At 42.6% G+C, this 72,089-nt stretch overlaps 1 protein-coding gene across 1 annotated transcript; it reads left to right on the top strand.

Moving 5' to 3' along the window:
• The first annotated feature begins 26,704 nt into the window (after positions 1 to 26,704).
• LOC114786272 (protein jagged-2-like) lies at positions 26,705 to 66,539 on the top strand. The gene is made up of 25 exons (XM_028973261.1): positions 26,705 to 26,928; positions 27,751 to 28,059; positions 41,255 to 41,315; positions 50,200 to 50,454; positions 51,702 to 51,762; positions 53,922 to 54,052; positions 54,304 to 54,423; positions 54,924 to 55,037; positions 55,351 to 55,464; positions 57,090 to 57,136; positions 57,330 to 57,503; positions 57,585 to 57,735; positions 57,820 to 57,984; positions 58,891 to 59,004; positions 59,144 to 59,257; positions 59,368 to 59,481; positions 59,575 to 59,691; positions 59,784 to 59,811; positions 59,923 to 60,008; positions 60,775 to 60,888; positions 61,185 to 61,300; positions 61,490 to 61,744; positions 62,569 to 62,700; positions 63,431 to 63,584; positions 63,897 to 66,539. Exons 1-25 carry the CDS (start codon positions 26,860 to 26,862, stop codon positions 64,352 to 64,354), a joined length of 3,573 nt encoding a protein of 1,190 aa, XP_028829094.1. The 5' UTR covers positions 26,705 to 26,859; the 3' UTR covers positions 64,355 to 66,539.
• Positions 66,540 to 72,089: the final 5,550 nt, after the last annotated feature.

Below are 72,089 nucleotides of genomic sequence, written 5' to 3'. Positions count from 1 at the left end.
TTTGCTCAGTGGCCCCTTGGCAGATCAGGATTCGAACCGTCAACCTTCTGATTACGGGGCAGCTTCCTTAACTGCCCCTTAAAGCCAGGGCAACAATGGAATGGTCTAAAACAAAACATATCCATGTGTTAGAAAGTCCAGATCTAAATCCAATCGAGAATCTGTTGCAGGATCTGAAAACTGCTGTTCACAAACGCTGTCCATCTAATCTGACTGAGCTGGATCTGTTTTGCAAAGAAGAATGGGCAAGAATTTCAGTCTCTAGATGTGAAAGAAAAGGTCAAAGTGACTGGTCTTTAGTTGGAATAATCTGAAGGACTGAAGGTGGCTTTCTTAATAATTGGAATGATTCTAGCGCTTTTGAAGGTTGTTGGGAGATGTTATGGAGTTATTAATGATGGGATGTGATGAAGGAGAAGAAGTTTTCCACAGGTATTGAGGAGTAGGTGCTGCGGGAGTAGGTGTTTTGAGTAAGGAAGAAAATATATTGTTCAATTTGTGGAGATCTTGGTTGCAGAAGTTGCACAAAGCATTTGAGAGGTAAGGAGAATGCGGGTTTCTCTCTCTCAGGTTTCGATGATAGAAAATAGAGAAGGTCAATGGATGAGGAGATGATAGAGAAGAATAGAACGGGGCAGTAGTGGCCTTGTGCAGGGCAGAAGTGGCCTAGTGGTTAAGGAAGCGGCCCTGTAATCAGAAGGTTGCCGGTTCGAATCCCGATCCGCCAAGGTGCCACTGAGCAAAGCACTGTCTCCACACCCTGCTCCCCGGGCGCCTGTCATGGCTGCCCACTGCTCACTCAGGGTGATGGGTTAAATGCAGAGGACAAATTTCACTGTGTGCACCGTGTGCTGTGCTGCTGTGACATGTGACAATCACTTCACTTTAATTTAATAGAAAAAATAGATGTGAATGCTGATGTCTGTAGCTGGGGATTGACGACTGAGGACTAGGTCCAAGATATTTCCATTATTGTGCATTAAATTCCAACTGGTTTTTCCAAATTAAAGAAATAGAGAAGATGAAGAAGACATAAGGGCTGGAGCATGTCTTGGGGGAGTTTGAAGTCTCCAAGGAGGATTAAAGTTCAATGGAAGATGTACTGAGAAGAGTGTCCAATTTATCAACATAGATCCAAAGGGGTCCAGGTGGATGGTACAACTAGAATCTGTATATTAGGATAAAAATGTAATAGCCTTGGAATTCGAAGGGGAAAATATTGAGGTTCAGGAGAGATGAGAGAGATGAGCAATACATTAAAAAAATGTATTGCTAAAAATGAATTGTTGATATTACTGCAGATTTATTTACAAAGAAAAATATCCCATGGTCCCTGATCATCCTTGAGATGGTTCTACGCCTTCATTTGAGTCCAGCTGGGTTAGGTTATACTGATTGACCACACTACTGTCTATATAAGACCTTCCAGCTCACAATGCACTCACAAACTACCTGAAGAGGAGCCCAGGGAGCAGTGTGTGGGGACGGTGCATTGCTCAGTAGTGTCTCAGTGGCACCTTGACGGCTCAGGATTCGAACTCACAACCTTCCGAAAGATGTAGAAAGTCAACCATCACTGCAGCCCTCCACCAGTCGGGGTTTTATGGCACAGTGGCCTGATGGAAGCCTCTCCTTAGTGCAAGACACATGAAAGCCTGCATGGAGTTTGCTAAAAATCACCCGAAGGACTCCAAGATGGTGAGATGTAGAATTCTCTGGTCTGATGAGACCAAAATAGAACTTTTTGGACATAATTCTAAGCGGTATGTGTGGCGAAAACCATACACTTCTCATCACCTGTCCAATAGAGTCCCAACAGTGAAGCATGGTGGTGGCAGCATCATGCTGTGGGGGTGTTTTGTAGCTGATGCCAATTTTTTGAACTGTAGTGTACATGGTAGATGGTGCACAGCAACCAAGAAGTCTCAGTTTTTCCAAGACAGCACCTCAAAAGCTCACCTGAACTCACATGGACAAGGAAGAGAGCTTGTGTTCATCAGTTCATCAGTAGACCGATGTAAAACAAAAATGGAATTGGATTTGCAAAAATTGATTCGTTTGGACACGGGAACATGGAGGAAGAAGCATTTATGTTTTTTCAGAGGAGATTCGCTCCTTGCAACAATGGGACTATTCTGCCGCGTTCAATTTTCTAATTTTTGCAAATCTTAAGACTACCAAATGTCTTTTAGCAGGCTTTTCATGATTTTGAAGCTCTAATTATTTTTCTTTATGTTCAGAGAACATTGCAAAAGAAAAGCTGAGAACGAACACTGATTTGAATCTCAGAATGCGTCATTGAAAGTAAATGTGTGCGTTCTTTCTTTTCTGTCGTGAGCAGTGGGGGGGTGTGCCGTAAGCTCAGTGCTCACATCCGCTCGAGCAGAAACCTCTACATGTGTGTGAAGATAATCTCTTAAGCATCAGGAAATTAGATTTGCTGATGCTTGACAAAAATGCATGACAGCACGAGGCACTCGTGGGTGATGGAGCTAATTATAGATGATGTGTGCATGTGTGTGTGTGTGTGTGTGTGTGTGTGTGTGTGTGTGTGATTTTTGAGGTACATTTTACAGTTTCGATGATGACAGTTTCCTGCTCTTCCTCTGACTCTTTCTCTCTGTGATGGAGGTGCTTTGAAGGGTGGACACCCACCTACATTCAGCCTTTCACTCACCCATCACTTACCTTGATAAAAACTCACTCACTCACTTCCATATTAAACAATTTAAAGCAGGGACGGCCTAGGAAAAAACTACAAATACACCAGGATTAAAATCAAATAGTAGACAACATCCTTTCATTTGTTAGTGATTAAATAAACAGGATTAATATGTTTTAGAAGCCAAAATGCTATTTAATCTTAACTGATGCAAAGAATACCTTCTCATTTCTTAAAGCATCATGACATATTCCAATAAAATGTCCATGCGCTGAGTCTGATTATTGGCCCAGATTAAGCAAATAAATCAAAGGAGGAAAACTGTCCAGCCAATTACTAAAAGGTTATATGGTCTGATGAGTCCAGATTTATCCTGTTGGATTAATCAGATTAAGAAGGGAAGTATGTGAATCCAGGGGTGACTGTCCTTTGGTCCAGCAACACTGTGTAGTAATCAAAATGTAGTTGGCTACCTGAAACAGTTGATTATAATGACCATGATTTTCCATCAATGCATTTTTCAATGGACATATTTTCAGGTGACAATGCCTTTGGGATATGATGGAGAATATTTTACAAGTAATTTAACTCTCAACCCCAACACAAAATTTGAGTAAAAAAATGAATGCTTCTCTGGTCTGAAACAATAATTAAAGAAAGAAATGCCCAACCACATTTCTTTACTAGGCCACAGTAGGAGGGACAGACTAAATTGTAGACAAAAGAAAGAGAAGTGTGTGAATGTGTGTGTATACATGCATGTGAAAGGGGAAGGTGAACCTTAAAAAGAGCATCTGCCATGATAAGAGACAGATGGGGAGGAATCATCCTGCTGGTGTGGAGGTATTTTCTTTCTTTTCTTCTTCTCCTCCCTCTGTCTCTCTCCCTCCTCTCCTGTCCTTCTCTCTGCTCGCTGTGATCCTGTTGTTATGCCAGCAAATGTGTCGATGCAATAGAGAAGGCCTTACATCAAAAACATCACAGTTGCTTTGTGCTTTTGATTAAAATAGAGACTACAGAACCCAGCCATCCACCCATCCATTCACCTGTCCGTCTGTCCATCCATCTACCCACCCACCCACTCACTCGCCCATCATCCTATTCATCCATCCATCCATCCATCCACCCATCCATTGTCCTACCCTTCTGTCAGTCTGTCCGTGTATCCATATAGCCACCAATCCATCCACCTCTCTCTCCGTCCATCCATCCACTCAGAGAATCCAGGACTTTCCTTATCATTTATCATATGATATCTGGTGTGTGCCTGTTAGTGTGTGTGAACTGAGCTCCTGCTGACTCATCATCTTCAGGTCTTGATAAGGATCTTCTGCCTTGAGTGAAAGACGTAGAGATGGTGCACAGATGGAGCTTTAATGCCCACGACTCTTGCTGATGTTTTTGTTCTTTCTGGTGTGAGCCTGTCAGTCAAATCTAATAATGACTTGCAGCATTGTGTGTATGCGTGCGTGTGTGAGGCAATGGTTTGCTTAATTAGTTTTCAGACTTCAGTCAGTCATTGGGCCTAAACTTTGCCCTTCACGTTTCCATAGTGACTACTCCAGCTGCAGCATGCTCCTTCCACATCTGTGATTCATTCATGAGCATTTCACAAAGCACTCTTAAGGGGTTACAAACGTATTATTTTAATCACTGTCTCATTGAACCTCTCAAGAAATCAGACATGAAACATATTGTGTAGGCTGCAAACCATTTCCTGTCCGCCATGTTGTGAAATATTTTTTGTTTGCGTTTTTGTGATCTTTACAGATCTTTGTCATTATAACTGAGGAAAGGCTGAAGGCTTTACCTAGATCTCCCAGCATGCCACTATATCAGCAATAACAGGATAAATGTTTCTGTCTGATGAAAAATGCATAGATGTCAAATTTTCCGCAACCTGTGGATATGGGTGCGTATTTTTCCAGAAAGACATCGATTCCTTCCATGGGACAGAAGCCAGTAGGTGGAATGGCAAGAATGAAGTTAAAATAGTCCAAAAAGTTTGTAAAAAGGATCTGTCCATGTTTGAGGGTACTGCTTAGTGCAGAGTAGGTTTCAATCAATCAAGTTATGGTCCTCTGTGTATGCCCATTATGATGCTACTGGTCCATCTGAACCCTCTAGCTTCATCAGTTATGGTGATGGAGGCTGTGGTGACCCTCTGGTACATTTCATGATGGTACATCTCGACAACAGCTCATTCCAGGAGCCAGGATCTAGATTAGGTCAGAGAATGAGAGGTTAGACTCTTGTACCCATATGAAACAAACATATTTTGCTATATACTAGAATTTAACTTGAACTTGAAAGCACGTTGTAAGTCGCTCTGGATAAGGGCGTCTGCCAAATGCCGTAAATGTAAATGTAAATGTAAATTTATATTGCAATACATTTGTAAATATGTTTGAATATTTGAGAAATTTCCCCATATTTTTGCAGTGCCTTTTTCAATATATAATCTCATTTAATTTGGGCCATTTTATTAGGCCATAGGCAATAGTATATATAATAATATATTAAATAGTATAACAATGTGTTTATTCAATATAAGAAAATGGAAATAATTGGAGTATTTTTATATTTTGCCATTTATCCTATTTTGATATGTTTATAAAATTCTTACATGGAAACTATATTACTATGTACAATTCACAATATATGAATACACACGAAATATATTATTACATAAAATATTGAGAAATATACATGGTGGGCCATTTATATGGATACACTTTAATAAAATGGGAATGGTTGGTGATATTAACGTCCTGTTTGTGGCACATTAGTATATGTGAGGGGGTAAACTAGGGTGGTAGGGTGGTAGTAGCCTAGTGGGTAACACACTCGCCTATGAACCAGGAGACCCGGGTTCGAATCCCACTTACTACCATTGTGTCCCTGAGCAAGACACTTAACCCTAAATTGCTCCAGGGAGACTGTCCCTGTAAATACTGATTGTAAGTCGCTCTGGATAAGGGCGTCTGATAAATGCTGTAAAAAAAAAAAGTAAACTTTTCAAGATGGGTGGTGACCACAGTGGCCATTTTGAAGTCGGCCATCTTGAATCCAACTTTTGTTCCATAACTTTATTCTTTCATGATCACCCCTGACCACTTATAAAATGTGTTCAATGTCACCAACCATTCCCATTTTATTAAGGTGTATCCATATAAATGGCCCACCCTGTATTTTTAACATCTTATTGACAATCTATATATATTTTTTTGGTTCTCTGCCGATATTCCAACATCCTTATTGTGACCTCATTCTATACTGCATCACAGACTGGTGTATGCTGGTCTTTTTATCCAGTGGCAACAAGTGTCACCAGACAACTCAAGGCATCCTAGCATCAGCTGAAATGTCTAATGCGGGGTTGAAACCACTAGTCTATGTGTGTGAGTGTATGTGTGTGTAGGGGGATGGGGGTGGAGTTGGGTGGGGGTTGAGTTGGCTCAAGCAGGTGCTGCCCCCTCCCTCCTACCTCTGCCTTTTGTAGTTCACAGCTGCCCCACTTGCTCCACTTTGATTTTATTTGCGTCTTTAGATGGTTTCTAAGTCACTTTCATCTTTGACATCTTTAAAGAATACAGCTGACTTAGAAAACATCAGCATCTTTTTATTTTGCACGCACACCCTTCCATATTCCCTTCCTTATTCATTTTCACATGAATAGATGTATTTCGCTGACTAAAACACACACACGCTCAGTGACCTTGTTCGGGCTGTGAGGTAATAATAAGTGTGTCTGGGGTTGAGCTGAGGTCTCGGCAGGCAGACACAAGGTTTTGTCCTCTCTTGAGTTTTCTTGGGTTCGCTGGCCTCATTCACCCAGTCATCTCCTCCCCTCCTCAGAGCGGCAGATTGGCATCAATGGAGCATCAATGGAAGTCGGCCTACAGAGCAACAGCCTTTGTTACTCGGATAAAAGAGGCCTTTACTTTTCTCAGTCCATAAATCAATCAGCACCCCACAAACATGTCGGGCCAAAGAGTAGACCAAAGTTTTACACAGCAGGTTTAGTGAAACATGTGCTCACACACACACAAACACACACACACACACACACACACACACACACACACACACACACACACACAATATAGTAATAATATAAATAACATATTCGAAATGTGAAACTACATGTTTGTAGCAAGACTCAACAAAAGACGGTTTCCGAAATCGATTTTAAAATAATTTCAGGCTGTCCTGTTTGTGAAACAGTGGGTTCCATCTAAGATAAGAATAAGTCTTCTCACACACACACACACACACACACACACACACAAAGATACAAGGATATAGAAAAAGACGTTTTGTTCCTTCACACAGTGTATTCAGAAAGCATAAATCTGAATGTCTGACACACAGAAACTTCCACTAGTATGGACCCACTTCTGGTGTTCTGCGATCACAGTTCTGTTGAGACCTTGAGGTGCAACACAGCAATGATACAGGGGTGCTGTGAGATGCTTTGCCTTTTGGTTTTGACCCCAGCCTCCCTCTGGGATATGTGAAGAAATTAATTCAAATTTCACCTTGACGAAAAAAGGGGCTTTTATTCAACTCAATTTGATTTATTTACACTACCCCACTAATCTGAAATCTAAGCTTCTTCACTTGGGGTTATATACAATTTTGCTCATTGTAGGCTATGATTAAATGTACTTATACTTAAGAGATATTAAATTAATAACAACATAGTCAAACACAGTATCCTGATGTGCGGGAGGAATAATCTCAGTCCACAAAAATGAAACAATCCAAAAGAAGCCCCCATTTCACAATTTCTATGTATGCTGTATGTAGTCAGCTACACTACTAGATACTAGACTACTAGTAGATAAACAACCCACTGAAACAAATAAGACAGAAACCCCATTGGCCATGTATTTCTTGAAGGTACATCTCTACCTTTCAAAGTACGCCTCAAATTGTGAATATCGATGATTTTCATGTTTGAGGAAGGTCATCATGACATAGAGAACAGAGTACCTGTTTTTTGTACTCCCAGCAAGCGGTGGGCTAAAAAAGATGGCTCCAAGACCTAGGTGTGTAATAGACCATGAGAACAAAGAGGATCCTAGGATAACTTCTGAGAAACTCATGCTCTTAACTTTCCATTGAACAATTGAGTGTATGGCAAGTGAAAATCGACTGGCCTTTGTACTAACGTGAGCATCTCATGTGAGGAACAATAACCACAAACCTTCAGTTTTAGTTATTATTCTGTCTCATTTCTATAAGTGGTGCTATTTGTATACTTGTGTGTAAATTTGAGGATCATTTAGGTAAAGATTTGCTTCAAGCACCTCCGTGGAGTGAAATCTTCTCACATAGCACCAGCTTCATGTCTTGCAGGGAAAGTGGCACAACATTTAGAATTTTAATTGGGTTTAATTGGATTATCCTGATTCCCGATTTCTCTACATTACTTCACATTATGCTTTCAGATCAGTGAGATGAGAATTAAAACCTTGTTCTCACGGACGTCTGAACCAGCAGTTTTTCTGCTCGTTGGAGCAAATCAAGACATTCACACGGGCATTCATCACCAGCGTTGTTCGGATGCCGTAAAATAAAATGTGTTCTTGCCACAGAAACAGCAATCGAATGCAGCTACAAATTGCAGAAAAAAAACGCATATGGCATTCAGAGGGCATTCATTTCAAATGTGCACATACCCGGAGCGGCACTGTACTCAGATAAACCACAACAATCACTACAACGATCACTACTGGTACAACTTTTTAATTCGAATTTTTATGCAGAATGTCACCAAGCAACATCATTATGATATAATTGATCAGGCAGGGGGCACATTGTGATCTGAGACTAACGGTTAAGGAAGCACCGTCCACAAACACTGCTGCCCGGGCGCTTGTCATGGCTGCCTACTGCTCACTAAGGGTGATGGGTTAAATGCAGAGGACAAATTTCACTGTGTGCACCGTGTGCTGTGTATCACAATGACAATGACAATCACTTCACTTTATCACTTTATTACTTTATCATGTATCTGCATCAATGCAGCAGAACAGTCAACATCTGCATCCTGATTAATTTCAACACCCCTAACTACAGATATACTAGATAAAGTTCAGTGTGGATTAACCAATCAGAACTAGACTTAAAAAGCAAATTTCTCAGAAACCATTGATGCATTGTCCCTGTGCATTTAAAATATAATTTGTCTTAAAGCATCAGGCAGCAGATGTATATTTATGGGCTCCTGTGAGACCCCTGTTCTCCATTCCAGCGCTGTCTCTACTGACGACATCACCACCAATTCCCTAACTCTGGACCTAACTGCAGGTGTCCCACCTCGTGTCCAACATCCACATCAGCCCGATCTCTCCAGGGGCTCGCGGTCCACCCAACCCACCAGTGGCCAATCATCTGCGGGTCAGTGATCACACAGGCTCCCCTTGGGTGCGTCACCTCTGGAGCAACGGCACAATGATGCATGCAGCTGCCTTTTGTGGTGGTGCAAATCCTGGCGTGTGTGTGTGTGTGGGAGGCGGGTGACGAGTGGGTTGATGCAGGGTGAGTGGGAGTAGTAGAGGAGAATCCTTTGCTTCTGTGTGTGCATGTGTGTCTGAGTAATGATTGAGATGAAACTGACATAACTCTGTTTGTGGGGGATCATATCACAGCAGGCGGTGGAGAAAAACAGAAAAGACCGGAAAGAACACAGGGTGAAAGAGCATTAATCAGACAGACTAGAGAGAAACTGGGTAGTTCCAGAGTTAGTAAATGTGTATAACTAGCAGTTCCGTTGGTAAGAGAAAATTAAAAAGTTCATTATGTGTAGATCAAAACGAATACAGTGTTTGGTGCCAAGTATTTTTTAAGATAAATCTTCATTGTCATTGTCACTTCTCAAGGAACAATGAAATTTAAGGTGCAGTAGAGTAGAGCAAAGTGGCGTGATGCTTCTCATATGGAAATGGTGAACAGGAAAGCCTGAAATGTAAGCATGAAAAAAGTTTTTCTGGGCTAGTCTTTGTGCTACGATTGACTAAGAAGTATCTGCATCTCATTGTATCCATTGACACCTTATTATGTAATCTAATAACCTATATGGCTGATCTATGTTGCTTAGCAACCATTATTGAGCTTTTAGTGCGTAGCACAATGATGAGTGCAGTTGTATTTGAAGTGGTGTACAATACTGTAGTATAATACAGTGTAACAATTTGTAATGCACACAATTATGACTATTTGTTTGGAAGTGGTGAGGGACCCTTATAAAGCAGAGGGTGGTTGTTGTTTGTTTGATTTCATTTCATATCTAAACTGTTCTAAATGTCATTGTTTTAGCATTGCGGTGAATATGAGGTCACTACAGCCCAGCCGCTATCAGAAAGCATGTGTCGGTACAGAATGTGGGAATCTGCCGCTCCAGACTGTTTTGTGTCGAGTGGCCTGGTTTCACACGCTGCCAAATCCCCTCCAGCAGTGCCAGACCCCGGGGCTGCGTTTCGCAGAGGGGCTTCTCCGTGTCGTTTTTTGGGGGTTTTTTTCTGTGTTGCATTTTTTGACGCTGACGCAGAGGAATGTCTCTCCACCAAATTAATTTTAATCAGAAACTTTGCTGGACAACCTGGAAGCAAGGTGCAGTAAGTCTAGTCAGTGTGTGTGTTTTCAGGCCACAGTGGAATGCTTGCGTAACAAGTAAAAACTGCATTCTTTTCTTTTAAACACACACTCACACGCTTTACGTCACAAGTTAAACCGCAACTATCGCCTCCTCTGCACGCAGAACTGAAGAAACGGACATCAAATCCACAGAACCACAGAGACTTTATTACATTCACTATGGGCTGATCTGGGATCAGTTAGAATGGTGCAACTGTTACAGTAGCTAGTCCCATCCACAATAGAACCCTTTCTCTAAAAAATCCTGCATCCACACGGGAGTGTTATCTGAAATGTTGTCATCCTCATGGAGACCCTGCCAAATAACCCCTCTGGGTCCCCTAAAACGCTGTTTCTGTGTGGACACAAAGCCAAATTGGATAGAAATTTTCCCTTCTTAGAGAAAAACGTTGCCGCATGGACGTGGCCTAAGGCTCTGGATGCCGTGACCTCAGTTTGGAGTTCATGCTGAGGAGGAGTGGGTGTCTCATACTGAAAGTAGAGTGACACCTACTGGCCGTGGTCCTGGTGCTGAGGACCAAACCTGTGATGCTGTATCCTCTTTACTCCATATTTCTCAACACAATCAATTACTTCCGTTCTGCAGAAACGAAGCCTTCGTCATGCTGCCGGAGTTGGTGAACTGACTGCACCCTGACGAGGAGAGTGTCGGGTAGACATTGCTTTCACCGTGGATTACTAGCAGGTAGTATACTGTATGTGCACGTGTCCTGAAAAGATTCAAATGTGTAGAATTATGGGACTGTAAAATTATGTGCTGGAGCGTGCCAGCTACCTGAATGTCCAGGGCTTTGCATCTGGCGTCTAGCTGGAATCGAGTTGTGGCCTATAAAATAAATTAAAAAAAAAATCTATTAGATTGTCTCAAACTGTCTAGTGGTTGAGTGGTTGAGCCTAGGCGGCTCTCTAACACCACCATCACACATCAAATCCTCGAACACGTTTTGTAATACTGCCCATCCACAGCACTCCATTGTAGGGTAGAATCTGTGACAAGTCACATTAAAGCTAGTCGGATGGCTCCGGATTACCAAAAGTACATTTGAATATTTTACTATTATTTTACACATATTTTACTGTCCTTTCCTGTCGTTACACTCATATGCAGAGGGACGTGTACTGCGTGTGGATTACCCGCCACAAATTCACACGCCACAGATTGAATGCACATAAATGAATTCGTGATTAAATGACCCCCTGCATGTAATACAGGTGAGTAATGAAGGAACGTTCTAATGAGGCAAGTGTGTGGGTGGGCCGGCCTTTTATCGGCTGGCCAGTACAGCCTCAGGGCTTAAACGTGCCCTATGATGAAGAGAGCCAATTAAGCAGTAATTAGATAATATTTTCCTAATTAGCATAAGCGAGTAGAATGGATGAGAGACTGCTGAAGTGGTCTTTAGAGATGGGGGTGGTGCTACACTGTGTTTTGACCTTTGTTCCCATTTGGCAAATTTGCCATTTACAATTTTGTGCCTAGATGCTAATAAGCTCAAAAAGTGTCCGGGTTCCATGTGGTGTTTATGCTAATCAGGAGTTGTGTGGCACCCTTTAAGCCTGGACTTGTGTTCAGAGAGGTGGGTTTGACATGCCAGCCCCCTGCTGACCATCGCAGGTTTCTCACTGTTCCTGCTGGACTGCTGCTAATGGTCTACAATTCATCTCTGTAAATGGCTTTTCAATGGACACAATTAAGCATGTCAGGTTTTGTGGCATGGCTGCAGGTACCTGTGCTTAAAGATTTACAGAAAAAAAAGATTTTCAAAAAATGTATTGGCACAATGAACACATTGCACTAGTCAGATATTCTATATCAATTAATATGCATGATATGAAGCTAAAATTTAAGGTTGAATGCAACCATGAATGTTATTATTTTAACATTTCACTTTGTATCTCGTTTTTTTTTTTTTTTTTTACATTACAAATGGGTGAATTAAATTTTGTATTTAATTTTTTTTGCTGTTGCTCCAATCCTAGTGCATGCTGGGTAGAGAGTCTTTCAGCTCTGGCTTTCAGATGTCTTTCAGACAAAGACTTCCTGCTGTTTCCCCATCCCTCTCAAATAATTCATCCCAGTTCTTTTTAAACAATGAAAAATCCCAACTTTCGTCAAGAAGGTTCATGAATTAATTAAATACTGAGACTTGCATTTCCAATGCGATTAAATTGTGTTATTATTGTTTAAATTGTAGCCCAGTTCTTCAGTGAGCATTTCTGACAGTGAATGGAAGCACACAAGAGGGTCTTGAAAGAGCCCTGGTTCTGTTTTGACTCAGCCTGAGGGGGACAGTGATGCTGTGGAAGATTATCACTTCACTTTAATGCTGTGAAATCTCACACGGCACACAGGAAAGTGCTTCTGGTGTGAAATTTGGCACCTCTGACTTCCCGTAGCTGTCTGGCAGGTATGAGTGATGGAGCCAAAAACCTTCCAGTGCGTCTGACTGAGATGGATGTGAGGGGAGGTGAGTAATGTAAAAGCATGAGCAGGCAGGCAATGACACACACACACACACACACACACACACACCATCTCAGTTGCCAATTTGATTGCTGCCATGCTGGTGAGACAATACATTTTAATAAATTAGTCTCTTAGGGACATTTTCTAAAAACACATATGTTTTGTTGCCTAACTGGGTTGCATTTGTATATTCTTGTATATTTTCACATAATTCCCTGGTTCCTTCTACTTGGGCTCCCCCTCCAGGAGAGCACAAGAATAGCTTTACAGGACACCATGTACATGGTATAATCATTCAACTGTCATTCTGATGAAGTGTTAATGAAGTTGATGTCATGAATGTCGAATTCTGGGTGGTTAACGTCTTTTACATGCTGTGTCCTGAGGATCCACATACCAGTGAACTGAATGCTGTGTTGATTTGGAAAAATGTCCTTGGCAGTAACTGACACACCAGGTCCCTCAGTTATCCAGGATGGAAGCTGGACAATGGAATATGTGGGGTAAAATTCAGTCATGTGCTGTGAAAGTAATCTGTATCTACATTATTGATAATTTTTCTAAATGCTGTTGCCTGACATCAGGATTTAATTTGTCCCAGTAGGGTTCCTGTTCTTTCTCTCTCCATTTCTCTGTTACTCGTCTCCCCCAACAGCTATGAACTATGTCAACAACAAATAATAAAGAGAAAATGGCATGCAGAGAACCCCGGGAGCAAAAAAGATGGTACCCCTTCCTAAAATTCACATTCTGCATGAGTGGAGGAAGGCAGTGAAATCTAATTTGACCAAACTAAAGTGATGCTAGAGCTGGTGGCCTAGCTGTTAAGGAAGCGGCCCCATAATCAGAAGGTGAAGCGGCCCAGTAGTCAGAAGGTTGCCACTGAGGTGCCACTGAGCAAAGCACCATCCCCACACACTGCTTCCCGGGTGCCTGTCATGGCTGCCCACTGCTCACTCAGGGTGATGGTTAAAAGCAGTGTTTGTCCCAAATTGTCCCAAAAAGCAGAACAAACCAAAAAGTTAGACATTGTTATTGAATGGAATACATTTACAGCATTTATCAGACGCCCTTATACAGAGCGACTTACAATCAGTAGTTACAGGGACAGTCCCCCCCTCAAGCAACTCAGGGTTAAGTGTCTTGCTCAGGGACACAATAGTAGTAAGCAGGGTTTGAACATGGGTCTTCTGGTTCATAGACTACTACCATGAATATCTTCATAGATACACAAATTACATTCACAGTGTATAGCAGACGCCCTTATCCAGAGCAACTTACAATCAGTAGTTACAGGGACAGTCCCCCGGAGACACTCAGGGTTAAATGTCTTGCTCAGGGATACAATGGTAGTAAGTGGGGTTTGAACCTGTGACTTTGTGCAGGTAGAGTGCTTCTGCCACCCTTTCTGCACCGCTATCATCAACAATAAGCATTCCAGTAGAATGCTGTGTTCACTAATGCACTTTAGAAGCTTAATCAACAATTAGAGAACCTGCACTTCTGATGGTGTGAGCACAGTAAGAGCTCATATTGTTTTTTCAAATTACCTCAAATAATTTCATTTTTTGATTTTTTAATTCCAGACATGCTAGATCACCGTGTGTAAGGTAGTATTAAAGTAGCCGTAAAGCAGTAGTAGTACTAGTGGCAGCACTTTTAGAAGAGTCCTTTGCTCTTGTCAGCAGGAAGAATTCACGTAATTGGCAACATTCCATCAGAGAAGCGGGCACTTTTATTATCCCGACATGTGGTGGCGCTATTGCCAAGGCGCAGGAGATTCCCTACACTTGGCAAAGTTCAGTCTGCCCCATTTCCAGACTCTTAGTCATGAGCAAGTCAAGAATGCCTGGATGGATGACAATACAGAAGGTTTACTCACGCAGTCTGCTTTCCAGCCGCCGCCCCCCCCCGATGTTCATAATTATACCCAACAAATGCAGCAAAGCAAAAATATTTTATCCTCAAGCCGTGGCCATCTGCCCTGTCCATCACTCGTCCCTTTGCTGTTCCACACCATAGAGAAGAACTGTTACCAGGGAGGGTGCGAGACCTCTTAAAGGTTAAAGTTCATTTTGGCCCGACCCGTGGTGGTAGACACAACGGGTGTAAAAGGGCCCTTTGCACTTATGGTTTGGTTGAAATCGTTGACCACTGTGATTTGTCCTCAGAATCCAGAGCTGTCCTCAGCCACAGCATGCCCGAACAATGTGGGGAGGTCTGCTCTTACACACACACACACACACACACACACACACACACACACATTTCACAAGCTGTACTTCACAGTGTTCACTCAGAGTTTCCTCTCTTTGTGTCTGAACAAGAGCAGCTGTTTACATGTACACCGAGGCATTGTTTCTGACTGACAGGCCCTAATTCTACTGTAACAGGCTCCAGGTTCAACAAAGCAAAGAATTAGCTGCGTCTCAGGTCCAACATGTAAATCCTCATCTGAGCGTACATATGATCTTTTTTATTCAAAATCCTCTTGGGAGGTATTGTCACACTGAACTGAAAGGTGATGCTTATCCTAGTGTGTGTGTGTGTGTGTGTGTGTGTGTGTGTGTCCACTCCTGTTTAGCTAACCAAACACAGCGAGACGTTGTGTCTGTGGTACAGCCGAAACGTCTGGAGCTCTGGGCGACACTTTAATTACGACCCCTGGTGCTCCTGCGCCCTGCCAGGGCACGTCCTCAGCTCCGACTCCAGAGGATCACAGAGGAGCCTTTCTGAAGGTCTCAAGGTGCTTTTAGAAGAAGTGTCTGAAGTTCCCGTGATCAAATGGTCTCACAGTCAGGAAGGGCCTGTCTGGGATTTGGCAGTTTAGCATGGATCGTTTTGGATGCAGAGGAAGGCTGTGACGATGTACCACAGAGAATAGTGCTGATAGGAACTCCCTCCACAGCCGACTTGGAATAAGTGTGGTCCAGATGCTACTTCAATATTTTACAAACTTCTCCAAAAATGAAGACGTCCTCTGATAATAAAAAAAAGGCAAATATATTAGCAACATATGCAAGACCAGAGCATACTGACCAATCAGTGCACAGCTACAACTAACATCAAATTAATCTCTTTTTAATTTAAATGATCATTTTAATTACTTTTTTTAATGTAAGAAATGTTTTGTATTTTACTGCAATAAAATAAATCCCTGCAGTGTTCAGCTTTAGGTTGTTTAGGTGGAATCATGTTTTGTTGAGATTTAATTACATGTATTCATTTATTTGGTGCTCTTATCCCATTTTATCATGCCCATTCACTAATTGCAGCGAGGGTTACGGAAAGGTTTTTTTTCGTCAAGGCCACAGCTGCAGAATTTGAGGTTTGGTCCACAAAAATATAGATGCCCAGAAAATGTGAAATAAATAAGAAAATGAAAAAGGAATCATAACAGTTTGGGTTGAATACAGAATTACACACACTACACCCATTTTTCATTCTTTGCCCCCCCCGCAGATGAGTTTGACACTTGCTTCTGCTTCCCCCTTCGTAGTTATCACCATTTCATTCTGCCACCTGCTCATAGCCTTGGGCTTTCTGCACTTTGCACATGAATCTGAATGTAGGGCAGTGGTGGCCTAGCGGGTAAGGAAACAGCTCCGCAATCAGAAGGTTGAATCCCGAGCTGCCAAGGTGCCACTGAGGTGCCACTGAGCAAGGCACCGTCCCCACACACTGCTCCCCGGGCGCCTGTCTTGGCTAAAAGCAGAGGACACATTTCGTTGTGTCACCGTGTGCTGTGCTGTGTGTCACAATGACACTCGATGGTTCACTTCACATTCACTTTCAATCGAAACATGACTGTATTCAGCCTAAAACTAAAACCTTGCTGTAATGAACAAAAAAAAAATAGTGATGGCAGGTCCTGCGGCTATCGCCTATTAAAACCAAATTAGTTAGGAGTAGTTAGGAGCAGAAATCCTGCAAAGCTGTGAGCATGAACATGAACCCCTGAGCAAAATTGCAGACCATTGCTGAAGTGTTGATGGTTGCCGTGTGCATGATTGTGATGGAGAATAAATGTCTGTTAACAGGCCAACATGACAACAAAGCAATGTTACAAAGATCGCAAAGTAGCATTTACAAGCCTTCACACACCAATACATGACCATACTGAATTTTTACTAATAATATTTTAAAAGCTCATGACAGCAGAGGAGCCCTGTCAAAAGAATTCCGTTCTATTGCAGTGGTAAAAAAAATGCACCAATTCATCTGTAAGTATTAACAGTGTCTGTAATGGTTTATACATATACATTGTACTGTTCTCTGAACCTAAAAGGCATCAAATGCTTTTAAAAAGTTTTTTTTTTTTTTTTTAACTTGTTTTTGACAGAAGATTGGCACATATGAGTTACGGAACAAGATTTTCATGTCAAAGGACCCAGGGCTGCCAGGTTGATTGAAGTATTTGAACTATGTACCTCTGTTCATTGACTTCACATCAGTACACCCACAGAGGTGAGATCAAATAAAGCCGCACACTTCCATTACCTCATTATGATGTCTACAAAAATGATGTTCAATTTGTATTGATAATATTCAATTATGTCTTTAACCATTGACCCTTGTTTACTTACCTCTAAACACAGTTAAATTTAGGGTGTATAGTTCTGCTCTATAGCTCTAGATCATCAGTGGTCAACACAGCACTGACAATGACAAGGTGCTGAGACTTCACACACAAACACACACTCATCTGTGACTGGTTGTACCCGGCACACAATGTCCTGAACAAAAGAAGGGTCACTGAATGCGGGATGATGTCACTTCTGCAACATTTAGGCAATTCAATAAGCTCCCAGCACGGCCGAGCCATTGTGGAGTGGGGTGTTCCCCGAAACAAGTGGACCGCTGGGCGGACACTTGCGTGTCCAGGGCCTGGGGGGTGTTGGCGCTTATCGGGTCTGCCAGCTTTGCCAATCATTCACTCATTCAGGCCAGTGCAGTGCAGGGAGGGGAGCAACGTTTTCTTATGCACAATCATGCATTGTGTGTTATTCCTGTCAGCACAGTAGATATGGAGATAAAACAGGGCCTGGGTTCCGTACTGTTGACGTAGGGGCCAAAAGCTCTGGTGGGTTCCCAAGGTCATACACGGCCAAACACATGCATGAAATGACAAGTTTGCGGTACAACCTCTGTTAGTGGAATGTTGCACGAGAGCATAACAAGAAGATAACACAATTTTAATAGGAGTAATGAGCCATGGTGTGAATAAATAGTATATCTGTGTTAATGACATATATACTAGTATACTGTTAGAGGCTGTCTGCCTCGTGATCTCTTAATAAAGGACTGTCTGGAGACTAATTACTGCTAATGAAAAGGTAAGAAAATTATTAGGATATTATGTATATGACATTGTAAACACAATGGTGTCTAGAAGTGGGAGATTAAGTCATCACAAACATTGGTTTTATTCTTTTTCCACCAACATCAGGCTTGAAAAAATAAAATATAATAAGGAAGCAGGATGAGCACAAATTTGTGTTGATTTGTTTGTATCCAAAATGACATAAAAAAGGTATATTTTTAAAGGCTCCCCCTGAAAATATCAGTGGCTGGAACCATGGCTAAGTCGTGGTACATGTGCCGTCATAAATTCCCCCCATTGTCTCCATTGTGCGACTCTGTTGCTGTTTCAGTTGCTTTCATCACTTCATGACTTTTTTCCATGTTATTATTGCTGCTGTCTGTGCACACCTCCGCTGGCTTTGCGGCATACAGTAGGAAACGTTGTTCTGCGGGAGAGTTCCTGTTCTGCGCCGATTGTTCTCGAAGCGGGGTTCTGGGAATTCCGGCGGCATTCCTGAACCTGCTGCTCATGCGGTGCTGCTGTGGAGGAATGTAAAAAAAAAAAAATGGAATTTTCATAAAACAATTCTTACTACCACAAAGCACAGCTATTATTAATAAGGGGATCCATAATGAACTATACATTCAGGTAAGTTATGTCCCCTCCAATTTGTGCATGTTCCTTTACACTCTGTTAAGTGTGTGGGATGCCCATGATGTGACAAATGTTCAGGCAGAATGGATGGGAGGACATCGGGCCATCCTAGCTGTGCGTGTTCTTATTGTGCATTTGTGCCTGACCCTGGGAAATGCCGACGGCTGGAGTGGGCTCGCCATCTTTATTACAGCTTACACCGTACACCTCTCCGGCCCACAATTAGTAGACCTAGCGCATGCGTATCACTCTGTAAATAACAGAATTTGTTGTAGATATGTTCACGTTCAGGTTGCGTTTTATTGCCATTTCAGCTGCATACACGTTAGACAGAACATAGCGAAATATGACAATGTTTCTCCAGGACCTGGGGATGCAAGTTACATACTGACATAAAGTGCACATGTGCAACATCGGCAAACTGGCTACATAAAGTGAAATAGAATAAAAATAAAAATTAAAGTGCTGCTATAGTAATGTGCAAATAATGCTGTAATAGAAATACATTAGAGCTATGTACTGTACACAAGAGGTAGAGTTTTTGTAGATGCTTTTTAAAAATAACTTTAAGTAATTTAAAGTCATTTTAAATAATTTGAAAAAATCTGTATATTTGAAGAAAAGCTTGTATATGGTCGCTCATGCATTTGCTCAGGCATTTGTAATATACTACATGCAAGTTTAGCTCATGTTAGAGTAATGTGGTTATGACACTGGATATTAATGTTTTTGCTCATCAATTTTCCATAAACAAATCATGTTCTTCATACGTTGCTTGTAGATTCCAATCTTGTGGGAAATCTCGCATCCGCACAAGTAGTAAAATGCCAAAGGAAGAATTCCCTAAAGATGTTATCAAAAAAGCGAATAGTTAAACCAAACAAAAGAACGTCGAAATGCTCTCTTATCTTTGTTGACAGTCAGCGGAGGAGAGCTGGAAGCGTCGGTCATGGCCTCTGTGTCCCTGGTCGGCAGTAAGTGGTGGTAGCAGTGTGTGGAAGTGGCCTCGGCTTTGTTGGCGGTATGAGGTTTAAAGAGGCTGCTGTGTTTGCCTTGGCTTCGAGAGCCTTAGATCTTGAGCTCTGTCTGGTTTCTTCACGGGGGCTTGCACTTCAGAAGCCCTGAGCCACTTGCATTTGTCAGTGACGGATTGCTCTTCTCTCCACATGACTTGCAAATGCGCAAGCCTACGGATCCGGCCCCAGAACGCTGTCATAACAAGGATGCGCTGGATTTTCCATCCCTGCTGAAACATGTAAACATTGTGAGAACACGAGACAGACAGTAAGAGTGTCTCAGCCAGATCAATACATTTAGAGTAGATGCATCTATATTTTCAGTCCAAATCCCTTCCCAATGACTCGCTTTCCAAAACGGCCCAGTCCTACTCACCCAGGCCGGGTCATCGGGCCACCGCAAGGCAAGCGCACATGCCATTCACTCACACGCTCGAACCTACAGAGACTTAATCCACCTAGTATGCATGGCCGTGAACAGAGAAGGAACCTGGAAACCGGAGAACCCGGCGGAAACCTGCACCAAACACGGGGAGAGAGTGTGAAACGGGATTCGAACTCACAACCTCAGAGTTGTGAGGCCACCATGCAGCCCACAGATCCCCTTCTCCAAGGTGGAACTTTTTACATATAAGTAACTGCCCACTTGGGACACTTTTGAGTTGAATCAGAGGTACGTGGAGGATGCTCCCATCTTTGGAGGGATGGACTAAGCGTGAACAAGTCATTAGGTGCTGATTTCAGTAATTTAACATTTTACTTATACACACATAAGGTTTTTATAGTCAAATGAATTGAACTTATCCTTCCTTGGGTCATGAAAGGTCACGAGTATGACAGTCATCAGAGGAGACGTCATACGCAATTAAAAACCAATGTTGTTGCAAGAGGTGAAAATGAACAACATGACACCTCTTGATTGCTAAATAAACGCTCTAAAATAAGAATCTGTCAGATGAAGACCTGCTGGGTTCCTGATTAGTTGGAATAGGCTGAACTCGGCCCAGAACCTTCCACCCCGTGGCAGCCGTGTCTCTGTGGGAATTCCATGCAGTTGTTAAAATCGGACCGATGACTCCAAGCCTTGCGCTTGAACCGAAGGCACGGCATAATGAGAGGAAGGCCAGCCGCTCTTGGTCATTGTTTCCCTGCCTCTGATTTATAAGGAGCATACGTGACCGAGGGAAGGCCATTCTCCGCCACAGGCCGCGCCTTTTTACATGCCTTTGGAATGGCATGTTTGTTGTGTGGAAAATTAAATGCTCACATGGGGTTGTGTTACTGCAGTTATCATGTATATACTATATCATGTAAATTAAGTGTATTATGAGTCAAACCTGCCTGCAGTGTTCATTATTCCCATGGTTGTAAATTCGCTAACACCCCCCCAGCCCTCCCAGGAGGGCTTTTTAATTTATTTATTAATTTCGTAAACTGAGCTGAATACAAGGAAGTGGTGAATTTATTGGTGTAAATTATTACAACCAACAGTTACACGTTTTGATGATTATGTTGATCTGTTTTACCGCCGACCTTGCCACAGAATAGGCCCAGGTTCACTGATAGGGGGGTTTACTTCTGGCAACACTTATTTACTGAAATGAGCAGGTAGACCATCTCTCATCAGAAGCCTTGTGAGTAGACGGCCACCTCCCTCCATTGTTTACAGCCTCTTGGAGATTTGTGGTGTCTCTTTTATCACCAGGAAGCGTATCGAGACGCTAAACCTGCAATGATCCAGTACACCTGCCTCCAGACATCTGACACCTGCCGCACGCCTGGCTCTCGCGCAAAGAAGCCTGTTCAGGCCCCTGTACTTTCGAACATTCTGGGCTTTAATTCCTGTTTCCGTTTTTTCCTCCACATCTGTGGATTAAAACCGACCTTTGTACTCGCGAACGCCATCTTTTTATCCCCTGCCTCGCTACTCGGTTATTATGCGTCGCAGATTTGGCATAGTCTTAGTTAGTAGCGCTTGTTGCAAGTTGAGTGGATCACAGGGGATAGCATTGCAACAACAGTGTAGTAATATTGCAGTTAATTCGTTAAATTGGCTGAGAGGGATGCTGGAACTGTCAATGGCGGTATGCCATCTCAAAGGCGCGATGTGAAACTGGACGATTTAAACTCAGTCAAGTGGGGGATAGAATTCCCCCCGTCTATTGCGGCGAAGGAGTGGATGCTCACTCAGTGGATGTCAGGCTCCTAACCAATAGCTAACAATAAACAGTGGGGGGGATATTTTGTGGGTGCTGTATAAGACATTGCGGGATGGAAATCGAGATTCTTGAAGAGAAGCGCTGTAAAATGAATTATTAATTTCTTCATATGACTTTAGCTGTTTGAATGTTTTGAAATATGTAACCCTTAATATTGAAATATTTATGATCTCATCCTCCCGGCTCTGCGACAGGCTCTGTGAAGACCAGAGTCAGGCAAGAGCGGCCTCCTCTTAAACCTAAACCTAGTTCTTTGTATGACTTTGCTACCACACTCAAAAAACCCTCTGAAATACACACACAGATGCAAAGCTCTCTGTGAACCGTGACTTTTGATTCTGCGTGCAATTTAATGAATGTCAGGAAAATCCAAGTAGGACAACTGGACTTTATTTGGGGTTAATACAATGTGGCCAGTTTATTGTACGTTTATTGTTTGTTTCCTTTCAATTTTTCGGGTTATGGGTCACATTAAATGCGGGAAAAGGTTTGAAATGATTTTTGGTACTCAAATGTTTTACTTTTTGTTTTAAGAGGGGCGTGTACACTTTTTATTTCCACTGCCTGACCCGTGATTGCAAAGATCAGCCATGAGTAAATATCAAAGATGCAACGTGAAACATTCTGAAAACTGGACATAATCAAAGGAGCAAAGCAAAGGAGTGGATGCTCACACATGCATACGGGCTCCTAATCAATATCTATTAATAAACAGTGGGGGGATATTTTGGAGGTGCTATATAAGACAGAGGCCATGTGGATTGTTCGCGATTGTCAGATTGCCAATCAAGATTCTTGAGTAAAAGTGCTGGGAACCTGTTTTTGGAAAGATCAGCCAATTCAGTCTTAAAGTGGCCAACAGTATATTTATCACAATGCATAACGTGCATGTCACAGGCCTTTACCAAGAAAAATTAATTCATTAATTAAGTGAAGTGATTGTCACTTGTTCTGCGGGAGAGTTCCTGTTCTGCGCCGATTGTTCTTGAAGCGGGGAGGTGCAGCACAGCACAGTGAAATTTGTCCTCTGCATTTAACCCACCACCCTGAGTGAGCAGTGGGCAGCCATGACAGGCGCCCGGGGAGCAGTGTGTGGGGACGGTGCTTTGCTCAGTGGCACCTCAGTGGCACCTTGGTGGATCTGGATTCAAACCGGCAACCTTCTGATTACAGGGCTGCTTCTTTAACCGCTAGGTCACCGCTGCCCCGGTGGGAAGCCATTGTTCAAGCAAATCCTCTGCATCTGTCAAACCCATTTCTTTTCTTTCTACAGTCTTGTCTGCACTAAACTTCAACTACACAACCAACGTGGGACACGGTGAACATACCTCTCCTAATCTTAATCCCGTTTGGTCTAAAATTAGACTTCACATAGAGGTTGTGCTTTTTTTTATAGCACAATGCTCAGTACAAGTGTGTAATCTGGCCAATATGGGATTTATGATTGCTTACATTTTACCGGTTATTTACAGTCTCCCAGGACAGGGAGTTGGGCAAAACGACCCGACTTATAACTTCTTTTTATTTACCCCAGCAACGGTGCATTCCCACGGTCATTTACATCATTATCACGCTGATAGCGATAATCATATCATTATGATGACTGTTGCTGCCATAAAGCCTTGAGAGATAAGATGTGAGGCAGGTGAAATAGCCATGTGGACCTGCGTTAGTGGCTGCAGCATTTGCTCCTCTGGGGGGGTCAAACTCCTCTGGTTCCCTGTTCAGAGTTCACCAGCCACTAGCATAAAATACTTTGCATGTCGCACGGTTTCAGCCTCCTGGCCACCCGATCTGTCAGATCCAATGCTGCCCAGATATTTCGAGAGGTGTGACCGCTCTCAGAGCTCCCAGTAGCTGCACCTAGCACAGCGTTGAGAAGTTGGTGGGTAGCCAGATGCAGCTCACGAGAATACCTGCACCAGCGCTACACATACAGTATGCTCCGCAGGGGACACGTTTCTAACAAAGAGGCACCTGCTCTTAGTGGAAGCCAAGCGCCTAACTACTATGACCTGAGCTACAAACAGGTCCGGCTGAAAATAAATAAATAAATAAAGTGAAGTGATTGTCACTTGTGATACAGCACAGCACACGGTGCACACAGTGAAATTTGTCCTCTGCATTTAACCCATCACCATTGGTGAGCAGCTGGCAGCCATGACAGGCGCCCCGGGGAGCAGTGTGTGGGGACGGTGCTTTGCTCAGTGGCACCTCAGTGGACCCTGAGGGTCGGGATTCGAACCGGCAACCTTCTGATTTCAGGGCCGCTTCCTTGACTGCCCCCTGAATGTTTCATGATTGTAATGAATAAATCATGAAACATAATAATGCTGCGTTATGAGGAACGGTGTTGTGAATAACCCCCCCCCCGCCTGGAAAGGGCCTTCATCCGATTAAGCGGAAGTGCTACAGTAACGTGTGGATTCAGGGCCACTTATTATGATCTGACACTTGTCTTGGGGTCACTGAACGTGTTTTAAGCACATCTTCATATCCTTAGTCTGTCTTGAATAAAGCATAATGGGATTGTCTTACGAAACGGTGAGCTGAGCTTCCTGAAGTGCGGAGAAAGAGAAAGTCACCTCTAAGACCTGTGGTTGTTTGCTCGTAGGAAAATGCATGAGAAGAATTTGCAGAGAGTACGATTACATTGGTGCTTTGCGCTGACACCCCTTGGCGAGCGCTCAGGACGAGATTACTTTAAAATGTAAACTACGGAGTACCAGCCAGGAATGGTGTCGCTGCGGGAGCAAGTTCAAACACCTCGCTTGGAACATAACAGTTATTCAGCGCGTACCGATGATTTCCTGAGCTTATTTAGGTGGGCAGTGTGCCACTTTTTGCAATGCAGATGTCCTCTGGGTTTGTATCAGGTAAAATATTCAGCTCCGGTCGCCTGATTTAAAGGGCTCCAAATTGAAGAGAGGTCAAAATATTTCAGTGCCTGACTGTTTGTAGCGTGCAATCCTTGCTCAGTTTGGCCCATAGCTGCCCCAGCCCCACCCTTTGATTGTCACTTGATGGAAACGTATACATATACTGTCAAGACAAACCTGATGAGTTGGATTTTTATTTAACCCTCTGGATTTCCTGGTTGTTTGCTGGACTTCCACGAACTTCACAACGAGTGAAGTGTGGAATGCTGATCCACGTGGCTGGCAATGGCCTTTTCACCCTCTTCCCCCTCGAATTTGGGAGAACAGGTTTCAGATCAGTTCGGCAGAATTTCCAACTGATGTATGTTAAGCAAAGAACGCAGTGTGTGTATGAGTGTGTGTGTGTGTGTGTGTGTGTGTGTGTGTGTGGATTTGTGCATTTGGGTGTGCGAGAGCTAGTTCTTATATGCATGTTATGTATTGCACCAGGTACTGTGGTGAACAGATCAGGAATGCACTTCCTCTTTTACCTCATTAATCTTCTTCTCCCACCCTGACGTTTCTAAGAAAATTTTATTAGGCCTGCTATTGCTGTTTACTGTATTCATCCAAATTCTCGCTGCATGCTCAGCAGTAAACTGTAATATATACGCTTTACCATGAGATGGGTTGTGTTTTTTTTCAAGTGTGTGTTTTTTTAGGGAAGGGGCTGAGCAAAGAGAGCAAATCTCGTGAATACATTTATATATGGGAGGAGCCATGATTTCAGCACCCATGAAAAACTATGCTCCATTATCATCAAATTGTCCAATATCTGTTGCTCGGTGCCACCACCCAGGTTTGCACGTATGATATACTCATTAATCTACACTTCCATTCAAAGGTCCGGGTTTATCCATTAAAAAGTCTAACTTCTAAAAAGTTCAGAAGCTTCAAATAAGGATGCTGTCTGTTGATCTAAGTACTGCTCTAGTGTAAATTTGGTCTGTATAATTGCTTCTTTAATCAGTGCATCTTGGTTTGGATCAATTGTTTTCCATCCAAAAATGAATAAAAAAGAAGAATATTTCTTAATTATGCTGAACAAACCATAGTGGATGTGCTTCTATTAAAGTGTTATGTAGGAATAAAAATGTCCTGCGACATTAACAGGTCCTCCAAACTGGTTTTATGGTTGTGATTAATAATCATGGATGTCTTTGTGGAGTTCGATGTTCCACGATGTTCCAACAGCATTATCCAATGTCTATGGCCAGGTGAAACATTATTATTATTATTGTATTACTATAATTACCATCATGGTGTGGTTGGGTTTCACATTCGCTTCGACAGCAGTGCACGTATCTAGTTGTAGAGAATGTTTGACCAACAGGGGGCGCTCGCAGCCGCACAGTTTCATTCTTTCAACCATAACCTTAAGAAAAAGGGCAAAAAACATTTTAAAACGTTTAACCAAAACTGTTCCAATATAAACTTTCCACACACAATTAATCTGTTAAGTTATTTCCTATTACACTTTAATTTGTTACCGGGAACCTAACCAGAAATCTGCTACAGAAAGCAGTTGCAATTTTACAGCTATATTTGTTGTTTTAAACGAGACTTGTAAACTGTACTGATGATTTATTAAAGCCCAGCCGCTAAGGTCGCTCTTTCGCGAGTGTTGGATTGGGGCGCGGTGATTGGTCGGCCATGCTGTCGGTCGGCGGGAGGCCCCGCCCACTTGATGTGACGGGAGGCTGAATCGACGCTGCCGATAGTGGGAAAGTGCGCGCGCGTGTGCGTGTGTGTGTGTGTGTGTGAGAGAGAGAGAGAGAGAGAGAGAGAGAGAGAAAGAGCGCGTTTGTCGCCGGTGTTCCGCAAGCACTTTGCAACGTTTCACAGTGAAAGACAGTCGCTGTCGGTGCGCGCCGGGGAATTTGGCCACTTTTCTTTTTCTTTTTAGAGATAAATGTTTTTTCATCAAGATGCTCCTCTGATAAAACCGGAGTCATGTGGAATTGTGTGAGGAATGGGACCTGGATCATTGCACTGGGGCTTATTCTGACGTTATGCGCTCAGGTAAGGAGATCCGGAACTTCTGCGCTTCTCGATCTCGTGTCAAAAGTATGTTTGGGGAAAGCCTGCTCTCATTCTGGCGGCTTTTTCACTCGATTGGAATTCAATTCAATACTTTGCTGCAGTTGTTTTTTTTTTCAATCGTGTGATTTACGCCGGGAAGTTAAGAAAAGTCTCGTACTCCTTCGTCCAGTGTAATGCAACCGTGTTTACTGACCATTCTAAACATTTATACCAGACTCTGGCTCCGGCCAAAAGCTGCATTTTACATGCATGCATTCATCCCATCCAGAGCAGTTCACGTGTGCGGCTTATCATGCAGCTCAAAACGTGCACTAAATAAATCGACAATTTATTAACAACAGCAGTATTTCTAACGCGTATCATTGTGCATTTTTTTGTAACGCTGCAAGAACATAATTGGATGGGTTTCGTTCTCTGTGAACGTTTTGCGCTGCTTTCAGCAGTTTGCAGACGATCCCTTGTTTCGATTAACAATTAAACGGGATTATAATGCAAACCGGGAGTTGCATTGTTCGTATAGGAGGGATACGGGATTGCTGACCACGTTGCGTCGGCTCTGGGTCACAAACGTCCCTCGTGAACCAGACGAGCGCAAAAGTCGCAGGTTCGAACCCTGCTGAGTACCCTTGCGTCCCGGAGCAAGACACTTCACCCTGGGGTGCTCCAGAGGGACTGTCCCTGGCAAGGCAACGTTCACCACGACATCAAGCCCTATAACCAAATAGTTTTTTTTTTTTTTTAATAACCTGTAATAACAAGTTTGTTAGAAATGTAACACCGCCAGTGGCCTCCTGTTTGCAGGGGTGCCTCTCCTTCGGCTACGTGGAGCTGCAGCTGATCAGCATGGAGAACCGGGCCGCGGAGCTCTCCAGCGGGGACTGCTGCGACGGCGCCCGGGGCGCGCAGGACGGCCGCTGTGCAGCGGACGCCTGCGACACCTACTTCAGGGTGTGTCTGAAGGAGTACCAGGCGGAGGTCACCACCACGGGCGCCTGCACCTACGGCTCTGCGTCCACCCAAGTGCTCGGCGGGGATAGCTTCCACTTCGAGGGCGTGAGAAGCAGCCCGAATAAAGGGACCGTTATCATCCCCTTCCAGTTCGCCTGGCCGGTGAGTAGGTTCCAAATATTCTGCCCCGATGACCTTACGCAAGGTCACAACATTAATGCATCGGTGCCCCACTGGGATAGACATTCGCTATGAACCAGAAGACCCCACTTACTACCATTGTGTCCTTGAGTGAGACGAAGAAGTGAAGTGATTGTCACTTGTAACACTTGACCCTGAGTGTCTCCAGGGGGACTGTCCCTGTGACTACAGATTGTAAGTCGCTCCAGGCAAAGGGCGTCAGATAAATGCCGTAAATGTAAATGTAGCGGTGACCTAGCGGTTAAGGTCATGGCTGCCCACTGCTCACCAAAGGAGGACACATTTCGTTGTGTCACTGTGTGCCTTGCTGTGTTTCTTTTTTTTTTTTTTTAAAGTGAAGTGATTGTCACATGTGATACACAGCAGCACAGCACACAGTGCACACAGTGAAATTTGTCCTCTGCATTTAACCCATCACCCTGAGTGAGCCACGACCGGCGCCCGGGGAGCAGTGTGTGGGGACGGTGCTTTGCTCAGTAGCACCTCAGTGGCACTTTGGCGGATCGGGATTCGAACCGGCAACCTTCTGATTACGGCGCCGCTTCCTTAACCGCTAGGCCACCACTGCCCCGTCACAGTGTCACAGTGACAATCACTCCACTTTCAATATTTGTCATTGTCATGTCTGTGCCATCGTGGAAGAAAGAAGTCCACTGATGGAGAAACGTGTATTCAGGTAGTCAGGTAGACTTTGGTTCCATCAACACGAGCCGCTGAGTTGACAGCTCTGCTTCCTTCCTATGTCCCCTACGAGATGATGACTGCATGCGATTCCCTTCTGGCGATGATGCATCACATCGAAGTGCCGTTTTATTTATTTATTTATTTATTTAGTTAGTTAGTTATTTATGTATCCCCAATTAATATCCTCACACAGCCCCAGTCTTCGCTGCATAGTGTGTGTGTGAGACATGCCTCGGCATTGTAGTTTTAGCCTCTCCAGTGATCTTTCTTTCTGGTTCTATTTGTTGGATTTGGGCCAATAATTTAACCCATTGGATGTGGGTACCAACGTGGTTTGCGAAACGAATTTGCTGCATCATTGACGATCAAACAGCATGCTGGTGGTTGAAATCATAATGATCACTGCAGTAATTATCATTTAAGTTCACCTTTTTTTCCTTAAATGACTTTGATGTCGTGTGTCAACCTGTGTTGTCATGTCCCTCACATCGATACTGGGTTTTCAGTAGGGGGCGTGGGACGATATGTAAACCGCACAACGTCAGGACACGAACAGGCTGCATGGTAGCGGCAAGACGGCAGCGTAGTGAGGAATGGGAAAGAACGTCAGCGTAGCCAGAAAATAAAGTACTAGTCATCATGTGACATCATTCAGAGCACTTTGAGGAACTTGTTTGGGGGGGAACTTGTTTTGGGGTTTTTTTGTTGGAGGGCTGCAGGCTGCAGGAGGCTCGGGATCAGCCCTGGCGCCTCCTGTTCACGTTATAAGGTGTAGCAACATTTCCCGCATCACAAGTAATTAAAGAAATTGACTGCGTGCTGCGGCCAATAGAGGATCTTAGGTTTCGCTGTACAGCCAGCCGACCTGAGGCATCCCAGCAATCAGCAGGGCTCAGCCCGCGGAGCCGGCCCGGCGGTGTCCGCTTACACACTCCACGGATCCACCGTAATGGAGGTTATAGAGGCTGTGAAGTTCTGTGCCACATCTAAAGGCTCGGTGACGCGTATTCGGGGGATCTTATACTTTTCCTTTTGGGATGATGAGGCTTTGCTGTACACATGCAGACATACCGAATAAGTATGAAATAGAATGCACTGAGCTCATTTACGTTTTCAGAAGCAAATTATTGAAATAAAAAATATTGGACTTAAATGGGGGCATGGATGTGTAATCGTGTGACCAATAATCAAGTGGTGTGTGTGTGTGTGTTTTTTAAGCTGATTTGAATAAAAGGTCCCTTAAAAAATAAGTCACTCCCATTTACATAAACCACACCCACCATGCATCAACAGCAGACTAGTTTATCAAATGACAGTTTTAAATTCACATGCCATTTGATTGGTTATTTAGCTTTTTTGCATATTGTACGTTGACGCTTACATACTTGGCCAATAAACGCGATTCTGATTCTGATTGAGGCTGAAATCCTCAAACAATTAAAGGCAAATTTTGAGAGAGAAAAAATTATACATTATTCTGATTCCGTCATACAACTAGTTTAATAAACTTTAAATGATAAATTCACAGAACACCCAATTATTACTCTCATGTCATGTAACACATTCTGTTTTCTGTTTTTAACTTTTTATCCATGTAATTTTTAACCCTTTTATACACCTGAATTGTGGGTAATACTGAGGAAACTAGCAGGATTTAGGCGGATTTAGGCCATTGTCTAGAAAAGCACCTTTTATGTTTCGCTGTATCTGTTCTCATTGCGTTTTATTACTGTGGACATCTTTGGACACCAACATGTGTGTTGGCACTGGCCACCCTAGGGATGCAAAAAATAGTCTCCGTGTGCATGGACACCATACCTGTCACTCATGACTCAAACCACAAATTTACAGCTGGAGGGCAAGTGAATTCCTTTATTGGATTATTTTTCATTAAAACAACAAGTCGCTGAGCGGGAGTGTGTTTCTAAGGAAGGACGGGGACTTGATACAACATGTTTTTGGAGAGAGCTCAGACGCTTGGTACAGTGCCCCTAAGCCTTGCATTGTTGAGAAATGGACCGTTTCAGATGAAAAGACAGATCCCAGCCAGGTTTCCCTGAATAGTGCAGTGCCGGGGTGGGCACAAAATACAGCAATATGAATACCTGGATATCACGTGCTAATATCATATAAACCCATGTTTAACTTTCTAACTTCCTGATGAAGATTGCAACTGTTCTGATAGAATTTTTAAGAATGTTATTAAACCTATTACATAGGCGATGTCAAAATTATTTGAGATTTCCATGTTTATGTCATTATTACTGTATTTTATAATTGTTATGTATTGGAATAGAATTCAAAGTAGAGCTTAATCGGAAATCAGCCTGAGCCCCAGCCCAAGCACGACCCAACCCGACCGGACAAGTACAGCTTTTTAAAAGCTTGGCTTTCTTTGCACACGCTGCAATTGCTAGACTAAGCAAAGGAAATGTGCGGGGAAATGAGCAGGTTTAGCCTCCGTTTCACCACTTCAGCATCTATTTTTGCATCTCTCTCATGATAATTAAAACACATTAGTGGCCAAGAACTGGAAATCAAATTAATATCTCATTAAAGAATGAACAATTAATCAATCAACAGGCGATACACTTTTACTGAACCCCTCACTGAATCACCGAAACATATTTACAAGCAGCAAATCACACAGAAAAGATAGGTAATATAGACCAGAAGTTTGTGTTTGCTGACTGCCCAGGCTTGAGCCAAGATTGTCAGCTGTAATTTAAAGGCCACATCAGCAACCTTATAAATCAGCGCAACTTTTTTTTAATAGTTCCTGCTACCCAATATTTTTTGGGATCACCTTCAATGTTACCAAATATTACAATAAAGAACTGCAGACTAATGGTTGTAATTATCACTGCATTATCATTGGTGGACTACGATAATACTTAATTATGCTCTACAGTAAGTCCCAATCAATTGAAGGTTTCCAAATGTTTCTATGCTGGGTTATATATCTGCACTGGCGGTGGTTAGCATCATGACCTCACACCTTCAAGGTTGTGAGTCTGAATCCTGGCTCCAGTTCTCCGGCTTCCTCCCGCCACGCACTAAATGAAATAGTGACAGTTTAGACAATTCCTTTAATAATCTGTGCCTCGACTGCTTAAACAAAAGTGAAGACACTAGAATGGAAGACAAGCTGAATGAAAGTCAGTTTAAAAGGATGGTGGTTGTATGGATTTTATCCTGCCCCTTCTTCCCAAATGAAGGAACCCTTGGTTCACAATTTCACAAAATGTCACTGGTGCTAGTAGCCTAGTAGGTAACCCACTCGCCTATGAACCAGAAGACCCAGGTTCAATCCCCACTTACTACCATTGTGTCCCTGAGCAGGAGACTTAACCCTAAATTGCTCCAGGGAGACTGTCCTTGTAACTACTGATTGTAAGTCGCTCTGGATAAGGGCGTCTGACAAATGCTGTAAACGTAAATGGTGAATCTATAGTTGTTATGGTAGTTGAAAGTGCAGTTATCTCTCTATTCCCATTCGTTTAGATAGGAGTCTGGTCTGGAGGCGTTACCAAGATGGCCGCGTAGTGGCCAGACTCACCCGTAAGGACTCTGACCATCGTCTGTTCACTGGAGGCCTTCCCACTTTTTGTTTAGGTCACGTTGTCATTGCTTCTTCTCATAAGTGACAAATGATGTGGTTGTTGTCCAGCCTGGACAGCTGCCTGCTAAAAAATGCCAACTGTGCTGGAGTCGTCCAAGCAGCTGCTTCATCTCAGAGCCACGGGGCAACGTTAACGCCGAGATCATATCCCCGGTGTCCATCAGAGAAACCAATCCCAAAAAAGATACTGGATTTTTCTCCAGAAAGTTCACGTAGAAGGAGTTTTCCGCTTTGCTTGAAGTGCTTGTTTGGCACACACCTTTTTTTAAAAAGGCTGCACAATTTCTGGCCTTGGTCTGGGTTTTTTTTTTTTGCTTTTGGAGACAACTCTGCATTTTATGTCAGACCTGAAATAACACTACTACTTGCATGTAGTGGTATTTTTAAAGAACATTCCATCCAAGATCCAGAAGCCTTTATTCCTTAGCATGTGGAAAGTTTAAGCAGAATACTTGGTGCCGATCCCGGATAAATGAGGAGGGTGGCATCAGGAAGGGCATCCAGCGTAAAACTTTAGCGGACCGGTTGGCTGTGGTGACCCTTGACGGAGCAGCTGAATGCCTGAGAGTGCCCTCATAAAGACTAACGCACACGCACACAGTTCAAGATACTGTATATTGTGTATATTGTGTATACTCTCATATTAACAATAAAACTCAGAGTTTTAGGCAGGAAAAAAGTATAGCATCCCTCGCTTGGTTCAGCAGAAGTCCATGAAAGAATATTCCTTACTCTTACACACTGACGTGGTAAATATTGAGTTGTTTAAGCACAGTATTACCCCTATAGAATTCACATTAGGTTATATGTGGCAAGAACTGAATTGAGAATCACTGTGCTAAAAGATTTGCCCATAAGCCCTGATGGCCAGATTCTGGTGATCTTCAGCAGAGACGTGAAGTATTTGGCATCTAAGTTAAATATGCACAAGGCTCAGAACACGCATGTATAACATTCTGATCAGTAATGAATGTTTTGTGACACCACCAACAGTGATAAGACTGATGGTGTAAAATATGCATTTAAAACCACTTTATTCCGCTTTTTATATTTATTCACTCACACATTTATTTATTCAGATTTAAACACAGCAGCATAAAGTCTAAATGTCCACTGCAAGGCTGGAACAAAATTGCAAATTAAATAGTCTGATTAATAGTCTAGCATCTAAAAAATAGACTTAAGCTATTAAGGTTTATTTTGTTCAAGAAATGAAAGGTACCACACAGATAAAATCCAATCGATACCCGTCTCTGGGTATAGAGAGCTGACAAAAGTGGGACATACCTATAACCTGGTGCTTTTTATCTCCCCATTTATGTCTATATGGCCACTATATGGCCACAAGGCTTCATGAATCTGGGTTATTTCTGGTGCGTCTGAGAGAAATAAACATATGTTAGATGTGTTAGGAGGGAAGGAGGAAAAGAACCAAAGGATGTGTCAAAAACCCCCAGCTGAAGAAAAAGAGATGCTCCTTCTGTCCTACATACCCTCCCCAGACTCAGCGAGCCTTTCCTCATCATCTTCCAAGGAGTAATAAGTCGATTAGGAAGCAACATTAAGTTCCAGAAAGAAAAACAATCTGTTCTTTCTTCTGCAGCCCCCCTCTTTATTTCTTACTGGTTATTTTTAGAGGCATTTAAGGCATTTGGCATTCCGTGTTTTTTTTTTCTTTCTGCACAGCACCCTGCCTGTAAATCAGGGATGATAGGAACCGATGGCTGGACATCTGTGCACATAGTGTGAGATGGTTTTGGGTGAAACCTTGTTCATGTGATTCATTTCATTCCAGGGTTGAATGAATGTCTGGTGAACGTAGTTCTGTCACAAGACATGGATAAGCTAAAAAAAACAGTGAATCAGTCAATCCACGTGTATTTCTCATATAACTCAAAACCACAGTTCAGAGAGGGACCCTGCCTTCAGGGTATAGTGTCACTGCAGGGTCGGTATTAAATAATTCATTGTCATGGTCCATACAGGGCAATATTCTTTTCTTTTAAGATTTTTGTCCATTTTGGTGTTTGTGACCTGGGTATCAGAAACCATGGTTCAGATTGGTTCAGATTTTCAATCAGACATTTAATCCTCAGCCTGTTTTATACTTTATGTATACTTTATAATGTGTGTGTGTGTGTGTGTGTGTGTGTGTGTGTGTATATAATGTATAGTGTCCAATCTTAAGCCCGCCTCTACAAAGTGAAAGCAAAAAGCAAAATTGTCTTTCCAGTTCCTTTTTCTTACACTCTTTTTCATTATACAGGAATGTTCAGGAATGAAGTACGATGAAGTAGGATTCCTAACGAGAACAGCAACCTTTACTGAAATGTAGACGCCATTCGCTCTTCGGCAAGAGCACACACACAAACACACACACACACACACACACACACACAGACACACACACACACACAAGCTGGTTTGGAGAGTTACCCATGTGCGTCAAACCAAACAGCGTCCGTTTAATCTTTAATGTGCTCCTCTTATTACTGTTCACACTTACCAGAGGTGACAGTGGGAAAAGTGTGTCTGAGTGTATGTTAGTGTTTTAAAGTAAGACGATGATGCTTTTGCTGCAGTGAGAACTTAGTTTGAAACAATGTGATTGTCACTGTCTGCGTGGGAAAGGCTGCAGTGTGCGTGAAAAACATTAAGTTAAGTTATAAGTGTCCTAAAGTGCATTTATCAGGTCTGTTGACATTCTCCAAAGTCTTGGGGATGTCCTGGGTGACCAGACCTGTGACCCTGTTCAGACCTGGCCATTGATACCCATCGTGGGGGATCACAGTGGTACCACTCAAATTCACAGGTTCAAAGGCACCTTTTTTTTTCATATTATTGTGTGACTTTTTGAATATAAAAACTACTTTTCTCACTGCTTGAAATTACTACTACAAGTGTAGATGGTTGGTTTTAGGAATTGAGATAGGACAGATAATTGTGTTGCTCTTTGACCAGCATTTTAAATATGTGCGTGTGTTGTGCGTGTATTGCGGTACGCCCGGGCAGATAATAATTTCATGCCACTAAACCGGTGATTTCCAGCCCAGTACTGTCGCTTCACCCACTCCCGCCTGCGCCAGCAGCCCTTCCCCGCACTGTTTGTATATTTAATATATGAAGTGTTCAGAGCTACACAATACTCCTACACCCCGCCTGCGTCTTTGTTACCGGAGCCCGAGAAAGACAAGAGCGAGGGAAGGTGGAGTGCAGGAGAGAGGGGACAGCAGCTGTTTTGGCCAAAGTGTCCTTAGGTTTACATAAGCGCCGGCTTGTGTTGCAGTAAAGTAGGCTGGTGTTCGGTAGGCGGATCTGGTGTTCAGCACCTCGCGCGAGGCGTTGGGTTTCCCGTGTTAAGTGACGGCCTGCTGGACCGTGAAGCTGATTTATGGGAACACCCACAGATACGAATGCCAGAGATGATGGAGAGATAGCGACAGGGATGGGGTGGGGGAAGGGTTGGGGATAAAGGGGGAGATGTCAAAGGAAGTGATGGAAAAAGGAGGGATGATAAACTGAATGGAAAAGTGAAGGGGTGATGCTGTATCAGAAAGGGGACTTTCTTACACTGTTAATAAATGCCATGGATTTTGCTAGTTCACCAAATGCATTTGCTTTAAGGTGGTGCCAAAATCATGAAGTGCTTGTAATATATCTGTAGGCTAGACCTTTTCAATTAACAATGCCCTGAGTCTGCAGCCTTCAAACAACGTGGTTTATGGGGCAGTGGTGGCCTAGCGGTTAAGGAAGCGGCCCCGTAATCAGAAGGTTGCCGGTTCGAATCCCAAGCCGCCAAGGTGCCACTGAGGAGCCACTGAGCAAAGCACCGTCCCCACACACTGTTCCCCGGGCGCTTGTCATGGCTGCCCACTGCTCACTGGGTTAAATGCAGAGGACAAATTTCACTGTGTACTGTGCTGCTGTGTTTCACGTGACAATCACTTCACTTCACTTAAAAAAGACATTTATAGACCAAGTCCTCCTAAGGTCCCGGCCCCCCAATTGAACCATAGCTAGTGTGTGGTCTGTAAGAGTCACATAAAATGATGTCAGTAGCTATGAACCTTTGCACATTCAACTGAGGCTTCTGTAGAAAAGTCCTCGGGTCCGAAATGTAGCGTATTATCCCGAACCATCACTGCAGTGGCGCACCAAAATAACATTTAGGCGTGAGTCGCTGTACTGACACACTAGTGCATGGCCTCAGTCTCTTGATTCATTCAGAGTTGTGTTTTGGGCGGAAAAGGGGAACCGTCTACCTTGGGGGTGGAACAGTTGTTGTCTACAGTTATTTGAATGCCAATAGAATCATTGATCATTGTTCCATTGTTTGTTTGAAGTAGGGGGTGTCAATAAAGTGGATTAAAACATATTGTGATATACTGACACTCTACCATCCACACACTGTAAAAAATAATGTTGGGAAAAATCTTTGTTTTTTTTTTTTAAATGGAAATGAATGTAGTTTTGTTTAAAATTCAAAACGATAAAAAAACTGCATTAAATTGCCTTGAAATTATATAATGTATTGGGTCGGTGCCACGCACAAGTAACATTTATGTCTGAATACAAGCCCTTTTTGCTGTACTGATTCGTTCAGAGGTGTGTTTTGGATGTAACAACGTCCTCACTCCCCTGATACCACAAACGGCAGAAAAGCGGCTGGCTCAGATGTCCGTGGCATCAGGTGAGCGCGGACTGAACACAGACCGTCTTTCTGCTCATTGCCCTGCGCTCGCTTCGGGGCTCAGCACAAAAAATCTGCGTGTTTTTCTAAACTCCCGGTAAGACAATAATGTCGTGTTGGAGATCTCTGGACATTCGAATAATGACCAGCTTTTCCTCCATTCCTGCGTGTGTTTCAAAGTGGCAGAAAGAAAACTCGCCTGCAGCGGCCAAAGTCAAAGGTGTGTTTTGGATGTAATAACATAATCAGAATTGCGTATCTGCAAAATCAATGGCAGATTGCTATCAAGATGGCACATTTACCAGAGAAAGCAGTTTGTCTTTCGGATGACGAAATGGACCTTCTCGGAGAGCAAAGTGAGCTAACTACAACAATGAACAGTGTATACGCCATTCATGTAAATTAGTGTATATAGTAAAGCCACTTTGTAAAATAGGTGTAAGAGATGATCCACAGCCCACTTTTATAAACACGTACGGTTGTGGGGCAAGAAAAGTAGCATTCTGCCACCAGAAATTTGCACAAGGTGAAGAGGAAAATTGTCTTAGACAGCCCAGAGAAGTGGAGAAGCACTGAATGAAGCTTCTTCTTACATTCTGGTGTAGAATTAAATGCTTTTTGACTTTGATGGTGGGCTGGGGATAGTGGAATGGCTGAATAGGATTCATCATACGCATTTAGCAGAGCCTACAACAGTTGCAAAGGTTCAACTTTGCATGCAGTTATTGTTATCTGATCAGAAGGCTTCCAAGGATATATTGGAATGTGACAATATTAACTGATTGTGATTATTTGACAAACGATGAAAAGTGTTTCACTTACACACCAATGACAACGTTTTGCTAAAAGCAGGCTTTGACAGGTCGGCACATAACTCTTTAGTGTTCTACATGGCCCACTTAATGGATTGGGCAGGGTCAGTAAGCGAGAGAAGGTTAAGGAAGGGTAAGCAGAGTGTTTGTGTGAGGGGACGTGATGCAGGTCAGAACACCGTCTCATTCCGTCACCCTCGCCCAGCAGCTGTTTTATGGTCCAGCTAATCAGTGACCAGAGCGTGGGAAATGAGCTGTGCGGTTATGGCCTAAATGACGCTACAGTCACACAGGCACACCTCACGCACTTCACACATCCTACTATAATGGGCATGACAAGTTCCTGTTTGCGTGGCAGTGGACGACCAGGGAGTCAGTTCTACGTTTATTCCAGTGTGTATGCTACCGGAATGATCACTAATGCTATATAAGTGCCAGTGGGATGTAAAGTCAGGAAATGGTATACACCAATCAGTCATGAGAATTTACAGATGCCACCTGTAAACAACTTTACGTGGCTTTGGGCGGGGAAAGGGGAACCGTTTACCTTGGGGGTGGAAGGATGGGTCTGGTTGTTGTCTACAGTTATTTGAATGCCAATAATTTAATTGTTTGTTTGATGTAGGGGGTGTAATAATATATATATTAGTGGTGGGCATAGATTGATTTTTTTAATCTAGATTAATCTCACTGTAATATTGGAATTAATCTAGATTAATGTAGATTAAAATTGCTCATTTGAATTCTGCCGAAGGCATTCAGAATATGTGTGCTACCCAAATAATGACTAAAAGTAAGTCTTTGAGAACGGGTTTCTCAATTAGACCAGGGGCTCATCTCCTGTTTCCAAAATGCATCACAAACTGCTTGAGAATGCTGTTCTACTATGATAATTGGTGATGAAAATAAATTATGTTCAATAAGATGTACTTGCCTCGGTTGCACTCAAACATAGTAGTTTGACGACGACTCTTCCCCTGCACTACATCAGTACTTGGCCCGGCATCCTCCGCATTAGCTAACGAATGCTTCGCGTTTAGGTGGTACTTGAGGCTGGAAGAACTCCTACAGTAAACTAATTCCGCTTTGCACAAGGTGCAAACAACCTTAGTCTTGTCAAGGTTTCCATTGGGAAGCTTCTTAAAAATAAATTTTCCCTGAAGCGAACCCGGCGGCTTCATAGCTGCATCCATGTTACCACGTCACGTTTGATGTGGTAATTTCACAGTTCGAAGACAGTGCAACTCGGCTAGGTATACATCCGCGCTAAAATATCAAGGTGAAAGTCATCATAGCTTGCGTAGTATAGACCCAGCTCCCAACCCAACTTTGTGAATAGATTAACGGCGATATTTGTTTTATCGCCTGATAAGAGTCTAACGCAGCACGTTAGGTTATGGCCTAAATGACGCTACAGTCACACAGGCACACCTCACGCACTTCACACATCCTACTATAATGGGCATGACAAGTTCCTGTTTGCGTGGCAGTGGACGACCAGGGAGTCAGTTCTACGTTTATTCCAGTGTGTATGCTACCGGAATGATCACTAATGCTATATAAGTGCCAGTGGGATGTAAAGTCAGGAAATGGTATACACCAATCAGGCATGAGAATTTACAGATGCCACCTGTAAACAACTTTACGTGGCTGTGGGCGGGGAAAGGGGAACCGTTTACCTTGGGGGTGGAAGGATGGGTCTGGTTGTTGTCTACAGTTATTTGAATGCCAATAGAATCATTGATTCTGTTTAATTGTTTGTTTGATGTAGGGGGTGTAATAATATATATATTAGTGGTGGGCATAGATTGATTTTTTTAATCTAGATTAATCTCACTGTAATATTGGAATTACTCTAGATTAATGTAGATTAAAATTGCTCATTTGAATTCTGCCGAAGGCATTCAGAATATGTGTGCTACCCAAATAATGACTAAAAGTAAGTCTTTGAGAACGGGTTTCTCAATTAGACCAGGGGCTCATCTCCTGTTTCCAAAATGCATCACAAACTGCTTGAGAATGCTGTTCTACTATGATAATTGGTGATGAAAATAAATTATGTTCAATAAGATGTACTTGCCTCGGTTGCACTCAAACATAGTAGTTTGACGACGACTCTTCCCCTGCACTACATCAGTACTTGGCCCGGCATCCTCCGCATTAGCTAACGGATGCTTCGCGTTTAGGTGGTACTTGAGGCTGGAAGAACTCCTACAGTAAACTAATTCCGCTTTGCACAAGGTGCAAACAACCTTAGTCTTGTCAAGGTTTCCATTGGGAAGCTTCTTAAAAATAAATTTTCCCTGAAGCGAACCCGGCGGCTTCATAGCTGCATCCATGTTACCACGTCACGTTTGATGTGGTAATTTCACAGTTCGAAGACAGTGCAACTCGGCTAGGTATACATCCGCGCTAAAATATCAAGGTGAAAGTCATCATAGCTTGCGTAGTATAGACCCAGCTCCCAACCCAACTTTGTGAATAGATTAACGGCGATATTTGTTTTATCGCCTGATAAGAGTCTAACGCAGCACGTTAACGCCAATAACGGCCCACCACTAATACATATACACACACACACACACTCACACACACACATACATAGAAATAATGTTGGATAGTACGTGAAGATTTGTTATTTGACCAATTTGTCATTGGAAATGTATGTAGATAACTGTGAACTGAGCTGTTAAATGCCTTGAAATTGTATATTGTATTGGGACAGTGGAGGGTAGGGAAACTGACCCATAATCAGAATAAGAAGGTTCGAATCCCAAACTGCCAAGGTGACGCTGTGCTGCAGTGTTTCACAATGACAATCGCTTCACTTTTTTCATAACTGTTTAAGTTGAATGCTTAAACATGTGTGTGTGTGTGTGTGTGTGTGTGTGTGTGTTTTTACCAGAATTAAATTTTTTATGCACATATAGTCTGGATTAGAGCAGCAAAAAAACTGTCTACCTTTCCATTCTTATACTAACCTGAAGATGGCTCCATGAACATGACAGTGACTTGTGTTACTCATCGCCAGAAGAGCTCCTCTGGGATGAAGTTACAGGAACCATTTGATGCTGTTGACGCAAACACAGCATTTTCAGCACATTCAGCAATACATGCTGCAGATGAATGAGTACATGAACGCATGATTGGTGTGTGGGGTTTTTTTGTGTGGTTTGGTCTGACCGTGCTGTAACCCTGGCCCAGCGAGCATCTGGGAAGCTTTAAGCATGCGTGTCTCTGAGACACACAGGATTACCTGGGTGGGTGTGTTAAGGTGTGAACATAAATGCTTATGTGCATGTTACAAGTATGCTAATGGTCTCTCTCCTCTCCACCTCCCCTCTGCAGCGGGCATACACACTAATAGTGGAGGCATGGGACTGGGATAATGACACGCTGAGTGATGGCGGTAAGTACCACTTTACCTCACTGTTTACTGCACTTTACTACTCTTTACAGTGCCCTAAACACTGAGCACATTCACAAAGAGCTTCGGCAGGTAGCACTTGCTGCGAGTGAGAACCGTAATATGCCCGGAATACCTGAACATCAAAGGAGGTTGTCGGTAGCCACTCTGGACTGGCTCCTTTCGGATGGATGTAAGTGACTTATAAGTGACTTCCTAAAAACGGAAATATTTAATAATATTAGTGAAAAAAGATTTTCTATGGACAGATACTGAGAGACATTTTTGGTGATTAGCTCATCAAAGAAATAACTGGGATGCCAGGAGCTCCTGGTGCTTGAGTCATGGATTCGGAAGTGCTCCCCTTTTCCTGTTTTGGAATGGCTTCCACGTTCACAAACACCTTGCCGGCTCGGCGAGTGTGTGTTCTGTGGTCCTACGCATCCGCATGCAGCTGTATCCTGTTTTCCTATTCCACCCTGCGTGTTTTCCTCTGCTCTGCTCATAGGAAATGAGGTTAATTGGGGAATTTGTTCTATGTGTTGGTTGTTGGCTGTGGCATCAGGAGAGCGGCATTTGGCATAATCTGGTTTGGGTTTGTTTTGTGTGAAGCTCAAAATTCCACCTCGCTTGTCACTCACACGAGTCTCTTTGAAAGAAGCCCACAGACAGGCACCTACACATCAAAGGACATTCAGGTTACTGAAATTCTGCATTCTGTTAATTATATATACCCTGGTCAACAAAACAGCTTGTCATCTCACATTTGTTACCATGCAAAATACCTGATAATTTTGCTCATATATGATGAATGTACTTAATGATACAAATGAATAAAACAGAACAGTATGGATACAGTATACTTTCTTGTTGATGTGAGTTTAATAATGGATCTTCTGTAGTCTGAATATCTTTACATACATTTGATGTCATGCCCATGAAGAGAGATATTGGCGGAGATGGGCATGCTAACCCGGTAGCATTGGCCTGCCTTGTCTGGTAATCTTACTTCACATTAAATACAGTACACGAAGAAAAGATCGAAATGTGTGGATATGGCTGCAGCATCATGTCAAAGACTTCTGTGCTTTTGAAGAGATGTATACTAAAAGGAGCATGCTAACCAGCAAGCACCGGCCTGCCGTCTCTTGGAATTCCACTTTGTATCTCAAGAGGCAACAGTGAGCTACTGTGGTGTTTACCAGTTACTTGCCACTTTTACCACGCAAAAATAATCTTTTCGAGGCATGAGTGATTTAATAGAGCAATTTGAGATAAGAGATTGGGATGTGACATATCTCAGGATATATGTGACATTTCCCTGTTTTATTCAAAAGAGCCAATGAATGGCTGGTTATAAACATTTCACTATTAGTATGCGACTTTTCATTGATATACAAGCAAGTGTCCTTTATCATATCGCAATCGCATATCGCAATATTGATCTCAATAATCGCAATATGTCTTTTTCCCCAAATCGTGCAGTTCTAGTGTAGATCCTTTAATGATTTTGGCCGCAGTTTTCTCGCAGTTAGGCAATAAAGAGTATGGAACAAGAAATACCAGGCATTGTGGTGCTCCTTTGGGGAACCAGACTTTCAGCTCTTGTATCTGTGGCAAAATGTAGTCGGTGAGGGCATCGCCCATTTACACCTTTAACTGCTGTTGGTTGCTTTCCACCAATGCTAAATGCTGTCTGAGCATCTCATGGTCTACACTTCATTATCCTACAGTGGGCCAGTGACAAGGAGGCATGAGTGGCGCACACACACACACACACACACACACACACACACACACACACACACATCACACATACACACACATCACACACACAAATTGTGAATATTTACATTAGCATTTACATTATGCACTAATGGTAGTATGTAGGATCTATAATGGTGAAAATCACAATTATATGCCAACACTTAAACACAATTACTGTCAGTAGACAAAAAAAAAATAGGAGTGGTGGTAGCAAGGGTGGCCTCACAAAAAAGACAACCAAATGGAACCAAATGAAGGCATTTCACACAATTTTGCAGTATCCCATTTTAAATGGTTATGCTTAAAGTTTAATCCATCTGTTGTCCATGTGGTCTTGAACTGGAACAATAAAAAAGAAATAAAATTCAAAATTTTCATTCTACATTGTCAATATGTATGCATTGTCAATAGTATATATTATGTTTAACACCTAAACCTGAATGGAAGAATAAAAGAATCTGAATTTACCAGACCACAGCAATGCTAAAACTCAAATGATGATTCATTTGTGTCTTATTGTCTTCAAATTATGCAATATGCATTGATTTATGATTAAATTCAGCCTTTTCCTCATGTGTTACAGAAATATAATGTGAATTTAATATATCATAATTGACAGTGTTGCGATGTAAATCGTTACCATTGGCAACACATCAGAACGCCAACTTCACGCTAACTTCCATGCAGGCCTGTAAAGTCTGTAAATGTGGTTTAAGATTGAGGCCTGCTGGTGCCACAGCCTGGGCAGCGGGTAGATGAGGCCTCAAGAGGAAGGGGCGCTGTGCTGGGCTGTTTACCCTTCAGGAAGTCCCTCTGGCTGGCCCTGTGTTTGGAGTGTAAACAGGGTAGGCCACGGGCAGTGCCAGCACCATTGTTTCTTTATCAGAAGGTGGCAAGACGATTGCTGTTATTGTTCCCTAATTCATCCGATGGGGCGGCCGGTAGGGGAAAAGGAGGGGAGTCGTGGAGAGGGGTGGGATTTCGGTGGAAATGCCATTGTTTGCAGCTACTGATCACATAGCGATAAAGGTTGAGTCAGTTATGGAAGAAAATGGCGAAGAATGGAATGCGATGCAGGGCTCTGGACTAACTTTTGGCACCTTTTCTTAGGTGCACCAGCACAAAAGTTAGGTTGCACCAAATATTTGATGACATTGCATTTAACAACGCAGTTTTACAGGTTCACATCTTTTTTCTTTTTAAACCAATGTTCATATAGGCAATATTGACTAAACTCTTAACTAACAATCTGGTTAACATAATGTTCTTTATTTGAAGCACAATTCTACAAGAAATATAACTTGTGTTGGTGCTTAAAGTTCTTGTCTGAGCTGGAATTCAAAGATAAATGAAATAAAAAGAAAATCTTATACATGTTACATTTAGGTCACATCATTCGCAAACACGGAATTAGCTTTCATTGCTATGCTGAAGGCACATCAGCAATGCCAGACCAGAGGCAGCAGTTGAACAGAATAGAGAATTGTCTGAAGGACATTAGAGAGTGGAATGCTCACCAACTTTCTTCTGTTAAACCCTGACAAGACAGAAGCCCTTGTACTTGGTCCTCAAGCAGCCAGATGTGAAGCTGTCTGACTACATCATAACTCTGGATAGCCTTTCAATCTCACCAAGTACAGATGTAATAGATCTAGGTGTCATCATCGATGCAGGTCTCTCATTCGATTCGCATGTAGATAATATCACTAGGATAGCATTCTTTCACCTTAGAAATATTGCAAAGATAAGAAACATCATCTGAGTGCGGGATGCAGTAAAGTTGGTGCATGCCTTTATCACATCAAGGTTAGATTACTGCAATGCATTACTGTCTGGATGCTCTAGTAGGTGCATGAGTAAACTCCAGCTAGTACAGAATTCAGCAGCCAGAGTTCTAACTAGAACTAGGAAATTTGACCACATCACCCCAGTCTTACAATCACTGCACTGGTTACCCATCAAATTTAGGATTGACTACAAAATCCCACTTTTGACCTATAAAGCGAACAGACCACTGGCAACCTCCATTGAAGAGAGCAGCAGATAATTCCTGGCTCCTGGCAACTGCTAAATAAGGACTGAACAAGCATGAAATGAACCAGAGGGTCACCACAGCCAGGGATCTTCAAATGGACCAGTAGCATCATAATGGACATGTAACGTACACCATGACACTGAGCTAAAAACCTACTCTGCAAATGTCCAGCACCTCCAAACATAGACAGATGCTCTGTAATACTTTGGACTTCTCCACCTCTACAACTGCAGGACTTTTTCTCTTCCTGGACAAATCATCAAACCCTGCGCTGACACCACTTGCAGGCTCACTCTACCCTGGAAGGGGGTCCCTCTCTGTATGGAGTTTTTGTGTGGAGTTTTTCCTTGTGGGCAGATGGGTTATGTGTGGGGTGTGTCAACTGTAGGGCCTGTCAAAGCCCATTGAGACACATTGTATGGGATTTTGGGCTAAATAAGAAATAAATGTTGTTGTTATTAAAATTACCCGTGTTTTAAGGGTTTGAATTTGATCTTGGCCTGATGAGCTGTTTGCTGCTGCCTGTTGCTGAAACATTTATCATGTTATGAATGTAATGTGTTTTATGGATGCATTATGCTTTTTCGCCATTTAATTTCTATCATTTTACTTGGGCTCGGCTTGAGTGTCTCGGTTTGTGCAAAAAATGGATGCGATTACATTCTGGTTGCAAAGTCTGAGGTGTGGAAAAAAACTGCCCATGAAATGTGATGTTAAAAAATGTATAAATGTTGGCTAATGTTGGCTACTATCCGCTGCTACAGTAATGCAGAGTTCTGGCTTTTAAAAAGCAGTGCTTGTGGGGCTTGCGTCTAACATTCAAGGCTCAAATCCGTCCACTCTGTCCATCTGAGGGGTCCAGGCTACTCACCTCTCTCTGTCTTAACTGCAGCACGCGCACTTTCAAACGCACAGGAATGTGTGGCCCACGGCCAATCAGATCTCTGATTGGTAATGAATACGACATGGACCTAATATATGTCTGTTGCTCAAACCACAGGCAGTTTTATGGAGAATTTTCTTTCCCCGTACGCCTGGTCGCGATTTTTTTTTTTTTTTTTTTAGTCAGACCATTGAGAAATTAGGTTGCATGTGTCACCAAATTGGTCGCAATCTAGAGCCCTGCTCGGGGAATTGGTTCATGGCAGCTCTCAGTTATTTGTGCAGCTGCATTGTTAGGTTCACTGTACAAAAAGGTACTCCAGAGCCCCAAAAGTCAAATCAGACCCCAAAACGGATCCTGGGCCAGGGTACCCATTTAACTGCCTGCTCTTCTTTTTCTCTCTCTCTCCTCCTCCATAGTAACAGGTCCTCTCTAGTGTTGGGTGGGGGGTGAAGCGATTGGTCTGTATTTTTGTAACTAATTGCTGCAGATGAATTGGGAGATGAGAGCCCTTCTTTTTTGAGATGTGGGGAAGAGAGAGGGTTGGGGGGGGTGGGCGTGGAGTCCGGCCGAATCTGGAGCAGTATGCAAACAGTGCTAATAAGTAGGACACTGTGTCGAGCCATTCTACTTTTGCTTGGCCTTCTTTATAATCTTGCACATTTTTGCCATTTATGGGCAAAACACTTGAAGAGAGCAGACAGTTGTGAACAAGCAAATACAAGCAATAGTGGCTGCAGAAAACCGCCAACTTCTTTTAAAAACATCATTCTTTCAGTCTTATTTACATATTTAAAGTTTTATTATCCAAATGACAATATTCTGTGATAAAAATGGTAAATGATTTATAGTCACCCTTTTGGCTATAATTACAGTCTTGATTGGCTACAGACCACATATTTTCCCACTCTTCATCAGACTGGAAGGAGACTGTTGGTGGACAGCAAACAAGTCATTGCACAGAGGTTAAGCCTAGGTTCTGACCGGGTCACGCAAGGTCATTAACTGCTCTCCCCTTCGCCCACTCTAAGGTCAGTTTGGATTTTGGCAGATTCACGGAGTGCACTTATATTATCCGAACTTTGGGCTAAACACATTTCACTCTCACTCATTTTGAAAGTGAAGTGATTGTCATTGTGAAACACTACAGCATAGCACACGGTGTCCTCTACTTTTAACCATCACCCTTGGTGAGCGGTGGGCAGCCACGACAGGCGCCCAGGGAGCAGTGTGTGGAGACGGTGCTTTTGCTCAGTGGCACCTTGCCGGATCGGGATTCAAACCGGCCACCTTCTGATTACGGGGCCGCTTCCTTAATTGCTAGGCCACCACTGCACACATCACTGCCATCACTGACATGTTCGTAAGTCTTGACCACAGTCTGCTTACTTTCAATTCCAACACTTATTAGAATATGTGGCAAACATTAAAAAGACTTTTCTCTTTGTTAAAAAACTTTTCTCAACCCAAACATAATCCTGCCTCTCAATGCAATGTCATGTTCACATCTTTATGCTGACATGATGTCCGCATGAAGACCTGCATGCAAAGATCACTCAAATTTCATAATTTTATTTGGATGCCCAAATACTATCAAATGGTAATGTGTTAGGAGCCAGCTTTGTTTTTCAGGATTGCCACATTGGCCTAAAAGGATCACATATGTCAAGGGTGAAGATGACAATATTTGCTCCCAATGCCGGTGATAGCAGATATCAGTCATCATAATTTGCAGGTTTTCAGTCCCTTTTTTCATTCCTGTTACCCATGAGCCCCTAAACACAGTACAACTGATGTGTGATGGTAGCCTTTAAATTCTGATATTGTAGGCAGCAGAAGAGAACCTGTTCAATAGCATGTTTTATTTCTATATATTACACACTTAGCTTTACATAATATTTTTTTGCTGACAATTCAAAGAAGATTCTATCATTCTATTTTGTTCCCTGTCTATAATTTGCTTCCTGGTTTGCTCCGATATTCTTGGCCAGTTGACTCTTTAAGTTCCTTCATCTTCAGCTCGACTTCCTGGTCCTGGTCTCAGTCTTCACCAGCCACCCACTCCCTTGCTGTTGACAGGGATGAGGCTGTGTTCCTCCCCTCCGTCGCCCTTCCTCGTCTGCTCTCCCCTCTTATTGTTTCCTCTTTGGCTCCCAAGGAGTCTGAGCTGGTCTTCCTGACTCGGGGAAGGGATGGAGGGTGGGCTGTTACTCAGATTCTCCGAGCAGGAAAAGCCACTGATGATTTAGTAATCTATCCTCCCTCTCGCTATCCTTATTTTCTTGTTCTTGTTGTTCTTTGAGGGACCTTTGAGGGACCTTTTGAGGTCTCTCTCTGCATAGCTTGATCGTGAGTTGGAGTATAAACACTGGAAAGGTTCCACTCAGGTTTACTAGAGTTCTCTTCTACAGCAGCATCAGGCTGGGACATGGCATCAGGCATGCTGTGGCTCGCATTATAAATTCAGTTTTTGTACAGGCACTAATGTAGTTCTACATTAATTGTGATACTGGGGCTTTTGCTTTCATTTTTTCCACTGATCAGCCTTGACTTGGAAGATAATGCAATAAGAGGTTTATTGATCTGGCGATCATGTGTTCCCAGTCCTGAGAATGTGAGACAGTGGCTGGATTTGGGGGTAAATGTTGGCTTCAGATTTTGCATTTACATTGTTTGGTTGTTGTAAGGGGCACAAAGTGGAGGGGATATGTCCCCTTTTACTCATTATTAGTCTCAGGCCCATGGATATGTGGTGCATAATGACATATGAGAAATCATTACTGAGATGTCCATGTCCTTATGAATGATCCCTTCATCGTTGGTGGAGATGGTGTTTCCAAAGAAACATTTCTGACATAGATATAAACTTTAAGCCAAAATTGTCCAATATCAGTGTCCCCTGTGCCTTGTTACATCTGGTCAAGGACTTTTGCTTGAGCTGGCTTGCTAAGCTGCTTAATAAAGAAATCTGGCATCATGAAATAACCTCCCTGGAGGATGTTGCTCTGTTCATCATGAAAGTGAAGTGATTGTCATTGTGAAACACTGCAGCACAGCACACGGTGCACACAACAAAATGTGTCCTCTGCTTTTAACCCATCACCTTATTGAGCAGTGGACGGCAATGACAGGTGCTGTGTGTCGGGATGGTATTTTGCTCAGTGGCTCCTCAGTGGTTCAGGATTGGAACCTTACCTTCTAGGCCAACCACTGCCATTCCCTCCCCATTCACCCCAAACTATGTGCTGAAGCAAACAATGGGACGTCATCTGCTAAAATGTCAGATTGTTACATTGGTTATTGAGCATTTTAGCATGTGGTTCAATACATGGATTTCCAATAGGACGATATGACCTCAAACCTTGATCAGTTGTGCATTTTAAAATGCAAATGCTGTCGGTCAGTCACTAAAACACCAATTCCCCTCCAGTGGACAGCATGGCAGTGAAATGGTCAAGTCGAGCTTAAGCCTCTGCTTAACTAAAATGCACATGGAAACTCACTAATCAACATACCTGTGTATGTACAGCAATACCTTATCTATGCTCTACTTAATGCAAAATGTTAAAAAAAAAGACACATATATGGGGCAGTGGTGGCCTAGCAGGAAAGGAAGATGCCCAGCCAAAACGCCACTGATGTGCCACTGAGCAAAGCTTCTTCCCCACACAATTCTCCCCAGGCACCTTTCATAGCTGCCCAATGCTCACAAAGGGCGATGGATTAAAAGCAGGGGACACATTTCGTTGTTTCAGTGTTTCACAATGACAATCACTTCACTTTCACTGTTAGCCTAATGTTCATTATAATTGGGTCTGTCAGAAAGACAGACCATTTATTATTGTGCTGAGAATGGCAAAAAAGAACATGTCTTACGTTAAAGACCGCCACGCAAAGACCGTCAAACGTAAAGAAACAACGGAGTGGTCAGTCCGAAGGCAGTACCACATTAAAGAATTCCCATTTTACAAATTCCATGCCCGCAGCTGTGACCAATGCCCGGACAGACCCATCAAAATTTCCCCTGGAATTTTGGCTTCTAGTTACTGTATAGTGCTGTAGTCGATACGATCATTTTATTAGATGAATCATTTCATTGGAGGGCCTCATTTTTTCTAGAACTGCAATCTTCTGGGAAGGGGCAACCCCCAGATTCTTTAAAAATATACTTTCGTCTTTCTGACCTGCTCGTATTTCTCTAGGTGAGGAGTCACTAATCGAGCGCAGTGTCCATAAAGGCGTGCTGAACCCTGGGGAAAGGGCCCAGCTGGTCCCCTACAACGGTCCCACAGCCAGCCTGCTCTACAGCATCCGTGTGCGCTGTGACAAGCACTACTATGGTAACCAGTGCAAGCAACATTGCCAGCCGCGAGACGACTACTTCGGCCATTATGCGTGTGACCCTTCGGGCAACCTAAGCTGCATGGAGGGCTGGATGGGGCCCAAATGTGCAACAGGTGTGTGTGTATGTGACCTTGTTCTTACATCTTAGTCAGTATCAATTGAATGATATTTCAGTGCCTGACTTCAAAAAACACAATGTTTGCATTTTGAAGTAAAAGTTGTTCTACAATCATACATATTAAAAAAGGCAACTTTAAGGGCCCTGTTTTTGTGATCTGGTGGAAGTGGAGGATGCAAATAATACTAATGGTAATGTCCGTTTTTGCCTTTTCAGCTCTCTTGCGGGATAACATGTAATACTGAGCACATAGCAAGAAAATGAGCCAGACATTTGCTATTAAGAGCATAAGAGCATAAGGTCCTAAAATGCCTTTTAAAACACAAACCCTTTTTTTGTTACCTGGGTCATCCCACGATTGCCCTGTGGAAATGCATACACACCCTTCAGCAAAGAAGCGGTCATGTACAGAACCACCAGAGCTGTGGCCAAGTCACTTTATCTGGAATCAGCTTTGTTTAAAATGACATTTTGAGGCCGTTGCTTTTTTAGATTAATACAAGTATAAGTCATCAGCTTTGGACAGGTCAAGTCGTTGTCCAAGTCTGAGTACAAATTGAATATACAGTAGAGACCAAAAGTTTGGACACACCTTCTCATTCATGTTTTCTTTATTTTCATGACCATTTACATTGGTAGATTCTCACTGAAGGCATCAAAACTATGAAAAACACATTTATACATAAACACAGTTATGTATTTAACAAAAAATGGAGACCTGGCCTCCACAGTCACCAGACCTGAACCCAATCCAGATGGTTTGGGGTGAGAGTGAAGGCAGAGTGAAGGCAAAGGGGCCAACAAGTGCTAAACACCACTGGGAACTCCTTCAAGACTGTTGGAAAACCATTTCAGGTGACAACCTCTTGAAGCTCATCGAGAGAATGCCAAGAGTGTGTAAAGCAGTAATCAGAGCAAAGGGCGGCTATTTTGAAGAAACTACAATATTAGTTATTTCACCTTTTTTTTTGTTAAGTACATAACTCCACATGTGTTCATTCATAGTTTTGATGCCTTCAGTGAGAATCTACCAATGTAAATGGTCATGAAAATAAAGAAAACACATTGAATGAGAAGGTGTGTCCAAACTTTTGGCCTGTACTGTATGTCCTCAACTGTGACTTCACCGCATATGATGTGAATGTTACTAGGTATTACCCATTGTGTGTTGCATTCTGTCTCGCAAGCACATTGAAAGACTTGCTATTTGCATTTGTTAAAAACCAACATCTTTCCTCTCAGCTGTCTGTAGGCAAGGCTGCAACCTGTCCCATGGAAGCTGCATCGCTCCGGGCGAATGCCGGTAAGTGTGACTGCTTTTGCTGTCGTGCCAGCCATGTTACCAGTGCATCCCACACAGGCACTTTTACCATCATTGTGGTGCTGGGCCTGAATCGCAGTCTGTTCATTTGAAAATTATCAATCAAAGAATTAATGAGCAAAATCTGTATATTTTTTAAAAAGTTCTTAATTGCATTTTGCATTTTGATATATATTTGGAGGGAATAAATAACTCTTTTAAATGGAATATGGAAATCATGCCGTTGCAACCCATGCCTGCAACATCTGACGTTGCATGCTCATTTATTCTGTTTAAGTAGAATTTTAGGAACTTAAGTAGAATGTGGAGCTCATTACACTCTTGCAATAATCTATCTTGTTTGGATAATATTTTTGGCTCCCATTGATGCAACTATCCTGGGGTCTGTGGGTAAACCCTGAAATGCAGCCGGTGGTCAAATATCTCTGTCTCTCTTTTTTGTCTTCCTCCATTTATTTAGTCTTTCCTCTGCACACTCGCCACTTCTTCTCATTTCGTTGACATTGGAGAATTTCGGAGCTGAGTGCTGATTTAGGCTCTGTGTTTTTTTGTGTTGTGGAGGTATTTTAGAACTGATAATAGGTTTGTCGTTGAGGTGGACGTTGCTGTTTTCACTATTTGCCTCCAGTCTGGGTTTGCGAGTGGTTAGCCTCTGTAGGGTCTTTTTTGGAGTTTCTTTAAGTGTGTGTTTATTTGTGAGTGGCCACCGAGTGTGCATATTTTTTGAGCGAGTGAGTTTTGTGAGCGGTTGGCATGTTTGTGTGTGTGTGTGTGTGTGTAGCTTTCTTTGTGTTTATATATCTTTATTATAGTGTGGACAAAATGTCCTGACAAAGAAAGAAAAAATGTGCTGCTCCTCACACCATAAAACTAGGTGTTACTTCAGCAAAAAGCCAACAGAGAAGGGTCAGCTGTAGGCAGTTGCAGGCACTTGAACGCCTCTTGTCATGGTGTTCTTTACAGTACTTATGGAGAACAGGCCTGTGCCGTGGACGTGCATGACACAGAAGGGTGGAAAATGTAGCCGGCACATGTGACCCAGTTTGAACAAGTCGCAAAAAGAAATTACAGCCGAACTGAAATGCAAAGGAACAAAAAAAATCCAAAAAAACATGCCACTTCCACGGTTGCCAGGTAAAAAACTGTGACAAAGCGCTGTCAACGTTTTATATTTATTACAGTAGCACTTCAAAAAACACACAGACATGTGAGTGTCTGGTATAAGGCATGACCCGTGTAGCACATGGGACAGTGTGTGTGTGTGTGTGTGTGTGTGCGTGTGTGCGTGTGTGTGTGTCTCCAGCCCAGCTGCTGTAAATAGTGCTGAATGAGAAAACTGAACAGCTGGGCCAAGGTTAGCCCCTCTCTGAAATAACAGCATGCTACTGTAAACCAGCCGATTAGCTTACCCCCAGTCGCGTGTGTGTCTGTCTGTCTGTCTGTCTCATATAGTTGCAGAAAAATGTCTGTGTGTGTGTGTGTGTGTGTGTGTGTGTGTGTGTGCATGCTTCTCTGTACCTGTGTCTGAGCAGTGTTTGTGTTGTGGTGGTGGTTGGGGGGAATGGTTCTCCTTGTCAGGACCCTCCAGCCATCACATGCGCTGTGGAAACGCCCTCTGACCTCTTTCCAGTCTGGAATTCACACTGTCTAAGATTAGGAAGCTGTAGATGGAGTGGGCTGGGCCTTGGAGACGTGATGGAGATGTTCTCTCTCGACATATTCTTTCTCGAACTGCTTTCTTTCTGTTACATTCACAACTGAATATAGAGCAGGAGGTGTGGATTGTCGTAATTAAAATATTCTCAGATCTGAAAGAATCACACTTAATGGAACGTTGCTGTGAAACCCACTGCGCCCTAGGGCATTTTCACATTTATTCCTTAAAGAAAGTAAATTCAGGCCTGGAACTGGTCAACATTGTGCTACAGCTCAGCTCAGATGGGGCTTTGGTCCTTTTCTCACTGAAAAGGTGACCTCTGGCACAATATGACCTCTGACTTCTATATATGCATTACCAAGCGAAACAAACGTTTACACACCAGTGGTCATATCTGTATTTTTTTTGTCTGTACTTTGAAATGTGACGTGTTAGGATTGAAATATACAACTCATGTTAAGTGTAATTGGTGTGTGTGTTTCAGGTGTAAAGTGGGCTGGCAGGGCCCGCTCTGTAATGAGTGTGTGACGTATCCTGGGTGTTTGCACGGCTCATGTGATGAACCCGGGCAGTGTCGCTGTCACAAGAACTGGGGTGGGATTCTCTGTGATAAAGGTGAGGTTCACACTCATGCACCTACAAACACACACACAAATATAACACGTTATTCAAACGCCACTCCAACATGACCTCACATGACCTGGGCTTATTAACGGGAACCCATATTGGTTAAAGCTGTTTAGACTGGAGCGGCTCTGGAGTATGAGATGCAAACCCTTACGTTTGAGACAAGCACGGGCAGCATGCTTCATCGCTGATGCCACCACTAATGATACCTCTGATTCTCTGATGTCAATCATTCCCAGACCTGAACTACTGCGGTACGCACCGGCCGTGCAAGAACGGGGCGATCTGCATGAACCCGGCGCCGGGAGAGTACCACTGCGTTTGCCCCGAGGGATATTCTGGCAGGAACTGCGAGATCGGTGAGAGCGGTAACCTCCAAGAGCTCATTTAATGACCTGTGTCTTCTACTGACTTTCCAGTTTGCACATTCGTAGGGGCTCCCTTTAGACTGTTTTAATTTATTAATGCAGATTTTTTTTTCACATTTGAGCCATTTCCCTCTCTGACAATTCATTCTCCCTGTGTTGTACAAATGGGCCTGTGATGTAATGTTGGTTTTAACATTATGTCAAAGACACCTATGAATTATGCTGCAAAAAAATTTACTGAAATTACCTTGCTAACTAGCTAACAGTAGCCTGCCCTGTCCTGTAATACCACAGTGTACCACAAGAGGCGATAGTGAGTTAAGTCACACTTAATCAGTTAATGTAACACAGTATACGGTTGGTGTGTAAGTAATTATTTCTGACAGCCAGAAGATGCTCTTTAATGGTTCCTTGTTGTATTATTATTGTGCCACTTGGCTTGTGCTTTCAATTTATTCTCTCTCTCTCTTTTTTTTTTTTTTTTAATGAAGCGGAGCACGCGTGTGTGTCTAACCCGTGTGCTAATGGAGGAACATGCCATGAAGTACCATCGGGGTTTGAGTGTCACTGCCCTCACGGATGGGCGGGTCGCACCTGTGCCAAAGGCAAGCGGAGCGCCAGTTAACACCTGGCAACATTTCTAGTAGATGTTAGCTTTCAACATTTTTAAGTCTGAGCAGTTTTTGTGGACGATCGAACGGGTATTTATGGGACATCTTTGCTTTTTGTGTCACTGTTTATTTGCATGAGTGTTTAGTTCCGGGAAGTCTTTGCTCATTTATGTCAGTGTTTATTTGTGTTTATTTGTGAGCGTCTAAATTCAGAAGCACTGAGTGAGAAATGTCAGCACATTTATGTTTGCTTAACAAGGACCTTTATTCATTTGTGTGTGTGTGTGTGTGTGTGTTTGTGTTCTAGACACAGATGAATGTGCCTCTAACCCGTGTGCTCATGGGGGGACTTGTATAGACTTGGACAATGGCTTTGAATGTGTGTGCCTGCCACAATGGATTGGAAAAACATGCCAGATTGGTAAGTGTTTAAGTGTTATATTTAAGTGTGTTTATGTGTTTTTGTTACTGTTTTTGTTACAGTAGGACTGTCGTTCAGTAGGTGACATGCCAGTTTCAGCCATAAGCCTATCGCACATAAGCACATACCATTCCCAAACAGGGCTGCGGTTGTACCATCTTACCATCTTTAAATAGGGGTATCCTGGATCAATCCACCCTTATTTCTAATATCAGCATATCACCCCTTAGTGTGTGAGGTTTACAGATTTATTTTAATGGCATATGCAATCAAATATTGTGTCTTGATGTCCCCAGAAATAAGTTTGTTGCTCTGCTTTGGATGTGTTTATATGGAAATATGTGCGTATATGTGAGTCGTACAAGTTAAGTTCTTGGCACTGACAGGAGTACGCTAAGTGCAATCCGATCCAGATTATTTGAATGTGGCTATATTTAACACAAGGCCTGGCAACTGTGAAGCCCAGGGGCTAATTTTAGGCAAACAGTGGGCTATCTTTGGATGTGTGGCAGGGTGGACTTGGAGACGGAGAAGCATTTTACTCCAGCGTCCACTTTTAGTGCCGGGGGAGGAAATGCTTTATAACCTGTAAACAAGCTTGGGACAGAACCGCAGGGCTGCTGTTTCAGATTGTCGGGTTACGGGTCCGGCGTTCTAATGTCAGCTTGCGTTTCAGCCTGTTCAGGTGGAACCAGCCTTTGGATTGAGTTAAATTGATCAAAAGACACATATCAGAAAAGGAGTGAGAGATTGACTACCGCACTTCCGCAATGTATATAATACAACAAATTTGGCATGGACAATATGTAATTGGATAGCACTATTAATCAACACCCAATAACATCTACAGCAAATAAATGACTGATCTGATTTTTTTAGGCATATAATCATAATTATAATTTATATGATACTAGTTGGTGATACACAGTTGATACACAGTGTTGGTAAGGGGAAATGCTCATCCCACAAGGAGTGTCAACTGAGAAGTGAGTTACGTGTTAAAAAGTGCGTTGATAAAAACGATTTTTTGTTAGCATTGCTTTTATTTATTAATGTAGTGTCCTAGTAAACAGGCATACAGAACACATTCTGCAGCAGGACTTGCTGATGAGTAGGGGTGACTCTGTAGTTTGACTACTCTTGGAAATAAACTGTTAAAGTGCTGAGTGGTTTTATCATTTTTTTAATTCACATTTTTATTCAATCTGTTGAAATTTGTTGACCATAATTTATGGTCAAAGGGCCACAATGAATAGGTGGAATGGTAATTTACTCGGTTTAATTGAATTGGCTCTGGGGAGTAAATGCTAGTATATCATGGTTGACAGGATTATTTGTGTAAATGGAGACACTGCTCTATTGTGGCGGACTCCAGTAATCATATAGTTATTTTTGTTTTGCTAGTGAACTTCGCTGAAACAGTGATGCAGATGGTGGAGATGTGCGTTGATTTAGCTTGCACAGAATACACAAGATGGAAATTGTAACCCTTGAGTTAGTGTTTGAATAATTGGCTCTGCACAGATATTCCCATCACTCCTCAAATGCAGTATTTGCCTTTTAATATAAGTATTTTACTATTACTCTCACTTCATGGTCTCCCTCTTTTTTACTCACCACCTCAGACGTTGCCAGCTGCTATGGGCAGTGTCAGAACGGAGGAACATGCAAGGTACGCAGGTTTCTTTTGGATCAATAGACATACCAATAGCCACGATTACCCCAGTGTCTTCTGATTGGCCCCAATTTTCTGTGTTGACATACCGCTTGTAGGACTAAAGAATTAGTGAGATGGCTTTAATTTGAGGGTCAGGCAATCGGGACTGCTGTGGTACTTCAGCATGCTTGTTTTCTATTGATTGTAGGAGGGCTCAGGAGGATACACTTGCTCTTGCCAGCCAGGGTTTGTGGGTACGCACTGCGAGCTGCAGCTGAGAGGGTGCGCTAGCGTGCCGTGTAAGAATGGAGGCCGTTGCCATGCTCAGGCCGACGGCTTCGTCTGCGAATGCCTGAAGGGGTTTTCTGGGACAACCTGTGAGGTGAGTTTGCGTGTCTCTCGATTGTTATTTGTGGACTGAGTGTGTTTTTGCTTGACCTGGTGTTTCTGCTCCTCCACGCAGGTGCAGGACGACCCATGTTACCCAAATCCATGCCAGAATAAGGCTCAATGTCACGGCCTGATACGAGATTTTTACTGCGCCTGCTCTGACGAGTATGAAGGGAAGACGTGCTCCCATCTCAGAGATCACTGCAGGAGCAGCCCCTGTGAAGGTTTTAAAGAGTTTCATATGTTGCTGACAGTCCAGAATGAATAAAAATACATATTTAGTCCTTTGAAACGGCTTTTTATTGCAGTGATTGACAGTTGCACCATTGCTGTGGCAACCAACACTTCAGAGGATGGGGTGAGACACATCTCATCTAATGTGTGTGGTCCTCACGGCCGTTGTATTAGCCAGCCTGGTGGAAACTTCTCCTGCGCCTGCCAGCCAGGCTTCACCGGGATGTATTGTCATGAGAGTGAGTTTTTAACACACGCAAAGGCTACATTTAATTCTCTTTGCTGGTTTTAGATTAACATGTCATGTCATAAGTCATGTTCATATTCATAAAGGGTGGTAGTAGCCTAGCGGGTAACACACTTGCCTATGAAGCAAATCCCACTTACTACCATTGTGTCCCTGAGCAAGACACTTAACCCTAAGTTGCTCCAGGGGGGGACTGTCCCTGTAACTACTGATTGTAAGTCGCTCTGGATAAGGGCATCTGATAAATGCTGTAAATGTAAATGTACATTTCATATTCAAATGCCATGCACAGAAACATCATGCAATTGAATGTGATACAAGCTCACAGAGCAGAATCTTGAGTCCACGTGGTTTACATGCATACATTTTTTTTGCCTTCCCAGTTAAATAAGATAATGATTATGTACTATTATTCACACAACTAAAGACACTGTGCCATTGCATGATGCCATGGCAAGCCTACATCCTACAAGGCTAATGTATCTGGTCGAGATCACAAATGAAAGTAACTGTATTTTTGTCTCTACAGATCCCTAAAGGTATTAGGCTGGATTTGAGTCTATGCACACAAATTAATTAATTTAACTGGCATAATTCACAGCCATTCATTGCCCGCAATGCCCTCTGTTTCAATGCTTAATCTCAGTCATTTTTTACTCATTAACAGTTAGTGAGCTAGCTGCTTTAGCTACTGTGTAGCATCTACCTGATACTTCTGCACATTATGCAACATTCACTGATGTGTTCCTCATGTGCTTTTTAAGTGCAACAGATTTGGCAGATGGTACATATCGGGTACAGACATTAACATTTGCTTGCTGAAATAAAATGATACAAAAACACCATTTAAAATGAACTGTTGAGGCTAACAAGCCATATATTGCTTTTTCTCTCCCAGATATAAATGACTGTGTGTCGTCTCCATGCGTGAATGGAGGGACGTGTGTAGATGGAGTCGGCTCTTTTAAGTGCATCTGTCCAGATGGCCGGGAGGGCAGGTTGTGTGAGCTGGGTGAGTTCACCTCTTTCCATCATTTACATTTTATTCCTCTTGTCTGCCTCCATTCTCTGTGTTGCTGTATATTTTTTTCCCCTTTTCTCTCCATCTCTCATCTGACCTCCTCTTCCTTGACTGTCACTTCCTGTTTCAGATGTGAATGAGTGTAATGGTAACCCCTGTAAAAATGGAGGCCTGTGTGTGGACTTGCTGAATGATTTTTCCTGCCAGTGCACGGATGGTTGGAAGGGCAAGACCTGCCACTCACGTAAGTTTGTGTGTGTGTCTGTGTGTGTGTGGTAGAGTGAAATAGAGCATTGTTCTACCAATGTATGTGTATTTATTGTTGCCTTTGAATGCGTTTTGTGTGTTGATCAGGTGATAGCCAGTGTGACTCCAGCACTTGCAGTAATGGGGGAACTTGTTTTGATCATGGAGACTCCTTCCGCTGTGCATGTGCCACTGGGTGGGGTGGCAGCACCTGCAACACAGGTGAGTTACACGTTGTGTGAGATCTTTCTTCTCCTAGATGTATTTTAAGGGGAGTTGTTTTAACTCTCAATGAATGTCACTCTATGTCCATAGCCATGAACAGCTCTTGTGAGTCTGGCCCTTGTGAGAATGGTGGAACGTGTGTGGGAGGGGGTGGGGCCTATACCTGTATCTGTAAGGATGGCTGGGAGGGCCCAACCTGTGCTCAAAGTAAGACTCCATCCTCATGTACTTATACATATTATTCATTTGTACACGTTTAATATATACATTGTTTAATCCAAGTGCATGTTTTTCAACAGACATCAATGACTGCAACCCACATCCATGGTAAGTCAGGGATGGAGTTTGGTCTGGGGCCTTGTAGGAGTGGAAAGTTTACATTATTGGCTGAACAACGTCATGCATTGCTCCTGTTTTCCTACCCCCATCTCTCTGCAGTTATAATGGGGGTGTGTGTGTTGACGGGGTTAACTGGTTCCGCTGTGAGTGCTCCCCTGGGTTTGCTGGACCCGACTGCCGAATCAGTGAGTATTTGAGACACTTTTCAACAAGCTAAGGGCAAAGGGTGGTGAGGTTAGCGATCCCACCTTAACCTTTAACCTCTGTAAACAGGCATCAGATGGCATTTCGGTTCTCATGGAGATTTGGGTTACACATGGCTGTCCTCAGAGCTTTGTTGCATTCATACCTTTTTTTTAGAGCATATATAAAGCTTATATATATTCTTAGTGCTTGTGTCGCATGCCAGGGTTCAGACATGAACTTCTCTCAGATTAACAGAGTGTGTTGAGGACATTCTTGATTAAAACCAAAAATAAACCCAGACACTACAATAGACGCTTCATTAAATATTTAATGTATAAGGCATAAAAAAAATACATGTGGGCCACAGGGGCGTATTAGACCATTTGAAGCATTTCATGGACCTATACATAAATATATATGTATATAGTGAAAGTGAAGTTATTCTCATTGTGAAACACTGCTGCACAGCACACGGTGACACAGCAAAATGTGTCCTCTGCTTTTAACCATCACCCTGAGTGAGCAGTGGGCAGCCATGACAGGTGCCCGGGGAAGAGTGTGTGGGGACGGTGCTTTGCTCAGTGGCCGGATCGGGATTCGAACCGGCATCCTTCTGATGTGTCCTTACAGTTTATATGTAATGTAGTCCAGCAACTACTGAAAATGTACTACATCTAATCTAAAACCAAAAAATAGCATTGCTTTTCATAAGCCTATAGCGTTAGTGATTTAGTAATTGTGATGAATGTGTTTGTGTGATCCTAGATATGGACGAGTGCCAGTCTTCACCGTGTACTTACGGTGCAACCTGCGTGGACCAGATCAATGGCTTTCACTGCATCTGCCCCCCAGGCAGAGCTGGACGCCACTGTCAAGAGTGTAAGTGTTGTCAAATGCTCCAGGGCAAGAGTAGCACCGGTGTTATGTATCTCTGCAATGTCCTAGCCAGAGTTGTGGACGTTCAACTGTTCTGTGCTTGTAGTTAGCAAATCTACAGCAAATCCCACACTTGATCAGGAGCTGAGTGACAATGAAGATGATAGGCAAAATCAACTGCATCTTGCCTACACATACAATTTCCAAATATTTAAACTGGACCTCCTGCATTTTGAAACTGATTCTGTTTCTGCCTTGTCTACTCCACTCCTCCTCACTGTCTCCATTTCACTCTGAAGTTATAGGTGTTGGAAGAGCCTGTTGGCACACTGGCCTGCAGTTTCCACATGGTAGGCAGTGGGAGGAGGAGTGTAACAACTGCCAGTGCATAGACGGCAATGTCAAATGCACCAAGGTGAGCCCTGGATGACTTGTCACCATGTATATAGAAAAAAAAATGAATAACCTCATTTAAAACATTTCTCATATCTTCTACTTTTGACTAAATTATATTGGACTGTTGATTTAATGTAAATTTGCCACTTGTGGGACTAATAAAGGATCGTCTTTCTCATCTGAATCTGTTGTGTTAAACCCTCCCCAGGTGCATTGTGGAAGGCGTCCCTGCCTGCTTCACCATGATCTTGCATCTGCCGAGCAGCCCTCGTGCTCTGGAGATCAGCGATGTGTGCCACATCGCTTCTTGTCTTGTTTCCAGCCTCCTTGTGACCACTGGGGCGTGTGCACCTCTACTGACCTGGGTTCCCCTGTCGACACGCGCTGCAGACCCAACAGCAGCTATCGGGACAGCAGCTGCGCCCGAGTCACACTGGTGTTCAACAGGGAAAATCTTCCTAAGGTGACACGCACAGATTAAAATGTTTCCAAAGACTTTTGTGTTTTCTATAGACCCATCACAATTACAACCTCATTGCCTGGCAATGATTAGCAACAATTATTTTTTGCATAATTGCCAGAATCTTTTGTATTTGTCTTGTCACACTCCCTTATCCAGAGCAACTTTAAACCAGTAGCTACAGGGACAGTCCCCCTGGTGACACTCTGGGTTAAGTGTCTTGGTTCAGGGTCGAGTGTTTTACCCACTAAGCTACTACAACCCAACCGCTTTATATATACAGAAATGTAATATTTTCATCTTTATTTCACAGTTTTACAATGTTTGGCTGGGAATGGTTTAGTTTTGTCTTTTATTTGAATAAAGGATCGTTTGTAGATCATTAAGTTCCAATGACATAGCACCACTGTGGTCCATGTTTGTGATTTCAAGCCAAATGACAAAGGAAAGGTACGGTAAGGTAAGGAGCTGGAGGAAGAAATCTGTCATATTCGTTGAAGAAAGGTGACAGTCAAAAGTTTGAACAGAACAATTTTTGCAAAACCACCTGCACATCCATCACCCCACCTGCACATCCATCACCCCACCCCCACATCCATCACCCCACCCGCACATTTTTTAAGTTAAGGTAACATGAATAACAGACTTTATTTATTTTAATACCTTTTTTATGAATTTGCATGAAAGTCCAATGGAAATAAAAATGTCTTCTTCATAAAAATGTCTTCTTCAAAAATTATATGATATTAATGATATATTAATTTTCATGATAATGTAAGCGCAATTTGTCTGACAGTAAATCTTTATTGTGTTCATCTTCTGCACAGGGCACAACAGTAGAGAGTATCTGCTCAGAGCTGAGGTACCTGCCCATCTCTCGAACCCTTGCCAATGACCATGCCCTGCTCATTCTGTGTGACCAATCACACACTGACAACAGTACAGTGGAGGTTGCTATGGTGAGAGCAGATGCCTTTTTCATTCCTTTTATAGTTTTCCATTGTCTCAAACAGTCCTGTTTTCACTTTATTAAAAAGAGCACTTAATTCATCACTGAAATGGTTTCCAGACGGCCCTTATAAAACCCAAACCTCTTTTCTTCTTTTAAGCGTCAAACCAAAGCTTTTCATGCATGATACCCTTCTCTCTTCCACATCTGTTCATCATTTAAACCTCTTTTAACCTGGAACACCTTACCATTCCCTTTTTTTCCTGTCTCCCGAGCTCACTTTCTTCTTTCTGTTCAGTCTCTCTCAATTGCTCTGACCATTTCTCTTGGCCTTCGTGGCCTTTGGTGCTTGGATCATTGCCATGGAGATGGGGGCACTTGGGATGCCGTGAGGCTGAGGGTCATAATCCTTTAGTGGACTGTATTAGCTGCGATGTTGCAACGTTGTTAAGATTGATGCAGCAGTAAGGAGAGTCTGCTCATTAAAACCTGAGCACTGCGGCTCTGTGGTGGCGTGGTACGAGATTCCATCTGAACCTTTTAAAAACAGAAACCCAAGTTCCTTGTTAAAAATCCCACTGTTTCCCTTAGACACGGACACTTTGTTAATTCAATGATGAATCGCCCTGCTGCCATACTACTTCCATTTTTGTGGTTTATTGTAAATCTGCTCCTGGGTCAAGGCTCAGGTGATGAGAGACTGACCTGTTTTTCACTTCTCACCCCCCCCTCTTTTCTAGTCCTACGTTGGGAATGAGGGGACGGAGGGCCATGGGGAGATCCAAGAAGTGGTCAGCACGGTCATCAGTGCTCTGTCCAAACGGCACAACAGCACTCTCCTGCTGGCCGTACGGGAGGTCAAAGTTGAACCACCAGGACTGTCTCCATCAGCAAGTAAGAAGATAAACTGGGGAAATTTCTGAGGCACTCAGCATTTTAACAAATATCATATAGTTTTGGCAGTTGTGTTTTGGCACATTTTTGGACAATTGTAGGATGAAATAATCAGGTATCTGGCAACACTGCTTTGCACATGTGATCTGAGGTGCATAAGAGCTGTTCACCTTCACCCCTTTTAATCAAAAAACATAATTAAAATGAATCTGCTAGCTGTCAGAAATCATTACATGAAAGGGTTTAGTTTTAGTCTAGTACAAATACTGGCATTTTACTAGATTCTAATGTTGTTCTTGCCTCCTGAACCAGGTTACCTGGTGCCAGTGCTGTGTGCGCTGTTTGCCCTGTTGTGGTTGCTGTGCCTGCTGGTGTGTGTTTGGTGGATGTACCAGCGGAGGAAAGAGAGGGAGAGGAGTACGAACATGCGGACAGAGGAGGACATCATCAACAATCAGCCACTCCGTCGCCAAGGCAACAGCCTGCCCGATCCTCCGGCTCCCCATGAGTGCAACAGACTTATGTTGCCCCTGGACCGAGTGGGAGACGGGGCCGAGGATGAGGAAGAGGAGGAAGATGAGAGCGGCCTGGTGGTGGAAAAGTGTCCAGCTATCAAATACTCCAAGGGGGGTGCTGTCAGTACAATACACATCACTCCAGGGAGGGCCAGAGAGTCCAACCAGACTTCACTCAGCCCCAAAGACAACCGCTGCAGAAAGAACATCAATGAGACAGCCTGTGAGGCGAGGGTCAAAGATCTCTTTGTCTGAACGCAGGCAGACGACACAAGCACTAAAATATATATATATATATATGTTTTTTATTTTTTTAATTTCTTTTTTAAATTAATCCACTTAATTTGAATGTTTTTTTTTTATTATATATGCCTTGTTTTTTTCCTCTAAGTGGATGGAAACTCATGACTCCCGTGGACGGTCTGACTTTCACCTTTTACTGTTTACAGACTGTCGCTTTCTTTTATGGAAAGCCATTTTGCCCCCCCATCCAAAAAAATCTTGACTGAATAAGGTTGACCTTTGCCCTTCCGTTTTAAAGGGGGAGCATTGACTGGCAGCCTTGAATCATGACTCTTTTTGACTTTTTGCCATGTGCTGAACAAACCAGGACCTGCATACAGCGCAGTATGTGTGCAGCGTAAAACTGAGGGTACTGTTTTCCAACTGGCTAGCATGGAGCTTGTTCACTACTGTAAAGTCAGTGGAGTCCACATACATAAAACAAGTAATAACCACCCAGTCGTTATCTGTATCTAGAAAAATCTATCCTTGTTTGGTGTTTCTGTCTCCCATTCCTTCAGGATGCCTTTGAGCTTTCATTAGAGACCAAGCTCCATACTTAGCGCATAGTGCTGTGACTAGCACCTGTTTGAAAATAGTGCCCAGACAGAGTGGGCCTTTAGTGCAATTCAGCATTTATTTCTCTAATAATGTCATACAAATTAGACAGTGATGAAGGATGGCTTGGGAATCTTATATTTGGACCACTGCACAAAGTATGGGTGATGGTTTGTGATTTGATTAAAAGAACTGCTGTCATAAGGGTCTATAATTAAAACATTAATAATGAAGGCACATTTGAAATCATTTTACTACTGAAATAACTGCTCATCTAATAACACTAATAAAGTAGTAAATGGTTCACTTCAATGCGTGGGCAGAACAGTAGGTCAAGATTTTTCTGCTGTATTCTGAAAATTGTCTGCTCATCAGACATTTTTGGTTTTATGGCTTTATTAGAGATTTTATGTTGTACACTGTTGCCTGGAGCCAGTGAATGTTCATTTTTGAGGCCAATTTAAGCTTTATTCATGGCCTCATCCTCCAGCCCCTGTTTATAGTGCCTTGCAAACTTGCTGGCTGCTTTCTAGACTTTTGCATCTTTTTTGTTCAAAAACTCACATTGTCATTCAAAGGGAAATATACTTTGGACATTTTCCAAAGTTTTGTATCTACATGTGTATTTCATTTAAAAGGAAAAAAAAGAATGTCCTGATGTATATATGTACATTTTCAAAAGAGTAATAGCTATGTATATTTGAATTTACTAATTTAAGTGCCCCTTTTTTCTTATCAATATTAGTTTGTTGTTTATATCTTTATTATCATTCCTGTTATTTATGTGAGCCAACAGAAGCACATTTTAGCAGCTAAAGGCCATCTTTACAATGAACACTTCATGCTTTCCTCGTATTTGTATAGTGCAGCTTTAATAAGAAGTCCTGTATGTCACCAGGGTTGCCAGGGTTCCTCTGCTTGTCAGAAAAATATCTGGCACGTTGCTTGTAACGTTGCTTGTTTTATTTGCTTACCTTTTTTTACTCAATTCATATTTAAACCTACATTTGTTCACAGATCAGTAATGATTTATTTAAGTTGAGGGCTGTGTGGGCCCCAGATTCAGTTTAATGAATCTGTTGTTTTTTTTTTTTTTTAATTGAAATGGTATTTTAGTTAAATGTGTAGTATGTGTGCTTTAGGAACTATTTCAGAGCAAAACCCAAATGCAAAGTGTTCCATGCTGTCTGTACATACGATGCAGTTTTCTGTTCTGTTACCTTCTGAACGCACTGGACCCTTATAGTGAGAGCCAGTTGCAACAAATGATAAATCATTAACGCTCATCTGCTGGAACGAATCATAACCCATCTGCCCTAATTTCAGCCACATGAAGGGAGCAATTTTTTCTTCTGCCTTTTTTTACATTTCCTGTGTGGGACTAAGACAAGTGTTAACATGCATCCCCGGATTTCACTGTTTTACTGATGTGCTGTTTTATAGCCTTGGTAAAGAAACAGCAATGGCAAGTATTTGTACCTGTACAATGCTACCAATCAAAGAGACAGTCTGGCCGGGAAAAAGCTTCTTTTTTTTTTTGGTTTGTTTTGTGGAACTGTGTGACAGGTTGTTGAGTATTTATTAAAGTATTTTATACCGATGTGAGTAAAGTTGTCTTTTTATCTGATCTAAACATTATGTCACAAAGGTGATATTATCACACCCCAACAGTTCTGTATGGATATTTAACAAGCTTGATAAAATTGCTTTATGGGTAATAGCAAATTATTCTGTCTTGAGTCGCATTTTGTTTTACAGTCTGTGACCCCAACTACATGCTCAACTATTTTGTTAAATGCATTGAACTGTAGGCTTTTCAATGCACCAAAGCAATTAAAATGTATGCCATTGCATGCACTGATAGTAAACAAATTAGAAAAACATAAAAAATCTACTACTGCCCCAATCCTATCCCGTAAACCATGATTGTTCTTGAAGACATTACCAACAATCAAATAACCCTTCAAGTCACAGGTTCAAAACCCTAAGAGTGGCGCTAGGTGATGCGGTCCCTGTAATTAACGCATGTACGTCACTCTGGCTGAAATAGGAAATGTCTGCTACAGCATTTACCCGGGGTAATTGCTCAAGAGTCGTTGCCATGCCAACTTTGTGGTGACTTGATAAAGGCCAGTTAGGAACAGAAAGGTCAGGTGGCATGGTGAAAAACAAGGCAGGTGACACACAAGCAGCGAAACCTAATTATCCGTGTTGTTATTTGAAAGAGCAGCTCTCTCTGAAGGCTGATCTGTTTTTGTCGTACTCACTCCAGCAGATAATCCCACAGGCAGGAGGAGCATCCTAACGGAAAACCGCCGCAGCATTCCAACATCACCCTGGAAATAAGGATCTGCTCAACACAACATCAGGTAATCAGTTACCCCCACCACTCCTCCCTTCCTTTTTCACCCTGCCTGAAACAACTCCGCTCACAGTCTGCTGATTTAGCAGGTGAGGCATAAAGGATTTAATACACGGTTACACGGTGCAAGCTCTGAGGGATACGTCCTCAACACTCCAGGATGTCGCTGCTTCTAATCGACCCAGTGACCCCTGACTGACCCAAGGGTGACATGAGGCCTTTATTTAGCCTCCCCCTCAGAAGACGTGGGTGTTAGTGCTGGCGAGGTAGTGAGTTCTTGTGAAGCTGACCTGAAAACTAAGAGAAAGTTGTTGTTTTGTGTTCTACCTGACCACGTTCCTGTAATCCCACAAATACATCAAGAGCTTTCGAATAGGTCACTTGGACAATGAGAAACAACTTAAAGTGCACACATATCAGAAAGAAAGCATAAAATGACAAAGTAATTATGTAGTACAACACTGTGTACTACACAGTCTTTGTCATATGCAACAAACTTGACAAATAAACCTGATCCTTACAAATTGGTTCTAATCGAATATTTTGCACTCAGATTGTCAAATAGACTATCTGTGTTCACTTGTTATCTAGTAGTGTGGGCAAATAGTAGGCTTACTGAATTCATTTTCACACTGCCCGTTCCACTACCACGCCCATAGGGGGCGCACAGAACAACTACCTACTATGCCTGTCCATTCCTCTGGATTTGCCGTTACCTGATTCCGACCCCTCGCCTGCCTACCAACGAGTGTTGTTTTTGTCAACAAAATTTATGACAAAATATCTTTGTCAACGTTTTTGATGTGCTGATCGTGTGATGATAACTATAATGAAACAAGAAAACAGAATGTGTGGTCTGTGTCTGGAATGGATCTAGAATATTCTTGAGTCTATAAGGTAACAATTTTTTTTTACGGCATTTAACAATAATATAATAATAAGATAAACTTGTTTTAATTATGAAATGGTTTTGAAAATGTTGTTTTTAGTCAGTTTTAATAGGTGCTTGTATTTTATTGACTGGGTTAAATAGAATTGCATTACTAAAAAAAACGATTAAATTCGAATTTTCATTGACTAAAATTAGACTAAAATGTCATCAGTTCTTGTTGACTAAAAATAGACTAAAATATTCATGGATTATTCTGACTAAAATATGACTAAAATGCTCAGACTTTTAGTCGACCAAAAGAGCGCGATAACGTACTTATCTAGAAAAGGGGGCCTTTTGCAGAAAAAGTTTGAGAATAGCTGATGTAAAGCTAGCAAAGAACAAAATGAAAAAGGAGCCAATGAGGGCAGCAAAAGTCATGGTTTCATATATTAATAAACTGTTTATTATCTCTGGTGTCTTTGCTTTCTGTCTCTATATCAGAAAAAAAAAGTTTAAAAAAGTATATCGTGATCAGTTTTTTGCCTTCTCTCCCAGCCCTAAGCATAATTGAAAAAAGAGAGAATTAAAAGAAAGAGGAGAAAGCAGCTCTTCAGCTGATCTACCAGCACACAAGTCAGTCCCTCATTGGAAAATGTGAGCTGCAGTCAGGCTGGGAGTTCTGGGAAGAGTTCAGAAAGCGAGCTGTTCCTTCCAGAGTTTTGTGAAAGTCAGTTGATCCAAAAAAGTTCACAAAAGGTTCTCTAACAAAAATTATGTGCACACACACAAACAAAAAGAGAAAGAGGGTCAAGCCTATCCGTTCTTTCACATTCATCAGCAATTGTTTTTAGGATGAACTATATGTTATACATAAGAAAATTTCAAAAGTTTCATCTCCGCTACTCTATGGAGAATATGACAGGCCATTTGGAAGAATCTTGCATAACTTACAGAGGAGCCAAGAGTTAGAAAAGCTGCCCAACAGCAAAACTGTTTACTGGATAAAAAGAGAAACCAACCATCCTCCTTGCTGTGTAATTATTCCTACCACCCAGAACACGATCATTGATCTATTCTCTCACCCACGTCCTCATTCTGGATGATTTAAGCCCACGCCTTACAATAAATCACGTGTGAACATCAGTGACCACTGTGTTTTTTTCTTGTTCTACCTATTAATTTAATGTAAATCCTGAGGACATTTGACCTCACACTAGAGAACAAGCTGTACACTGTGCTTTGAACCATTTCAAAAATAGTGCCCTGGGTGTGTCAAAAATTTGGATGTGTTGTATGTAAGGTGCAATGGATAGGGGTATTTCCTCATGTTTTCCCCAGGTTTGTATGCTTTTTGTGGACTTGTGTGACTACACCCATTCTAAGGTGAATATCTAAGAATAGAAGTATCTTCAAGCATATGGATAGATGGAGAGTTTTGATACTTCTTCATCCTCAAAACAGTAATGACTGCTGATAACAGAATTCTTTGCTCTATTTAACGGCATGTGAAGAGACGCTTGGGAGTAGCTTGGGGTCTGAATAACGTCTGTGACATTGTCTCCTACCAGTGAGTTACACATTTATCAGTGACTGACAATGAGCGTATCACGCTTCCCTGGGCCATGACAACACTGACAAGCCCAGACCAACCTGCTCTGTCTGAGAATATTGCACACACTTTTATTTCTGCATGAGTGTGTGATTTTGGCATTTGAGTGTAGTTGTAAAAAGGAATACAGTACAGGACTGAAAATAAACTTAAATACCTATACAAACTAAAACTTTCTGTGAACTTAACAAGGACAACAACATATAAATATAAGACCTATAAATGATGAGTGTCCTTCACAAGTTAATGCATATCCTCATTAATTGATTTGGCCGCTGATGTAAGGTGTGAGTAACATGCGGGGAGCCCTGACAGAGCCATCTGATGGAGGTTAGAACTGCGTGGGTGAATGTCAGCAGGTCCTGATTCATGTTTCCTGTAAACGCCTGTGATTTTCAGCAGAGCCGATAGGCAGGTGGCTCCCTTGATGCCACTGCAGCAATGTTTTTTGAACGTGGTCTGACCAAGGGGGTCATGTACACAGGGTTGTAACACATTATTACAATTATGAGTGACATCCATACATAAAGATGGCATCTTAGGGCTTATTCAGATAAGGCATCTTTGCATGTCTGTAAATTTCTTATTAATGACTCTTTGCAACTCTTTTTTAGGCATGCAGAGAATGGAAATCGTGACCAGATGAAAAATATTTCAACACACTCAGTTCACAGTGTTCATGTGCACATCATCTGATTCTATCCTCCAGCAATTTTTGAAATAAAATGTTGCTTGACTGAATTACCGAGAAAAAGTTGTTTTACTTCCAGAGTTTTTTTTTTTTTTAAAAATGTCCCGATCATCTTGCCATCTCTTCCCGTTAGAGCCTCTTCCCTAAAATTGGCATTGTTTTATAGATGAATTATAGCAAGCATTACCTTTGCCACGTACACGAGCTGATGGGGGAATGAAGCGCAGAAGCGGGACATACTGGGCAACATTTATTTATTAATGTAAGGAAGCAAAACCGGCACGAGGGCCGAAAACAGGGCAAACAAAAGGGGCGAACATAAACAAACCTGCAGGCATGTGGTGATTGGCAGAACAACTGTACACACAAGTCGTACGGTCCACATACAAAGTTCCTTATAACCAGGCTCCATGGCTGGAGCCCTGATGTCAATCAGATTGGTGCCACACCCATTGTGACAACCTTTAAGAATTCATCTTGATTGGCCAAAGCTTGCTATTAATCTTATTTACAATGAATTAGTTAAAACGTTTTTAATCAATTGACTGCCTTTATTTGAGTTAGTTAACTTCTCCAGTAAGAAATTGTGTTCATCATTTGGACGGGGATGTTATATTCTTTGGCAACAGAGCAGGAATTTTATCTTTCTGCCTGTATTAATCATGTTGTTGCCTGGGTTTGAGGGCGCAGGGACAAACAGAGCAGAGAATCTCCTCTGCTCATTACAAGTGGTTTAACAGCAAAGCAGAGTTGGTAGGATGGTGGCTGGGGAGTTCATACCAAACTTTCTTTAGGACTGGGAGTGTGCATATAGCATGATAAAGCCCTCTGACGAATCTCTTTCAGTGCCATTCCACCTTCTTACATTATTTATGATCAGAGGTTTGGGGTGAGGAGATTACCTCAGGGAGGGGTTTCCCATCTAATAAAACCTCCTTACTCCTACTGTTCAGGACTCTTTCACTTCCATCACTTTCCACCAACCCATCATCCATTTGTCATCTCTACTCCTCCCTGTTTGGTTCAGACTCGTTCACACATATCTGAAATATCAACATGCTCAAAAATGAAGAGCGATTAAAAAAAAAACGATGCAGACATCAAACGACTTCAGTTCCTCCGTCAATCACAAATTCCATTCCTCTGCAGAACGCTGAGGGCCCTGTAGAGCCTGTTTGGATTTGCTCACCTCTTGGTGCATACATACGAGGAGGCATACAAATGGTCTCTTGTACAATGCACACTCACTGGTACCCCAGTGACAAGACCCCATATCTCCAGGTGGTTGGAGTAGAATACTGCTCTAATTTCTGTAGACCAAGAGAACGTTGGAAGACCAGGTTTAAGGGCCAGGTTGAATTTCTGAAAAAAACGTGTTCTTTTGGGTTCAGTCTTGGTTTCAGATGTATGGTTATGCCTTCGTACCTGGGAAGCGAATTAATTGAACTTTATTAAACTATGAACAAAAGCCAACCAGTGGTGGTCTAACATCTCAAAGATCTGGAGTAGAAATCCATGTACAAGCTTTATGTCCTGCTCAATGTTGGAGGGAGCGTTCCACCAGGTTCTCTGGTTTCCACCCATTGTCTAAAAGCTGGGTGGACTTGCCAAGCC

This window comes from Denticeps clupeoides, chromosome 1, assembly GCF_900700375.1.
Source record: "Denticeps clupeoides chromosome 1, fDenClu1.1, whole genome shotgun sequence".
Classification (NCBI taxonomy): domain Eukaryota; kingdom Metazoa; phylum Chordata; class Actinopteri; order Clupeiformes; family Denticipitidae; genus Denticeps; species Denticeps clupeoides.
Note: the sequence above shows the minus strand (reverse complement) of the source record. Positions and strands in the feature narration are given on the sequence as shown.

What these genes read in the sequence shown, in the direction of transcription:
- LOC114786272 (XM_028973261.1), top strand. Translation starts at nt 26,860, where the DNA reads ATGTGGAATTGTGTGAGGAATGGGACCTGGATCATTGCACTGGGGCTT. An exon ending in GGGCAAGACCTGCCACTCAC is followed by an intron (nt 59,258 to 59,367) that starts GTAAGTTTGTGT and finishes TGTGTTGATCAG; the next exon opens with GTGATAGCCAGTGTGACTCC. An exon ending in TGGACCCGACTGCCGAATCA is followed by an intron (nt 60,009 to 60,774) that starts GTGAGTATTTGA and finishes GTGTGATCCTAG; the next exon opens with ATATGGACGAGTGCCAGTCT.